Genomic DNA, 72,089 nt, shown 5'->3' on the forward strand with positions numbered 1-72,089 from the left:
TGGGTGTGATGCCTTCAGGGAGGCTATTAGAGCAGTATTGATGCAAAATAGCAAGCCCTTAGCATTCTACAATCAAACCTTGAAAGGAAGGGCTCTGATGTTGTCCACTTACGAAAAAGAACTGCTGGCACTTGTGTCAGTAGCACAAAAGTAGTGGCCTACTTACTAGGCCAGTCTTTTGCAGTCAGAACTAACCATCGAAGTCTTAAGTTTCTACTTGACCAATGAGTGGGCATTATAATTGCAACAGAATTGGATAGCCAAATGGATGGGCTATGACTTCCTAGTGGAGTATAAAAGGGAATGGACAACAGAGTGGCTGATGGCTTGTCAAGGCAAATGGGGGATACTGTAGTGACATTGTCTATGATCTCAATGCCTAACTGAGATTGGATAACAGAGATCAAATCTCTTTATGCATCGGATGATAAGGTGCAAGAATTATGGAGGAAATACCAAGGTGAAGACCTACCCCCTCACTACTCAGTAAAAAATGACTTGTTATTCTACAAGAACCGAGTGTACATTCCTGCTAATTAGGATTTTATACACAAGTTGTTGGATCTGGTGTACATCAATCCAATTTGGGGGGGGACATCTAGGCCTTGATAAGACTAAATACAGGTTGAAGAGAGATCTTTATTGGCGAAGGCAAAAATTAGATGTTAAACACTTTCTGCAGAGGTGTGATACATGTTAGGTGGTCAAAGTGGACAACACACTTCCAAGTGGCCTGCTATAGCCTTTAATCGTTCCCTCTAGACCGTGGGCAAATATTACTATAGATTTTATAGAGGGCTTGCCTCCATTAGGAGGGTTTAACACTCTGTGGGTCATAGTTGATCGGCTTACTAAATATGTCCATTTTGTGCCCATTTCTCATCCCTACACAGCTAAGGTACTGACCCAATTATTCTTGATGCATGTGTTTAAGCTACATGGGATGTTGAGTTTTGTTATTTTATATTGAGATCCCACATTTACCAACAAATTTTGGAAAGAATTATTCACACTCCAAGGGGTCCAGTTATAATTTAGCACTGCCTATCACCCTCAAACAGATGGTCAGATAGAGACAATCAATAAGTGGGTAAAAAATGATCTAAGGAGCTACATGGGGGATAAACCTAAAGACTGGTCACACTGGCTTGTCCTAGCAGAGTGGTGCTACAATTCTAACCAACACAGATCCATTAAAGTCACTCCATTTTAAGCCTTCTATGGCTACAAACCACTAAGATTGTTAAACTATGTAGTTGGATATGCTAAAGTAGAGGCGGTTGAAGTTACCTTGCAGTGCTGTGACTAAATCTAGAACCTATTGAAACAAAACATCTGTAAGGCTCAAGAAAGATTGAAAAAATATGCAGATCAAAAGAGAGAGGAGTAGCAATTTGAGGTGGGCGATTGGGTCTACTTACAGCTCCAACCCTATCGACAGTCCTTTCTTCATTAGCGCGGAAAAGCTTCAAACTTTCAGGTTGCTTCTATGGTCCATACTAGGTGGATCAAAGAGTCGGGGAGCTGGCATACCGTTTGAAGCTGTCAGATGACACCCAGATCCACAATGTCTTCCATGTTTCGCAACTGAAACGAAAACTGGGCCAACATGTCACACCTATTTCCACATTGCTACTAGTGGACCACCATGAAGTCATGAAGCCTGAACCGGAGTTGTTGTTGTTGTCTCGACGGCTAAGGAAGTTCAAGAATCAACCTTTGGTTGAACTGTTGGTGTGCTGGCAAGGGCAACAGGCCGAGGACGCATCATGGGAGTCGTACCATCAGTTGTGCTCACACTTCCCACACCTTGTGGGCAAGGTGTTCGTATGGGGGAGAGATTGTGACATATCGACATAGGAAGGCTGAGAAGTGAAGTGGAGATATGTCGACTGAGTAAAATGAAACTTAGGAGAATAAGATGGGAGATGGGCTAACGGGCCGTGAAACGTTAGGGCTGGATGTAGAAGGCCTGAAGGCAGTGTCACAGGCATGCAACAACAAAGGAGTCGTGCATGGGCCATTGACTTCTTTTGGCTGGAGGCCTTTATCTAGTTGCATTTATCATAATTAGTTTTACTTACTTATTTTCTTATGTGGCCCATGGCCTGTTTGTATGGGGATCTCTTAATCCATAGTAGATGACTATATATGTACCATGGAGGAAAAAAAAGGAAATTATCTAAACTATTCTCGGATCTAATTCTGAATTTTTGTAGAGGAGCTCCCCTCGAAGAGAACAATTATCACTTTCAATTTCAAAACAATATACAATTTCCATCCATTTCTTTACCATTTCGCCTTTTCCATTACTATTCCACTACAAGTATATTACACTATTTCATCCCATTTTATCATTCAGTGATAATAAATGTGACACATCTTATATAATTGAATAAAACTGAAATGAAAGTGTAGTGAATAACATTACTCTTACTTTTAATACAAAAAAAATGATGAATTAAAAAGAAAAAGAGAAACGATTCCAGCTGGTTGGGTATAAAAACCATTTTCACACCAGCCATTCAAATCGCGACATGTAGGCATCTCAAACTTCAGCCTCTTGCACCCGGCAACACCAAACCGTGCTCTCCCTCTCCCCCTCTCAAACACGCTACTCTTCCCTCTATTCTCAAACTCCATCCCTTCTGTTCTCTCCCTCTCTCCCAGATGAAAAATTCTTAAAATGAATACTAATCTTATCTTGAGTCCTATTGGGAATCCATGGTGTTCCTGCTAATTGATAACAAAAATGGTCATTCAAATATTCTTGATAATGATCACTTTCATTTTCTTTGGTCGCTGGTGGTGCTGAGCTTCCAATGCTAAGCATTTTTATTTCTTGGCCGAATTCTTCTTCTTCAGAATCGATACTAAACTCTTCATTTGAAGTTGTCTCACCATCTTCGTCTGTAGTGACATCTTCTATTACAGAGTAAATGTCGTCATCATCTTGAAAGTCTTCATATTCGATCTGATAAACAAGGTCTAGATTGAATGTATTTTCTACATCGATGATTTTTACAATTTTTTTTGTCTTTATTTTTATTTTGCGGGCATTTATTGCCGAAATGGTCTTTCCTGCCACTGGTCCAACATTCTGCTAGTTTTTCTTTCCTTTCTTTAGGAGGGTCTTTCCTATAATTGGGAACTTTCTTCCTAGGATTCTAATTTTTCTTGAAATATTTTCTCTTGACAAAGTTTTTTTGTCTTTTGACTAGGTCTTTCCATGAGGTCCATTTTTTTGTCATTTGTGAAAATTTTTTGTTCTTTCTAGGAATTAAGAATAGAAGGGAATTAAGAATTTTTCATCTGGAAGAGAGGAAGAGAATGGAAGGGATGGAGTTTGAGAATAGAGAGGGAAGAGTAGAGTGTTTGAGAGGAGAGGGAGAGCATGGTCTGGTATTGCCGGGTGCAGGAGGTTGGAGTTTGAGATTCCTACGTGTCGCGATTTGATTGATCGATGTGAAAATGATTTTTATACCCATCCATACTTTTCTCAGAAAAAAAAAAAAAACTAAGAAAAGTAGAAAAGGACACAGAGTTATGAGCTTAAACTTGTACGAGACGGGCTGATACAAAACATTAAACAACCTGTCTCTATGAAAAGTTCCCCCCATGGTTATTTCGTCCTTTTGGTGAGTAAATTCTTTTGGAAATTCACTATTCACATCGTTTCCTCTCCCAAAACCTCCTCAAAACCCCAGTCTCCTTTATAAGCCGCAACGACACGCACTGACCGAAGTTCAGAGCGAGCGAAGATGGTAGTCAAGCCGAATACGACGCCGGATCTGGAGGCTCTGCGCGAGCTCTTCAGGCACCACATAGAGTCGTTCGATTACATGTCTGACAAAGGACTGGAAATACTATTCCAGAGCATCAAAGGCATTCATGTTCACGATTCTTTCACCAACAAGAACCTCAGAAATATCCTTAATGATTCCCCATCTCTCTTTTTCTATAAAGAATATTTCCTCCACTTAGTACTTCGTATGTAGTTAGAGTTATAGTTATAGTTATTGGTTTTAGTTTGTCTTTATGATTTGATTGATTAAGCTTCGTTTTTTTGGTTTATAGTCAATTTAATATACGTTAATTCTTGACTTGGATGTTACTCTGGGTTGAAAACCCTAAGTTGCACCGTCCGGCAAAGGAGCTGTTATCGAAAACGATGCACGGAGACCTGCTTCCTTACAAAGTAAGATTTTTCATTCCATGATTTCCTTCCTTTTTCCTTTTTAATCTCTCTTCTTTGTATAACAGTGTAGGCAGGCTAAGATTTCGTACACGGGGAGTTTGAAGGCGGATGTTTACTTTCAGTGGGACGGTGGAGCTCCTATTGCACAAGAATTCGATTTTGGGCAATTTCCAATAATGTTGAAGGTTTGCAGTGTGCTTGTTTGGTTATGGTCTCTGAAATTTTCTATTTTTTTTTTGTTTAAATTAGTCAATATACATGTGTCTGTTTGCCCTTTTGAATCGGTTTACAGAAACGACAACCATGCTTACTTTTTTGGTTAGATATAACGCACGACTGTACTAAGTGATTAGAGTTAAAAATATTCGAAGATGCCAATGACTACTTACCAAAAATTCGTAGGAAAAATGATTAAGCCTTTTGTGAGCAGACTATGGAGGCTCAAGACTTTCTTTGTTAATACTCTCTTACTTTGGATAGCTTCTCTAGATTTTAACGAGCTTAATCCATGATTTGCTTCTATCATTTTTTGTTTTCAGTTAGATGACTTTCTTGTACAGATCTTTTTGCAATAATATTGTGCCTTTTGCACCTTTTAATGTATTTTTTTAATCACTTATGAAAAACCATAGCGAAGGGTAAATGTTAATGATTTAGCTGAAGTATGTGAAATTATCTAATTTCGTAAAGACGATAACGGATTTAACAATGCTAATAAGCATGCTATTAGTGCAATACTGGAAAGGGAGGATCCTCATATTGGTAGCACTTTTGGTTGAGAGAGGTCAAAGGGAGCTAACTTGGCGGGAATATATATTTAAAATTTTTTTTTAATTCCATCATGGGAAACACATTAGTCAGGAGGTCGTTGCGGTACCTTTTTCTGGTAGGGAAAAGAAGATGACTTTAAGTATCACTTGAAGGGTTACTTATATAAAAAAAAAGGTATCACTTGGAGGATTTGAACTATGTGTATTAATTTGAGAACTTGTGGGGGCCTTGAAACTTGATCTATTAGGTTATTGAATGAAGTCTTACTGGAAATTTGGTCGTAAAGAAAGGATTGGAATGAAGAAGAGAGACGTGGAGGAAAAGTCTATTATGTCAGTGGAGGAGAGGAATGGTTGTTTGGATGGCAAAGGTGGTGGACGGTTGTTTGAGGTTATTGGGTATAAAGGAACCTTATCAGACAAAAAGGGAGGGTAATAGAGTTTTTATGGTTCAAAGGTGTCAAAATGCGCATGGAAGGTTCATGAAGTTGATTGAGTTTGGCACTGGTACGGGGAATGGAATCATTGTGATTCCAGAAGGGAGGAAAAGGGGTGGTTGGGCAGGTTTTGTGAGAATATTGAGAGAGGTAGTTGATTCTAAGATCTATGTTTCAGCTTCTGAAAACAGAGTTGTTCCAAAGAATGGTGGTGGTGAATGGGACTCCAGAGGTAAGAAGGTGACTTCAGATACACCTTTCAAAGGTGTTACTCACCCTTGCGAAGCATCTTACCTGTTGGCTTTGATGAATCCTAGGCATGAGGTTTTTGGTTCTCACTAGAACAATGGTAATGGAAAAATCAGGAAGGATGAATTAGTGTTGGATGGTAGGAAAAGGAAGAATGCTTTGTGGAGGAAGCAACTTGATGGAGGGATGGATGGTTGGCCTTCAGTGGCGCTGCAAAAATTTAGAGAAGTCGAAGGGTCTCTTTGGCATGTAAGGGTAGAGTTGATTGGATGGAAGGAGAGGTTGTGTTCATTGTTGAAGAAGGTAGATGGAGGACTGGGTTTGCTTATGGGCTTGGGCCCAACTTTAGTGGATAATGAAGAGGTGAAAGCGATGATGGAGTCGCGAAGTGGGCTTAAGAGTTTTAATGTTAACAAGGCTAATGGGCTGGCTAAAGGCCTAGTAAATAGGCCTGGTCAATGGAGGGTTAAGCCCTTTCGTGAAAAAAGGTTTCCAAAAGCCCGATTGGAGTGGAGGCTCAGCCAAAGGGCTCGGTGGCTCCGACTGGTACTTTGACGTCATATACAGGGTCGTTGACAGCAAGCGAATCTTTGAGAGGCTTTCCAACGTTGAGTCTCCAACAGTGAATCTCTGTTTACTTGGATCTAAGAATCGGACTAGTGAGGAGGCCCAGATCAGATCTTTGACGACTCAGAAGGATTCGATTCCATCATAAATAGGGATGACGACAGTTGTCAAATCTTCTGGGGGTACTCAGGTGGTGAGTCTCACTCTAGCGAAGGGGAGGTTGTTGTCTTCCTCTGATTGTGAGGTTTTGAAGGGAGATTCACATCTCGAGAAGGGTAGAGAAAGGTTGCAGTTACTGACTCCTACATAGTTATGTTTTGGAGGTACTGAGCAAGTGTCAAAAGGGGGTGGAAGTGGAGGATGCAATGGGAGAAGTGGAGCTGAGAGGTGACGCTTCTTGGTCCATCGAGGAGTATGTTTCTGGGGTGCCTTGTACCTAGATCTATAACTCAGATTTGCAGATGGTTCTTGGTGGGGAGGATGATTCGGAGGCAAGTGAGTCAGGGGAGTTGAGGGAGACTGATGATGAAATGGATCCTGATCTGTTGTGTTCCATCCATCCTGAAAATTGATTGGCCCAACAAATCTTCTGATTGGGTGCTGAGGAAAGTGGATTAAATCAAGGATTGCGTGAAAATCTCCTGTGACAGTTTTGAGGAACAATTTAGAGCACTTCTTATAGCTATAAAGGCTGGCCAACCTTCTTTGGCTAGATACGCTTCAAAGAAGGAGAGGGAATTGAAGAGATTGTTGTGCTTTATTAATTATAATATGAAGGGAGGAAGTGCCTTTAGAGATAAAGGCAAAGAGAGGGTTGCCAATTATCAATGAGACCAACAATCATTTATTGGAATGTGCGGGGGCTGAACGACTAGAGAAAACGTCTCAGGGTGAAGAATTTGATCTGTAAGTGGAGGGCTGATGTTATTTGTTTCCAAGAAACCAAACTGAAATTTGTTAATCAAACATTTGTTAACAGTTTGTGTCAATGTGTGGGATGGGTTGAATTAGTTTCAAAAGGGGCTTCGGGTGGCATTATTGTTACGAGGGATAGGAGGGTAGTGGAGATGTTAGATCATTATGTGGGATAATTTGTGGTGGCTTGTCGATTTAAGAGTGTGGATGATGGATTTGAATGGGCTTTTGCGGGGGTTTATGGCTAAAATGTGGATAATAGTAGGAGAATTTTATGGGATGAAATGACGGGTGTTAGCTATTGTTGGGATGCTCCTTGGTGTTTTGTAGGGGATTTCAACATTACCCGGTTTCCTAGCGAGCGTGTGGGATAATTATTTCTCTCATGCTATGAATGTTTTTTCAGATATGATTTTTGAGCTAGATTTGATTGATTTACCGATGCTGGTGGGGATTTTACGTGGTCCAATGGAAGGGCATGGTCTTGGCTGGACAGATTTCTGGTTTTGGTTTCTTGGGAAGTTTGTTTTCATGATTTGAGCCAGAAAAGGTTACCGAAAATGTGCTCAGACGATTACCCCATTATATTGGAGTGTGGGGGCATTATTAGAGGGCATAGGTATTTTAAATTTGAAAATGTGGTTGGAGGATGAGGGTTTTGTGGATAGGGTGAGGTCATGGTGGTCTTCGTATTCTTTTTCTGGTACTCCGAGCTTTGTTTTGGCTGGTTAACTTAAAGCATTAAAATTAGATTTGAAGAAATGGAATGTGGAGGAGTTTGGGAACATGGAAAATAAAAGGAAACTTTTGCTGCAGCAGTTGCAGAGCTTTGAGGAAAGGGAGCTATTAGGGGACATATCCGGTGAGGAATTGGAGAGAAAAAAAGTGGTGGCGGATGAATTAGAGAAGATCACTTTAATGGAGGAAATTTGTTGGAGGTAGAAATCCTAGGTCCTTTGGCTGAAGGAACGTGACAAGTGTACAAATTTTTTTTACAAAAGGGTGAACTCTCATTGAAGATAATGCTATTGAGGCTCTTCATGATGGTGATAACATCCTTTCAGATCAAGAGGACATTAAGGATCATATTGTCAATTTCTATGGGAAGTTGTTCAGGAGAATATTCGTGGAGACCTAAGCTTGATGGACTGTTTGTTGACTCCATTGACCAGGTAAGTGCAAAATGGTTAGAGAGAGCTTTTGAAGAGGATGCAGTTCTTGATGGGGTTAGAGGAATGGCAAGGGATAAGGCTCCGGGCCCGGATGGTTCTCAATGGCTTTCTTTCAAGTTTGTTGGGACATAGTGCAGGATGATATTATGAAGGTTTTTCTTGAATTTTATTCATTTATGAAATTTGAGAAAAGTTTCAATGCTACATTTATTGTACTTATTCCCAAAAAGGTGTGAACTGTGGAGATGGAGGATTTTCGACCTATTAGTTTGGTGAATGGGGTGTACAAGATCATCTCTAAGGTGTTAGCTAATCGCATGAGTGTGGTGTTGGGAAAAATTATTTCGAAATCTCAAAATGCCTTTGTAAGGGGGAGACAAATTCTTGACTTGGTCTTAATTGCTAATGAATGTTTGGATAGCAGAATTAAATTAGATGAATCTGGAATTTTGATCAAATTGGACATGGAAAAGGCATATGACCATGTTAGTTGGGATTTCCTCTTGCACTTACTTGGGAGATATGGTTTTGGAGAGAAGTAGTGTATGTGGATCAAGCATTACATTTCGACGTCGAGATTCTCCATTTTAGTGAATGGTACCCCGGTTGGGTTTTTTTATAGTTCACGTGGCTTGAGACAAGGAGATCCGTTATATCTTTTTTTTTTTGTTCTAGTAATGGATGCTTCTAGTAGAATGATTGAAGTGGCGGTAGAAGGAAGGTTGTTGTCGGGTTTTGTAGTGGGAAATGAGGATTGGAATAGCATAAAAATATCTCATCTTTTTTTCGATGATACTTTAATTTCAGTGAGTCCAACCAAGAACGTCTTTGATCTTTGAGAGTCTTGTTGTTATGTTTTGAAGTTGTTTCGGGTTTCAGGATTAACCTAAATAAGTCTGAAATTATTCCTGTGGGTGCCGTAGCCAATATTTTAGATTTGGCTAATATTTTGGAGTGTAAGATCTTCATTGCCATTGAAGTATCTTTGTCTTCCCTAGGGTGCTCCTCACAAATCTGTTTTGATATGGGATGGGTGATTGAGAAGATCGAGAGAAGGTTGGCTGGCTAGAAAACGTTATATATGTCTACAGGGGGACGATTACTTTGATAAAGAGTACGTTGTCTAATCTTTCTACGTATTTTCTTTATCTTTTTTCCCTTTGCCGGCAGGGGTAGCTAGACGAATTGAGAGAATTTATTGGAATTTCTTATGGGGAGGTATAGGATAGGATAAAAAGATTCATTTGGTTAGTTGGAACAAGGTTTGTCAACTGATTTCTTGTGGAGGCTTGGAGGTGAGAAATTTGAGGATGTTTAACAAAGCATGTCTTGGAAAATGACTTTGGAGATATCATATAGAGAGCGATGCTTTACGAAAAAATGTTGTTGCTGTTAAATATGGGAGTGGGTTGGGGGATTGGTGCTCTAATGAAGTTAGAGGAGCATATGGGGTGAGTTTATGGAAGTTCATTAGGAAAGGCTGGGGGGAGTTTCTTAAACATATTAAATTTAAGGTGGGGGAAGGGAAGATGGTTCTTTTTTGGCATGACATTTGGTGTGGGATTCAGCTCTCAAATCTGATTTTCCCTCTCTTTATAGGATTGCTAGGGATCAAAATGGTGCAGTGGCAGATTATCTGTGATACCCCATATGATATGGATAAGGGTAGGTGGTGTATGGGATCCCACATTGCTTGGGAAGGAGAAGTTCTTGCTTTTTATAAGGTTCCAATGAGGCTCTAATTGTATCATTGACTAGTCCTTTTGGAGTATAGACCATGTGGTTTGGGCCTTTCATTGGGGCGTTACATTATCTCTATTGTACGGATAATAATATTCTGTGGAATGTTGATTTTACTAGAGATGCAGATGATTGGGAAGTGAATGTTGTTTCTAATTTTTTGGGAAGAATTTATAATTCAAAAGTGGTGCAGGGAAGAGGGGATAGTCTATTGTGGGATCATGCAGGAAATTCCAGGTTTTTAGTTAGTTCTTTTTACAAAGTGTTAACATGTCATTGTGGCTGTGCATTCCCATGGAAAAGCATTTGGAGAGTGAAGGTACCTACTAAGGTGGCGTTTTTCAGTTGGGTGGTAGCTCTTGGTAAAGTCTTGACCGCAGATAATCTTAGAAAATGTGGTTTGTGTATAGCTGATTGGTGTGTCATGTGCAAGAAGGATGGTGAATCTGTAAATCATCTCTTTCTTCATAGTGAAGTGGTAAAGTCTTTGTGGAATGAGGTTTTTGGCCGGACAGGTATACATTGGGTGATGCCTAAGCAAGTGGTGGATCTTTTTGCATGTTGGCGTGGTCATGCCTAAGTCTTTGCGTTCTTTAATATAATTTTCAATTACTTTTTTTTTTTTGATAAGTATAATTTTCAATTACTTGTAAAGAAAGTTTGTAGAAATGATTGGGCTGTTTCCGTTTTGAGTGAATACTTTGGTTTGTCAGTAAAAGAATTGGGGCTAATGTGAGGGAGGGAGCTCCTTTTATGATAGGTATCTCCATGGTGGTAGGAAATTGTTCCTCTTTCATATTTTGGGTTGTTGCTAATATCTGATGGTGTTTTAATTAAGACCTTTTTTAGCTTAGCTTAAATTAAATAAGCACAAGTCAATGATAATCTTTCAGGAGTGAATAGGAGTAATGGTTTTGGGTGTGGGAGCAAATAGGAGTAATTGGATGCCTAAATAACATCTGAAGGAATTGAAGAGGCATATTTAAACAAAATGAGATTAAGAGTACTATGACCTTAGTTATCATAGAATAACAACCAAAAAAAAAAAAAAAAAGAAGAGGAAAAATTTGTGATCTGGTTTAATTTGAAAATGATTTATGGAGCTGACCCAATTTTGTTAAAATTAAGGCTCAGTTGAGTTGAGTTGACTTTGGCCAAGCCCAATCTACTTCCGTTGGGACAAGAAAATGTGATGTAGTGATCATTTTCCATGGGCAGCTCTTAGTTGCTTTTAAATAGTGGATCTTGGACCTTAAAAACAGGCATGACCTGTCATGGTGTTGCCTAGCGGTCAAAGAGCGAGCATGGGCGAGTTGTGGACTCAGACATTCTCAGTTCGATTCTGAAGTAGGAGTTTCTCTTGGATTACCTAATACATGGTTTTGGCAGGTGAGGTCATGCATTTGGGGTTTGCTCCCGGGGTTGGTCCGAAGGGCCCTGCCTTGGTGAGGTTCCATGCCATAAAAAAATTTATGTAAACAAAAAGAAGCATGGATTGTTGCTTTGTCGATTGCCTCCATCAATTACCATGCCAATCTTTTCTTTTCTTACTATGTTATCTTGAGTTTCCAAGAGGTTATACATAATTAAGTTTTAACTTTATTCCTTGGAGCGAGTGCCTGAGCTTTTTTCCATAGTGATGATACTGAACTGGGACTGTTGGATTCAGCATCCTATGAACTGTAAACAAGACATACTGCTATTTATCGACTATATCTGCACGCCATTGATTAAACTTTTGTCAGATTACGTCGGTAATCAAGTCTTCTTTTTTCTATATCTTTCCTTTCCTTCATTTACACAATCACATATAAATTTTCATCAAGTGGTTGTGCTATAGACATAAACAGTTGTGTAGATAATGATGAGATGATATCTTTTTGAATGGGATCCTTAGAGGGTTTTACAATATTTATTTTGAATTGTTGGAATTTTCTTTTGAAGAAATTTTCTCTTTCCTTCATATATTTCCACGATAGCTTGTTTCAATTAGGTACATGTGACTTTGTATGGTGGAAGGTTTGCGTTCAAACTTTCTGTGTTTTATCAATTATTTGTGGTGATTTGATGTGCATCTTATTATCATATTATCATATGTTATATAATGAAATCAGTTATGCTTACATGTTTTATACTTAGATGTTTATGATTTTGGTGGCAAGGCGCAATAAAGATAATAAGACAAAATTGGTTCCTGTTTTTCATGTTGCCCAATTGTGTTCTATGCAGTCAAAGCTTTGTCATTTGAGAGATGCTGATCCACAAAAACTAGTTTCCAAAAAAGAAGAGTCATCGGAAATGGGTGGGTAAGTATTTCACTATATTTTTCGCTCACCATGAATTAGATTCGTAGTTAATGATATTTGCATTTCTTTTTAACGGGGGATGATGAAATTTATGATGATGGAAGTTTAGCAAGTAAATACAGTAAGCAAGCATATTCTACCATTGAGACTATAGTTTGCACTTTATATTTATTTATAATGAAAAATAAATATTGCACCTGGCTTTTTAACGAAACCTAGACTAAAGTTGCACCCTGTTGATGGACTAGTTGTAAATTAATATGGTGAATTCAAAGAAGTTGAGTTCTATGGTTGTGTTTGCAATGCCAATATTGTATCATGAGCAAGCTCTTAAAACCATACATATCATATAACAATTTTTTTTTTTTTTTTATACCTTTGCTTACACACCAGTCTCTCTCTTTTCTCTCCGTACACATGCATCTTGTTGCTTTGTTACGTTGATTGGTTCTGTAGTTTTGTTGATTAAGATGGGTGAGGGTATGAATAGGAAGATGGTAGCTTCGAATGTTGTTTTCAGTGAACTTAAGTTTTTTGTGGTGGTGAGAGATGGTTCTGGGGTGCTTATCACTGAACGTGGTTGGAAGTTCGTAAAAAGACTGCACTTGGGTTCAGCTGCAACAAGCTGGTTTATCAAGGCACTGGACGACTGCTTGAAGTTAAGGAAAAGAGAGTTCTACACAGCTCATCGGGAAGGAGATAGGGGATTCATAGCTCAACGATGTTCCAATCCTCAAGGAGCATTTATGGCATCGGTGGAATATAAACAGGGGGGTCGTCGGAACTGTATTTTCATTCCTGAGGATCGTGAGGGAGCGGGATGGAGGAGGTTGATGGAGGTGTTGAGGGAGGTCCTGCCAGCGTCGACGGCAGTGCTGCCTCATTATTCCAGCGGCAGCATGGTAGCTTTACAGAAACCAAGCTACCTGGACATTGCTCGAGGTACTGTTAGACTGGGTTCTAGTTTTGACATGCGTGGGAGGGATGGTGGTTTGGTTGGGGTGCAGAGGAGTGGGGAGGATGGCAGGGGACGTGATGGCCTTGACAAGGAAAGTATGGTTCGTCTCTTGTCAGAAATGCAGGCTCAAATAAGTACTCTGCAGAGTAATATGGAGATAGTGAAATGCAGCGTTGAGGAGGGGGGTTGGAGGGAGTTGGGCTTGGGGCTAGAAGATGGGCTTTGTTCCAAAGGGAAAGGCCTCTCTACATATGGGCTAGGGTATGCCCAGCAGGCCCCCTGCGCGGCTCAACAGGCCCAGCCTGTCAAGCGGCAGGTCGTGGAGGCTGCTTGGAGACGTCGGCCTCCAAGGGCCGAAACTCCATCATCGTCGGGTGGGCCTCAACACCCACTGCCGACAATGGACCAGGGGCCGCCGTCTGAGGGGGTGGGTCTCCTGTCGACATCTGGGGTGCCGGAAACAGTGGCAGAGCTCCGAGAAACAGGGGAGAAAGGTGCGATGGAGGTTGACGGAGGATGTTGAGGTGCTCACTCATCAGAACTAGCACATAAAGATGTGACGGAGGGCTCTGAGGTCTCTCTGACGTTATTGCAGCAGTTCTGTCCACTGGGGAGTGAAGTTTCAGGGGCGATGGTCGCGGATCTAATATCGGGACTTGTAATGTTGGGTGCGACAGAGGTCGCCGATGCCCCTGCGACGTCGGGGTACGCTCAGATCATGTCGTCGACCACCGTCGAAGGCTCAGGAGTAGCTCAGGTACTGCCCATGATGGCGGAAGTGGTAGAAGCGGCTCTGAAGGCAGTGGAGGACGAAAATGTTGAGCCTGTTGGGAAAATTTTGGAGGACGGGGAGGTGGATGAGGGGTGTAACACTCGGAATTTGTGGGTGATGGATATGGAAGGGGGGATCGATGGGGGTACTGGGTCATCTTCAGTGGTGTTGAAAGAGGCTGATTCTATGGTCCAACCAATGGATCAGCTTATGGGCAGCGGCTTTGAGGGCGATAAGGATGAGTTGGAAAGTCCTATCCCGTTACGTATTATTTCTCCAAAGCCAGTGTACAATATAACAGACGATTGACTGTTAAAAAAAGTAGAGGAAGTTCAAGAGTGTGTGGGAATTTCGTTTGCTGGGTATGAAGAACAGTTTAAGGCCCTGTTGATTGCGATGGAGGCAGGGAGACCTATGGTTCTGAAATCAGCAGTGAAACGGGACCGGGAGTTGAAACGTCTCAAATGCTCTATTAATTATGATAACAAGGAGGGAAGTGTGGGGAGGGCGAGGTTGAAGGGTAAGGGAACTTCGTTATTTAATGAAGCCTAAAATCCTCTCATGGAATGTAAGGGGGATCAATGACGTGAATAAATGTCTCCGTATTAGATCCCTCATTTGGAGTTGGAAGGCTGACATTGTATGCCTTCAAGAGACTAAGTTGTGTGGTGTTGATAGATACATAATTCGAAGCTTGTGGGGCTGTTCCTTTGTGGGGTGGTGTTTTCTAGCCTCATCGGGGGCTTCGGGAGGTGTGTTGGTAATGTGGGATAAGCGAGTGGTGGAGATGGTCGAGGATTGCATGGGGAAATTCACAATGGCTGTATCTTTTAGGAACATTGAGGATGGGTGGTTGTGGGCTTTAGCGGGTGTGTATGGGCCCAATGTAGAAAGAGATAGACGCTTTTTGTGGGAGGAATTGGCAGGTCTTCACTCCTTATGGGATTTACCCTGGGTTTTTTGCGGAGATTTTAATATTGTTCGGTTCCCTAGTGAGAGGGCAGGGGCCTCTACGTCGTCAGGAGCAATGGAAGCCTTTTCAGAGTTGATCTTTGATCTAAATCTTGTGGATCTTCTGCTAGTTGGGGGGGCCTACACTTGGTCCAATAGCCGAGGGGGGTCCCGGCTGGACAGATTTTTAGTCTCCTCTTCTTGGGAGATGCATTTTCCGGACCTATGTCAGAGAAGGCTGCCACGTGTTTTTTCCGATCATTTCCCAATTTTGCTTGATTGTGGTGGTATTCGTGGGGGTAGACGTTCCTTCAAATTTGAGAATATGTGGTTGGAATTTGAAGGATTTGCGGATAAGGTAAGGGTTTGGTGGGACAATTATTCTTTTGAGGGTACCCCTAGTTTCATAGTGGCGGGTAAACTTAAAGCCCTCAAGTATGACTTGATGAAGTGGAATGAAGAAAAATTTAGACATACGGAAGTGTAGAAAAATATCCTTTGGGATGAGTTGCAGGCTTTGGAGGAAGGGGTAGTTAATGTGGACTCTTTATTACGGAAGAAAGTGGTGGTGACAGAAATTGAGAAAGTATTGTTGCTAGAAGAAATATCTTGGAGGCCCACAACATACGGTCTCCCCCATTGGCCCCTAGCTTTGCTGAATACAAGTAACTGTAAAAATCTGCCAGCTCTTCTAATTCCCAGTCCTGAGCATTTCTTGTAAAAGTGACATTCCAATGACCATCCCATTGGCACGACATAGAACTTCTGAAACTGGGGCTTGCTGATTTCCAGCCAAATTAAAAGCAACTGGGAAAGCCAGACAAAGAGGACTCTCCCCACTCCATACATCGAACCAAAAGCGGGTACGTGTTCCATCACCCACCTCAAACTTAAGATGTTTTTCAAAGGTATTCCACCCCTTCCTTATGAATTTCCACAGACTTACTCCGTAAGACCCCCTACCCTCCTTAGAGCACCATCCCCCCCACTCACGACCATACTTATGATCAATAACCTCTCTCCACAGCGAATTCCCTTCCTTATGATACCTCCACAACCACTTCCCTAAGAGTGCCTTGTTGAAAACACACAAGTTTCGTACCCCTAACCCTCCATTCGCCAATGGACAGCTCACCCTTTGCCAACTCACAAGGTGAAATTTGGATTCCTCTCCCATTCCACCCCACAAAAAAGCTCTAAACAACTTTTCTATCCGGTTTGCCACACCCACCGGTAATGGAAATAGAGAAAGATAGTAAGTGAGAAGGTTGGAAAGAGTGCTTTTAATAAGGGTTAGTCTCCCCCCTCTCGATAGATATAGCTGTTTCCATCCTGAAAGTCGTTGCTCAACCTTCTCTACCACCCCATCCCAAATGCTCTTTGCTTTGAAAGACGCCCCTAAGGGGAGTCCAAGATATTTCATAGGGAGAGAGGCAATTTTGCAACCTAGTAATTCCGCTAAAGAGGCTATATTGTTCACCTCCCCCACCGGAACCAGCTCCGACTTCCCCAAGTTCACCTTGAGTTCCGAAACAGCTTCGAAACACAACAAAACTGCCCTTAAAGCTTGAATCTGGCCACTTACAGCATCACAAAAAATGAGCGTATCATCTGCAAAAAGTAAATGCGAAATGGAGCTGGTATTACTATTGCTGCCCACTGAAAAACCAGCAAGAATTCTCCCCCTTACAGCGGCCTCCACCATACGACTCAATGCCTCCATTACAATGACAAAAAGGAAAGGGGATAGTGGATCCCCTTGTCTCAAACCCCTGGAAGATTGAAAAAAACCACAAGGTCTTCCATTGACTAGGACCGAAAATCGAGCGGTTGAGACACAATGTTTAATCCAAGCACACCATTTATCCCCAAAACCACATCTTCTAAGCATATAAAGGAGGAAATCCCAACATACATGGTCATAAGCTTTCTCCATATCGAGCTTGCAAAGAACCCCCGAGGTGCCCTCTCGCAATCGACTATCCAAACACTCATTTGCTATCAACACTGAGTTCAGGATTTGTCGACCCTTTACAAATGCATTTTGAGGTTTGGAAATGAGTTTGTCCATAACCAAACTCATACGATTAGCTAACACCTTTGATATGATTTTATAAATCCCCCCACCAAACTAATAGGCCAGAAGTCTTTCAATTCATAAGCACCGGCTATTTTCGGAATGAGAGCAATGAAAGTGGCGTTTAGTGACTTCTCAAACTTTTGACTAGAATGAAAAGTATGGAAAATCTGCATCACTTCCTCCTTCACAATGTCCCAACTCTCCTGAAAGAAAGCCAAAGAGAAACCATCCGGACCTGGTGCTTTGTCTTTGCACATACTTTTCACCACGAGATGCACCTCCTCTTCATCAAAAGGCCTCTCCAACCATGCAGCTACATCCAAATCCAGTTGAGCAAAGGGTAAACCATCTAGTTTGGGACGCCATACTTCTTTTTCAGCAAGGAGATCCTCATAATACTGCACTATGTGATCTTGGATTTCTTCGGAAGGTTTTGACAGTCCTACAACCCACTTTCTTTCCATGGAAGAGTATATGGAAGGTTTTAGTGCCTTCTAAAGTTGCTTTTTTTACTTGGACAGCTGCTCATGGGAAGATATTGACGGTTGACAATTTAAGAAAACGAGGTATGGTGATCATGGAGTGGTGCTACATGTGTAAAAAGAGTGTAGAATCGGTAGATCACTTGCTCTTACATTGTGAGGTGGCTGGGGAGCTTTGGGCTGGTATTCTTAGTAGAGCTGGGCTAAGTTGGGCTATGCCCAAGAGTGTGGTGGACCTATTAGCATGCTGGAATAGACCTCATAGTAGTGTCCAATTAGCAGCCGTGTGGTGAATGATTCCTTTGTGCTTAATGTGGTGTTTATGGTTGGAAAGGAATGACAAATGTTTTAATAACAAGGAGCGTGCAATGGGGGAAATCTGGAATTTTTTTGTATTCTCTATTTTCCAGTGGTTTTGTACTATTGTATTGAAGGGAGGGAATGTTCATAAGTTTTTATCTTCTTTCTAGTCTACTAGAATGTAATTAGGTGCCTCTCTTAGTATATTTCCTGTGTACTTGGACATCGCCTAATTTCATTCACATCAATAAAGATTATTACTTATCAAAAAAAAAAAAGAGATTTTATTACCAAGACTAGGTACAACCCAAGTATATAGGAAGTATACAAAGGAAAATACCTACTACACTCTAGAAGCAGGAAAAGACTAAACCAGATTCAATACATTATCATCATCCCTTACAAAAATCCTAGCTCACAAACACAAAGTAGAAAGGAAAAAATTCCGAAGTTCTCCAAGAGAACTTGTAACACCCCCTTCCCGTAGGATAGAGATATTTCTAACATTCATACATAATGCCCGATGAAGAGATTCGAATACATGAAAAATACCTCATTTAAAAAAAACGTCAACTAAATTGAACCTAACTGTTATCGAATTATGAAACTGAAAGCATAAGGTAAAAATATAAACTAAATTAATTCTTGTGTAAATAACACTTATTCCTTTCTAAGTCTTTACACTAGATCTATTCCTGGCCATCCAGCTTTGTGTCCTCACACTCATCATCTATGACAGTTAAACATAGAAGAAAACAGAGAAACAAACAAAAATGAGTCGAATACTCAGTAAATGGCACATCATACCATAAAATATAACCTTGCTTAGCATAGACTTAATTTTTGAAGGACTCTCCATGCATACATCATCACAGATTTACAATCATATTGTAACATAACTTAATTTATCATAAACTTAATTTCTGAAAAACTAACTTTACGTACATATATCGTCACAGATTCACATATTATATCTATTCATCATTAATATGAGCAAAATCATACATAATCATGACAAACATGTAACGTGAATGCATAAATGACTGACTTCATGCATTTTCTAACAAACATACATGACTTGTTTATCTTGTCTTTCACTGATCATATGGTGACCCACGCTTGCGTCCATGGCACCACATAACTGGTGGTGAACACGCCTAAGTCCGTGTTTCCCTTAACATATGGTGAACCACGCTTAGGTCCGTGGCACTACTTATCATAACTAGTGGTGAACACGCTTAGATCCGTTCACCCTTAACATAACTTGTGATGAACACGCTTAGGTCCGTGTCATCCTTAAACATAACTTGTGATGAACATGCTTAGGTCCGTGTCATCCTTAACATAACTTGTGATGAACACTTTTAAGTCCGTGTCATCTTTAAACATCTTATCTTTCTTAATGGATGAGAAGTTTGTTAGACTTTATGAACTTTTCTAGCATGACATATACATGTACATAGCATAACATAACATGACATGGCTTAATGTGATCTGAACATAACATTCCATTTCGTATATGATCTGAGAACTACATGAACATTACATGACTTACATGATCTAAATAATTCATGACATTACATTGAATGGCATACATGTGATTTTCAGACATATCACCCATCAAATCGCAATCCATAATAGCATAACATAGATCAGCTCACTCACATGCATATCATTATAATTCATCGAAGATCACGAAAGGGATCTAACCTTGACTTAGCTCGTAGTGTAGCATAGACAAACATCACATTTTCATATACAAATAGAACATTTACAGTACACATGCAATGATCATACTAATTATCTCCTAGAGTTGCTTCTACAACCTCATGTCGTAGCTCGTGACCTATACGAGGCACTAATCGTCACTAACTTCCTAGAAAGACATGTCGTAGCATTCTAAATACTTAAAATCATATATAGAGATAATTTAATTACACTAAGATTAATACATAATAATATTATTCAAAACTCATAACATATTCCTTAGCTTCTATTTAAAAATATAACTTGATAATTTTATAAAAATCTAGTTAAAAGCCAATTAGAATATTAACTAATTAATAGGCTCAAAAATAGTTTAAAAATGATACTTTACAAATATACTTTAAAATCGCTTAAATACTTTCTATAAAAATAAGTCTATGGGATCATATTTATTTAAGTAAAACTTTGGCTTGATTTAAATTCCAGCCTCGCCCTAATTGAGAAAACAGTCCATTTAAAATCATTAGAATAGTTTTTGTAAAAGTGCAACCTGGCCCATCTTAATTTTAAAGCACAAGTGCATTTAAAATAAGCCCAATACTCTTTTATCTTTAGAAGGCACTTGGCTGTATGGGCTGAGGGCCCATTTATGAATTAAAAGAGTGGCTGTAATTCTAGAACACACACAGGACCAAAACAACTGAAGGGGGATGGCTGTGCGATAACAGAGGACTCACCGAGAGGAGAAAGCTGATGCGTGGTGGCTCTAGGTGGCTGGGAAGGACCGGTGTCGCAGCTGGGGGTACCTATGGTGGTGCGACACCGAGAGAGGGAGAGTTTAGAGAGAGGAACTATCAAAATCGATAGAAATAGAGGGAGGGGAGGGTGGCGGATGGCAGTGGCTTATTGGAAAGGAGTGGGCTCGACGGGGTTGGGCTGGTTGGTGATCTCTGTGGCCTCGGAGAGGTAGTCCGACGTCTTCTAAAGTGGTCGATGGTGGCTGGCCACAACACCCAGCGACTTTGGTCACTAACGACAGAAGGAAAAACGACGGGAAAGGCTTAAACGGCAACGACGTACGTCGAGGTGGGAGGAGAGCTTACCGTTGGCGGCGTCTGTGGTGGATTCCAGTGAGGTAAGTGTCTCGGTTGGATGTGAGAGTGATTTTCTTGGTTTGCAAAGGCTGTTGCGTTGGGCTGGAGTGTATGATGTTTCTTGTGTTTATTTCTGAAGGGTCTCGTGGGATTCTTATAGATGATGGGAAGGAATAATGTGAGTCTTCAGGAGATATGCTAGGGTTCGAAGTTGGCTACACTTAGGAAACTATTCCTACGAGGATACAAACACTGAGAGGATTTTTGAATAGTTTGAGTTGGAGTTAGTTTCAAACTAGGAACCTATTCCAATATGGGAACCTAATGGATGACTATACGAAGATTTTGATAGGGAAAGACTCACTGTTTTAATTTATTTGTTAGAATTTCCTAAACTAATGATAAAAAAAATAATACTAATTTTAAGCCCTAAATTTGGACAGGTATGCTACAGAACGCTCTGTCTTCGAAACATCTCCCATTTCTTTCCAGCCAAATACACCACATTAAACATAAAGGAATCTATTCCATTTGGCAGCTACACATTTCCTTCCCTCAAAACCTCTCCAACATGCAAGAAGATCTACAACTTCCTTTGGCATCACCCAATATAAACCTGTCCAACTCAAAACCTCATACCATAAAGACTTTGCCACCTCACAATGAAGAAAGAGATGATTTACAGATTCACCATCCTTCTAGCACATGACACACTAATCAGCAATGCACATACCACATTTTTTAAGGTTACCCGTGGTCAAAACTTTCCCTAGAGCAACCACCTAACTGAAAAACGCCACCTTAGTAGGGACCTTCACTCTCCAAATGCTTTTCTAAGGGAAAGCACAACCAGAATGACAAGTCAGTACCTTGTAAAAAGAACTAACAGAAAACTTAGACTTTCCAGCATGGTCCCACAGTAAGCTGTCCTCTCTTCACTGCATCACTTTTGAATTATAAATTCTTTCCAAAAAATCAGAAACATCATTCACTTCCCAGTCATTTACCTCTCTAATAAAGTCAACATTCCACAGAATATTATTATCCGTATGTTGGAAATAATCTGCTACAACAGCATTTTGATTTCTTGCAATCCTAAAATGAGAGGGAAAATCAGATTTGAGAGTTGATTCCCCACACCAAATATCATGCCAAAAAAAGAATACTCTTCCCTTCCCCCACGTTAAATGTAATATGTTTCGAAAACTCCCCCCAACCTTTCCTAATGAACTTCCATAAACTCACCCCATACGCTCGCTCCTTTAACTTCATTAGAACACCAATCCCCCCACCCACTCCCATATTTTACAGCAACAACGTTCTTTTATAAAGCATATCTCTCTAAATAATATCTCCAAAGCCATTTCCCAAGAAGTGCTTTGTTAAACATCCTCAAATTTCTCACCCCAAGTCCCCCACAAGAAATTGGTTGACAAACCTTGTTTCAACTAACCAAATGAAAAATTTTCTCCTCTCCTATACCTCTCCATAAGAAATTGCGCTAAATTTTCTCAATTCTTTTTGCAACCCCTGCTGGCAATGAGAAAAGCGAAAGAAAATACGTGGGAAGATTAGGCAGCGTACTCTTTATCAAAGTAATTTGTCCCCCTTTAGACAAGTATAGCTTTTTCCATCCAGCCAACCTTCTCTCGATCTTCTCAATCACCCATTCCCATATGGAAACTGTTTTGTGAGAGGTATCCAATGTAGGCCAAGATACTTCAGCGGCAGTGAAGAAATCTTACACTCCAAAATATTAGCCAAATCTGAAATATTGGCTATTGCACCCACTGGAACAATTTCAGACTTGTTAAGATTAATCCTTAGACCCAAGATAGCTTCAAAACATAACAACAATGCTATCAAAGATCGAAGATCTTCTTGATTAGGTTCACAGAAAATTAAAGTATCATTGGCAAAGAGAAGATGAGATAATTTAATGCTATTCTGATCCCCATTTCCCACCTCAAAACCCAACAAGAACCTTCATTCTACCGCCACTTCAATTATTCTACTCAACGCATCCATAACAAGAACAAAAAGAAAGGGAGATAGCGGATCTCCTTGTATCAAACCACGAGAGCTATTAAAAAATCCAACCGGGGAACCATTCACCAAAATAGAAAATTGCGCCATCGAAATGCAATGCTTGATCCACAAACACCATTTCTCTCCAAAACCATACCTCCCGAGTACAAAAGGAAATCCCAACAAACATGGTCATGTGCCTTTTCCAGGTCCAATTTGATCAAAATTCGAGATTCATTTAACGAATTCTTCTATCCACAATTCATTAGCAACTAGGACCGAATCAAGAATTTGTCTTCTCCTTACAAAAACTTTTTGAGATTTCGAAGTAATTTTTTCCAACACCACATTCATACGATTAGCTAACACCTTAGAAATGATCTTATATACCCCATTCACCAAACTATCATATAACATTGACAACTAATGTTTTTGATAAGAAAAATGAAAATTTTATTCTTACGAATGAAGTAGGCGAAGACCATATACACCAAAAGTATACAAAAGAACCCCTAAATACATTCTAGGAGCCAAAAATTAGAGACAAAAAGTCATGAACACTAGTTCCATTAAGCCCAATGGTTGAAAATCAGAGCAATAAGGTGTGCACAAAAAAGTCCTGAAGTTCCACCATTGTGCGCTCCCTATCTTCAAAACACCGATCATTCATTTCTATCCAAATACACTACATAATGCACAAATGAATTATTCTCCAAACGGCAAGCACTTGGGGCAGTCTTGAATATCCTTCTAGCCAACTATTAAATCCACCAACTTCAAAGGCATAAACCAAGCCACACCAATTCTTCTAAAGATCTCTTCTCACAACACTCGTCACCTCACAATGCAGTAATAAACGATCCACTGATTCCCCTTTCTTCTTGCACAGATAACACCAATTCATAAAAATCAGACTCCGCTTCCTCAAATTGTCCATGGTCAAAACATTCCCAAGAGAGGCGGTCCATACAAAGAAAGCTACTTTGGAAGGCACACAAGACCTCCAAATACTCTTCCATGGTAAAGGAACATTACCATGTGATGCCAACAGCTTGTAATAAGATCTCATTGTAAATTGTTTGCTCCCGTTAGGCCTCCACTGCATCCAATCCTCATGTACCGTTAGGCCTCCTGTAGAATATATAAGACTGAAAAATTCAGAAACAGTATACATTTCCCAATCATGAACATCCCTATTAAATTGAACATCCCATTGGTGAGAACCATGGGAAAATGCCAATAGATCTGGCGTAGAAGCATCTTGATTAACAACAATGCAATAGAGAGCAGGGAAAGCCCTATAGTGAGCGCGATCTCCACACCAAACGTCATGCCAAAATCGGATTCTAGAGCCCTCACTAGCTACAAAACAAATATGAGTGGCAAAACTCTGCCAACACCTCCTAATAAATTTCCATAAGCCCACACCATACAATCTCCTCACTTCATTAGAACATTAACCCCCCAAGCACTTCCGTTTCTATGATCAATAACCTCCTTCCAAAGCGGATCCCCTTCCAAGTGGTTCCTCTGGAACCATTTCCCCAATAGGGTTTTATTGAATGTCCTCAAGTTGCGAACCCTCAAGCCTCCATTAGAAATTGGAGAACAAACTTTATTCCAACGAGCTTATAACCCGCGCAATGCACGGACCGTTATTTATGCTGAATTTTATAAATCTAAATAGTTTATTATACGTAATCACTACCATAACTATTAAAAAAATGTATATCAAATATATATAAAATGGAGCATGGATAAAAGAGTTCACTTTACCAATAAATATTTCATAGTCAATTTACAATATTAAAAATGTAATTCATATATATAAATGATTGTTCAATTTCTTATAAAAAAAAAAAAGATTGTTCAATTTAAAAAAAATTTAAAACAAATGTAAAATAGATACAATTAGTAGGAGACCCGATTGTGAACTAAATAGGATATCTTGCATAGAAAATATCAAAATTTGCAAGAAATATGCTGCAATTGAGAAAATAAAGGCAAGTGCAAAGATATCAAGTAAAAGAATCCAGTATACATAGAGAAAAAATTGCAGAAAACCCATATCATAAATTCTAAAACTAACCCATCCAAAAGCTTATGCTTCACTCCGATGCTAAGAAATTGCAGAATTACACATCTACAAACATAGTTTTATTTGCAACCAAATGGGCCCTTTGAAATGAATAAGTAAATAAAATTCTTATAGAAAAAGAAAAACATACAGGATCGAGAGCGTTGGTTCTGAGCCATAGTCAGAGTTCTAGAGTCTCAATTTGAGAAGCTTCAAGAGGGTGTGGACAACCGATTAACTTTAGAGCTTCCTCATTGCGATTTTCAAACTCATTGCACCCTAGAACGCAAAAGGCAACATCAACTATCAAAGAGATATTTTTTAACTTTTTTATTCAATTATGAGAATTATTCACGGTATTGATTGCAATCATATCATGGCCCGAGAGCCTTCGCGCTTCCATGTCTCCCGCATCATCGCTTCCATGTCTCCTGCATCATCGCTTCCTTGTCTCCCGCATCATATCAATATCACCGCAACCAGAGAGCTTTAATGAAATGGGAAAAAATCTTTGAAATGAGGCCCAGACCAGGTCTAACTCAACCGAGGCACTAAGCTATGTTTACTCACCGACGACCCTTCGACTTCATCGACGATCTACAACATGTTGGAAGACCAACCATCTCCTCCACCAACAGTGCGAAGTGGCCGAGAATGAACAAAAATAGCACCCTCAATAGCACGGAAGGCCCATGTTTCTTGCACAAAAAATAGAGCAAGTTATGTGCTCTCAGCACCGACACTTCCCCTCATTTCACAACCCTCATGCACTTCATCGTCAACAGAGGACACCGGAAAGCAAGATTCCATGGTTGGACTGCATCCCCCAGGGCTCGGTTGTCGTTCTCCTCTCTGTAAGGCCACTCCGAACGTTCTCTCACGATTGTCTCTGTTCTCTCTCTCTCATCACTTTCTCTCTCTCTCTCTCAGTGCCTGCTCTGCCGCTGCACTCACCACCATCAACCTCAGCCCATCTCCCTACGCTGTCTCACATTCACTTATCTCTCGGTATGGAGCTCACCTCTCTGTTTGCACGTAAAGTCTAGTATGAACCTGACCTCTCTGCTTCTGTGGGTAAAAAATAGAGCCTTCCACTTGTAGTGATTTTTTGGGTAACTGCCGGTTACAATTGTCATGGGTGATGATTTTCTTATGATATCGTTTGCCGATGAAGAAAAGTGCTTTCAGAAGGTATCAGTAATTCTTTTTTGCTTCTTGCTTATCCGTCCTAATGCTATGGAGAAAGCTACGGTTTCATAGTTGTTCGGATTTATATTATGTTGTTGTGTTGCGTCTTTTGATGGTTCGTTCTAGAATCTTGCAATTTTGAAAGGATGTGATCTTCTTCGTGTTAGTTTTTTTTTGATGCATCGTCCATCATCTTCGTTGCGAAATCTGAATTTGATTGGTATTTGGTTCCAAGAGATCACAATGACCGGTGAAAGGGTTTAATACCGAAAAATTGAAAGTTGGTATTTGGTTCCAGGTATTCATGTCTTGACGTTTGATTCTTTAATTCCTTTTGCACTGCCTGACATTCTTAATTTTTAGCGGTTGCGTGAATTGGCTGTTAAGCTGAATAGTACGGGCTGAATGCCAATTCATCAATTAAAAACTTGGCTTTTATATAATTAATAGATTAACAAGATGGAGCTTAGTTTCCTTCCCCACTCCACCCCACAAGAAAGCCTGGAATAATTTCTCAATCCTATTAGCCACCTTTGTAGGCAAAGGGAATGATGATAAAAAATAAGTGGGGAGGTTGGATAGAGTACTCTTAATTAAAGTGAGTCTACCTTCTTTCGATAAATACATCTGTTTCCACTCAGCCAACCTTTTCTCAACTTTCTCAATAACCCCATCCCAAATGGCTCTAGCCTCAAAAGTCACTCCCAACAGAAGACCTAAATATTTCATAGGCAAGGAAGCCACTTTACAACCCAAAAAACTCGCCAAGTTAGTAATATTACGCACCACATCCACTGGAACCATCTCGGACTTACCAAGTTCACGTTGAGACCCGACACAGCTTCAAAGCATAACAAAAGTGCCCTTAAAGCTTGAATCTGGCTACGATATGCCTCACAAAAAAGAAGAGTATCATCTGTAAAAAGGAGATGGGAAATTATGATAGAACCATTACCACCGAGAATCTGGATAAAAAACCTCCCCCCAACAGCAGCTCCACCATCCGTCCAAGTGCCTCCATAACAATAACAAAGAGAGAAGGAGACAACGGGTCCCCTTGCCTCAGGCCATGTTAAATATTAAAAACTCCAGCAGGGGTGCCATTAACTAGCACTGAAAAACGAGCGGTATTAACATAGTGTCGAATCCACAAAATCCACCTTTCACCAAAGCCACACCTCCTAAGCATATAAAAGAAGAATTCCCAATTCACATGATCATACACCTCTTCCATGTCAAGCTTGCACAAATTGCCTGAGACTCCCTCCCTCAATCTACTATCCAAGGATTCATTGACAATGAGAACCGAATCAAGAATTTGTCTCCCCCGAACAAAGGCGTTTTGAGGCTTAGAAATAATTTGTTCCATAAGTGTGCTCAAACGTTTAGCTAGAACCTTCGAAATAATCTTCTAAACCCCACTCACAAGATTTATAGGACTAAAATCTTTAACTTCCGTAGCCCTATGTTTCTTCGGGATGAGAGCGATTAAAGTCGCATTGAGGCATTTCTCAAACTTCTTAAAAGAATAGACCTTGAGAAAAATATGCATCACATCAACTTTCACAATATCCCATTGGAAAAATCCCATAGAAAAACCATATGGTCCCAGAGACGAGAAACCTATCCAATTGTGACCAACCCCGACTATTGGACCACGTGAACTCACCCCTAACAAGAGGGAGATCCATGAGATTTAAATCAAAGATGAACTCAGAAAACTCCTCCATAGCCAAGGAAGTTCGAGGTTCCCCTGATCGCTCAATAGGAAAGTGAGTAATATTGAAATCCCCACTCATACACCACGACACATCCCATAGATGATATACCAAACCAGCTCCTCCCATAGAAGTCTCTTATCACTATCCAAACATGGCCCATAAGTGCCTATATAAACCCACTTCCATCCATCCTCAACATTTTAAAATAAACTAGCAACTAAGAAATTCCCAATACACTCATTGACAAACTCCACCACTCTTTTATCCCACATCGAAAGAACACCACCTGAAGCTCCCAAAGATGTCAAATAAGACCAACCCACAAAAGAACACTCGCAAAGACTATGAATGATGCTTCTATTGTTAAATCGTAACTTTGTTTCTTGAAAACACAATATCAATCTTCCAAGTCCGCAATAAAGATTTTATGCAAGATGCTTGTTACGATTATTAAGCCTTTGCATATTCCAAAAGAGGAACTTAGGCTTCATGAGCAAAAAGAGGCCCCCTCCCTTTCAATCTGTCCCTTTGGCCACTCCCCTCTTTCGCATCATAATTAATAGAACATTTGAGTCTTCTTAGTTCCCTATCTGTCCTTGAAACTGATTTCAAAACTCGATCAGCTTCAATAGTGATAAGGAGCGCCCTAAATTGTTCTTCAAAGCCTACACAAGAAATCCCAACGTAGGCTTGAATCTCCTCTACCTTCTTAAACACCCACTCCGAAACATAACTGGGTGATTTAGGATTGGGTGGGAGTGCACAAGGGGGTCGGTTCAACATTCCCCAAAAAAAAAAAAAAAAACCGAGGACTAGTTTTAGATTCGAGTCATCTGACACACCCCTTCAAAAACATAAAGCTCCTGCAAAACATCAGCATCTTCCATACTTGGGTGCTTAACAAGTTCAACAGGGATCATAGATGGAAAATCCATCGGCAATGGCACCTTTGTCCTCAGACCCTTAGCAAAAGAAAGATAAGGAACTTGAGTGGAGACAATAGACAATCCAGAGTTAGCGTCCTTCCCAACCACCATATCGACCCTGAGAGCCCACTTCCTCCCTTTCCGACTTGATTATAGGTGCGGGCACACCTTCCATAGGGTCACTGGCCATTGGTGAAGAAGTTTGTGACTGCCCAAACGTCAATCGCGACACATCTACAAAGGATGTCAGTTCTAAAGGAGACAGGAAAATGGAGAGACCTCGTACCTCTATTCTCTGGAATCTCGACCACCGGAAACATAATCAGCAGGATAGCTTTTGAGCTAGTCCAGGCTCAAGTAGGCCACCCACCATCAAGTTGGGCCTTGCTGATGAAGATTCACCTTTGTCGGAGCCCCCCATGTGATTCTTGGCTCGACACACTGGCCTGATATGCTTTTGAGGCCCAGCCCCAACCTTTTCCTTGCCTTTCCCATTACACTTGAGCCCCGTAGCATAAGGCCTAGGAGATAGGTCTGCACAACTCGTCCCAGAAGAACATAATAGACTTGGGTGAGAAAATGATGAGTCCATAGTCAGGCCTAGGCCCGAATCTACTTTTAAAATTAGATGGTTGATCTTCTCCTTCACGCTACCGCCAACAGTATGCCCTCCTTAAAGTACTCTAACACAGCTCCCTTGGGAAGGAGAGTGCCGTCGACCTTTGCGTGTGAACCAGAACCGCCGGTCTGAGGGGCTAGTAACCAAGAACCAGTACTAGAAGGTGGCACACCACCCATGCCAGAACCTCCATTACTACGAGAATTTCCTTGCAAAGCCGATAAAGACATTGGCTTTACCAGCGCTGCCCTATATGACACCACTGGATCATACAAAGGCTTCAAAACCTAGGATTGCTTCCCTCTCCCATCAACAGTCCCACCAATGGGTAGGGCGACTCCTCTGTTACCATTAACCATAACAGGGGAAGGTAAATGACAGAAGTCCCTGAGCGTTTTCGCAAAACAAACCCACCGTTTGCCATGCACTCCTTCGGCTATAACCAAAATGGCACGTCTACCACCACCACCATAAACTTCAAATGACAAGAAGTGGCCGAAAGGATTGGCACGACGCTGAACTAAGAAAATATGATGGCCTTCTCGAGTGGTTTTAAGGAACTCCTTATGGCCTCCCAATAAACACATGCATCCATTGTTTTGGCCAACAAACCAGGCACCCCATTTCTAAAAAGAAATGTGCTTTGTCACTTGTTTACCCTTCTCTGTGATTCTGATATGTCCCTGATCCTCAGTAGAAAAGACAGAGTTTGGAATCCACCCACAAACTCCTCATATGCCCCCACCCACCAAAAAGTAACAAAATGACAAGAGGAGGAGAATCGCGAGGAACGCCGGAATTAGTCATTTCTGAGAGAGGGATAGAGGGGGAAAGAAGTATCCAAAACAATTTTAAAAGATACATAGTACCTAGAATGTAACATTGACAGCTATTTAATTGTTTTTATTTTTGGATTCAACTATAATGTCTGTTCTACTCATTGTGGTCTGTTTTGGAGTCAAGTATTGCTTAATGCCACATATTTGTTCTTTGAGGTGGATGATTTTGTTGTATAGGTTTATTTTTCTAAATTATTTTTGTTTAATCTGCATATAATTCTTACTACTCTAAATCTTTTTTTTTTGGCTGTCTAGTTACTTTATACTGAATGGGCTTGAGCGAGTTGTTCGACTTCTAATATTGCCAAAGCGGAATTATGTAAGAGACTCTGCCTTTTTCATACATTTTGTGATACTCAAGCAGATAAATGTGTTCAACCTTGAAATTGTGGCTTGAGCCAAGATTTTATGTATGTTTCTTGTGAGCCTAAATGACTTAGGTAGTAAGTTGCCTATATTTTATTGATTAATATCCCAATTACTAGCTAAGTCATTTAGCTAGTAATTTCAACAAAATGTGTTCAACCTTGAAATTGTGGCTTGAGCCAAGATTTTATGTATGTTTCCTGTGAGCCTAAATCATTTAGGCTCTTACTAGCTAAGTCAATTATTTATACACCGATGGTTTGAAGCAGATTCAGTACTTTGTTCAGTAAAATCTTTCTTGCTTTTTGTTGCTTATGCATGTCACATAACTGACATGAGTGCTTTTTGGTCCAGCCAATGAGTATGGTGCGGAATTCATTTAGTGATCGGCGAGAAGGATATACTGATAAAGCAGTTGTCATAAGGTTATCTCTTTATCCAATGCACAGGGATTTTCTTTTTCGTAATATCCATCTTCATAACTTAAAATTTCTTATTTGGTATCATGGGCAGATTAGGGACATTTTTGCGTTTAAAGATGAACTGATTAATTTTGAAAGATGGAACTTTGATTTGATAGCATGTTATTTAGTACGTTCCTCCTTATTTAAACAATTGAATTCGAGATTTTTGCTTGAAAACACATTCTTCACCCTTGCAATGGTCACAATAAATCTTAAACGTCTTTTAAAAAGGTTTTATTAATACTAACAGAAAAATAGGAATAGCCCAAGTATATGTGATGTCTACAAGAGGAAACACCTTGTTAGGAAGAAGAAATAGATACAAGGAAATAATGAAGGTGAAGAACATTAAAATCTATAGCTATTGCCCATAGAACTAGCAAATTGAAAAACAGAGTTCTAAGCTCCTCCAGCAAATGTTCCTTATTTTCAAAGTTCCAGTCATTTCCTTTCCTCGAAATGCATCACAAAAGGCATATGGGGACCATCTTCCAAACTGTAACTATTTTTGGAATGCCATAAAGATTTATCCTGTTGGCAATAAAATCAACCATAGAACTTAATTGTCATTATCTATTCTTTGCAAAGACGAGGATCTATTGGGATTTCTTTCTTATCTTTTTAGATTTTTATTTAGTTTTTAGTTTTTCCTGACATGGAACCTTACCAAAGTATGACCCTTCGGACCCACCCTTTGGGAGTAAACCTTGGATACATGACCTCACCTGCGAGAACCCTATATAAGGTAATCTAGGGGAGTTCTTTGTGTGGAATAAAATCCAGGATGTCTGAGTGTACGGTTCAACCCAACTCGCCCTTTAATGACTAAGTTGCACCCTAACAGGTAAGATCTGTTGGGTGATTTACCATAATATTTAAAACTTTCAAAAAATCCTGTCCAGACTGCCAGTCGAATGATTTACCATCACTTGTACACTAAGACCAAGGTTTCAAAGGTTGGACCGAATTGCATGATTGGATTAGTCCAACTGTATACAGGTTCTAGCCCGGTGCTATTACCTCCTAAAACCAGTCTATTGAAAAAAAAAATGTATTCCCCCATAGTATCCGTAGACCTGACAAATTGTTCATGGATCTCACGGGTTTTGGTCATTTTTTCCTAAAGATGCCTATAACTCAGCCCCCTTCCATATCTCTCGATTTCAGCTGCCCCCACTTTACCATCCAAAAAAGATAGTTAAATTGATTTGGGCTGTAGTGGTGGTGTCAACAAATCACAAGTATCAGGTCCATGGATTTGCGCTGATAGATAGCTCTGTGCTATGCACTGGTATGCTCCTTCCGTGCCCATAAAATATTGGGATATTCACCATGGTTGGCTGAGAATTGAGAAGGGGATAAATGAAACTTTGAAATTTGAGTACTAAAAAGGAGTGACTGGGATTCGAAAGATGGAAAACATGGATTTCAAATTTAGTTGGAGTTTTGTTGTGGTGTGCACAAATATCAATTTGCTGCAAATACATTTTAGGACACTTCAATCTTGTTTCTGATATCTGTTAGTGGTAAAAAATCCTTCAAATTATTCAATTATTTTTGGGTAGGTTGTTAAAATTCCTTCTGGTATAAGTTTATTTATTTATTTGTAATTTTAGTTAAGTTATTTAATGATGTCACGGTCTAATTTCAATTTACCCTGCAGTTGGACCTAACTTTGGACATCTCATTTTTTCAGTTCTCTTGTTTTTCTAGTTTCCAAAATCAATATTCCATAATTCTGCCATCCTGACAAAGAATGCTACCCTTGACAGTGCCTTATGTCTCTGAATATTCTTTCAATGGAAAGGAGGGCCATCTTGGGGGATGACTGCATGGTAGAAAGAAGACCTCAAAGGTCTCTTTCTTAGTAAGAATCAACAGATCTTATCACCTCCAACACCTCTTATCCTGAAGGAGTACAAACAATTAAAGAGTGAGGAAATCATCCTCACCTCCCAATGATGTGTCATTTTAATAAAAGCAAACATTCCATTGGGATCTATTCTGTAAGATCTGCAAAAGGTTTGCTATCAACTTCTCCTTAAAATGGGAGATGATAGACAATGCCGAGAAGGCTGTCTTTAAGGGATTCCTCACCACGAGCTTTGTGAAAATATGATCTTAAAACCATCCTCAATGTCAGATTTAACTCAATGAGAGAAATCTCTACATCCTCTCCCAATGTTTTTCCACACCACCACCCTGTGGTATCATATTTAGTGGAGGTTGATTTAAGTTTTTATGACGTGTATGTGTTAGCGACTATATCGCTTATCTAAGTTGTATAGATAATGGTGTCATGTTAGCTGTGGTTCATTCTAAACTAAATATTCAACTTGTTCCATTTATTTCTAGTTGCCATTCAACAGAAAGAGTATATTCTCCCGTTATTGTTTCGGTTTTCACATGTCACTTGTTTAATAGTTTTTACCTTTTGGTTTTGATTGCTCCTTAATTGTTGTTTCAGGTGTGAGAGAAAAAATCAGTCTTCAGTTACAGTCAAAGTATATTACCTTCGTAATGGAAGTGCGAGACTTGGATTTTGGTAAGCTAGGGCTAGGTCTAACAAAGTAATATATGGCTTGTGATGTTTTTTATTAGTAAAAGATATTTTATTAGTACAGAAAAAGGCATAGCCCAAGTACTCATGAAGTATACAAGAGAGTACACCTAGTTAGAAACTAGAAAAAAGATACAAAGAAATCATGAATGCTAAGACCAGTAAGATCTATAGATATGGTCCACATAAATAAAGTCCTCAAGAAAAAATTCTTCAAGCTCTTCTAGGGAGTGCTCTTGATTCTCAAGAATCTCGGTCATTCCTTTCCCTCCAAATACGCCAATAGTAAACAAATGGGAGCCATCTTCCACATAGCTGCAATCAGGGGGACACCCTTAAGCCCTATCCAACTAGCTAGTTGATCAACCTCCCTCCCAGGCGTAACCCATGCTAATCCCACTCTTGAAAAAATCATTCCATAAGGCCTTGGTAAACTCACAATGTAGAAGTAAATTATCCACTGTTTTGCCACTATTTTACATATACAACACCGGTCAATAAGGATAAACCCACATTTCCTTAGGTTATCCATGCTCAGGATCTTCCCCAAGGATGGAGTCCAAACAAAAAGGGCAGTGTTAAGGGGTGCCTTACTCCAAATATTCTTCCGAGGGAAGTCATTACTATCCTGAGTATTAAGGGCCTCATATTTTGGGCGTACGGAGAATTTTCCTTTACTAGAAGGAATTCAAACAATGTTATCCAGCTCTGTGTTACCAGCTCCAAAGGGGTAGATGAATTTAAAAACTCAGTGAAGACACACCAACCTCCCAATCATGTACCTCCCTAATGAAACTGACATTCTACTATTGAGAGCCAGTAGAGATCTCGCATAATTCAGCCACACAGGCCTCCTGTTCCCATGCAATCCTGAAAATAGTAGGATAAACTTCCTTAAGAGTCATATCCCCAACCCATACATCCATGTTACCATCCCCCAACACCAATCTAGTGTTTCTAGAAAAAGATCCCCTACCTTTCCGGATTTCTGGATATTTTTCCTTAAGCCTCTCCATATGCCCCTGATCCTCCCCAAATATGACTTGTGATTTTGAATATAACTAGAATATACTTTCTTGAATTTATTTTACAGGATACAGGGGAGGGAGTACTTGCTTCCTGCAGGCGTCGTGCTAAAGGTAGGTTGTGATGCATAAAATTTCTCTCAGACATTCCTTGGCATTCTACTTGTTTTTTAGACCACTCTTAGGTATGAAGAACGTTTACTGGTTATTAAATAAATTTTTTTTTTTGCTCAAGTAGATATACATTTTTCGTGTTGATATTGATGATTTGGTTACTTATCCCATAGTCCTTTCTTTTTCTCACCCATCTTACGTTTGTGCGCGTTTGGGGTGTGGGAGGGCATAAAGTAGTGTTATCTTTCCATGCTTCTTGCACATGTGCTAGGGAGGTCAAGTAGTTCTCATGGGCTTTTCTAGATCTGGTAAAGATTAATATTTAGCTAGTCTAGGTTTGAATAATCTAGTAGTTTTCTTAAACATTAGGTTGTCATTCTAGTGATTTTTAATGATAAATGCTATTAGTATTGGCACTGATCCAGCAATCAATGAGAATACCAATATAGCTCAAATCCTTTATTTTGTGCAAATCTTGACCATATTTCTATAAAAATCATGTGAAAACACTGAAGCGATGATTTTAATCCATCCTGTTTTACCCGGTCAATGTCTTTTGTTGTGTTTCAATAAAATTTTACGTTTACCTATTAAAGAAACATTGAAGCAATGAGTTGCTTTCAAAATACATGAATTCCTAAACGTCCAAAATTTTGCCTTCTCGTTTCAGATGAGGTATCACCGGTCAGATTAAGAGGGGGTGATCTTTTTCTTTGATTGTGGCATTATAAAATAGGATCTTCAATTGTGGTACAGTTCTTGGGTAAACATGCCTAGATAGGATTATGCAGTTTGTTTACTTGTGTTTTACAGAATTATTAGTTACTTTGTTCAAAACTATACAATGTTTATTAGGTCTTAACATTTTATTATGTCTATAAAATAAATCTTATAAAACGGGAAACAATGTTTATACACTTAGCTTGACATCAATGTTTCCAAGTTTTTTAATGAATGCTTTTTTGAGAACCTCCTTGACAACGTTCAGCGACTTGGTAAGAAGAAGTAAAGAAAGAGAATGGGATGTGCAAAGTTTGTATGCAGCAAAATATTTACAAAAATCATGTTGTATGTCCTTTTTACCACCCTCTTGAAGTTTAATTTCTGGATAGAATATTATTTAATGCACATTTTTGGTTTTATTATGTAATGCTGAATGAATATCATGCTTCTTCATTTTTTGACCTGTTGGATTATGGTGGTATAATAGATTTGTGTTGTGTAATAAACAGGCTCTTGTAGACACAACTGATCATGAAATATATGAGAGTTTGACATGCTGCTGTAGTGAGAAAGATGAGAGAGAGAAGGGTGCTGTTGCCACTCAGCTCGTGGGTGAAAGGGCAAAAATTATTCTTGATGAAGTTCGAAATCTCTCTCTTTTCACTCGGCTTCAATGTCTAGAGCATATTGGTACTGACCATGGGATATTTCATGTTTTCATTGGAATATGACTTGGATTATTAATAACCTATGTTAACTTTGGTCATTATAAATTTAGGGGAGCATTTCCAAGCTGCCATGGATGGGCTGGAAAACGAAAGTTATTCTGGTGTATGTCATGATCTTTACCTGTTACTCTTTTTTAGTAGAAAGAAGCAAAGGATTACTTTGTACATACAACTTGAAGTGTAAATTTTTCTTGTAACTGGTTTCATCTTTCTTTTTTCTGGTAGGTTGCTAATGCTGTTCTTGAGGAGTACATCTTTGTTCACCTCGATAACAATTATGAGAAGTTTAATCTGCTCATGTGCGCCACTCTCTCTCTCTCTCTATCTCTCCTTGACTTATCTTTCCCAACACATAGTTGCCAAATTTCATTGTTGGTCTTACTTTTCTTTTGACAAGTATTGTTTGTCATACGTTACTGTTTGTATGTTTGTTTTTCTACCTCTTCTTGGTTGGGAAGTATTGTTCTCACATACTGACTTGTGTTTGGCTTCTTTTCTTCAGCTTTATGCTGCATAAACTTTTCTCACTTGTGGATCAGACATCTGTGCCAGACAACCCAGATTCCTTGCAAAATCAGGAAGTCTTACTCCCTGGTCACTTGATTACCATTTATCTCAAGGTAGAAAACTTGAAAATCTATCTTCAAAAGAAACATTGTGTTAGAGGAAAAAATAGATTAACACGGTAACACTTTCCCCATCCATGATCATTTTTAGAGTTTAAAGTCATGTGTCATAGAATATCCCTAATCAATCAGAAGATTTTATGTCCCTTAACATTTTAAAATGTTCTCTCATTCTATCACTTTTACTATACAACTAATAATTTTGTGTTTTTTTTCTCTTAAAAGAAAAAGGAATTATGTGACAATATAGGATGATAGTGTGAATGATGGTCTACAATTAAGTGATGATGTGGCGTAAGATGATTGCTATAGACTAAACATGTGACTTTACACTTCCTATTTTGTTTCGTAGCAAGTTTTCTTATAGGATGCATGATCACAAACATTCTTCTTTTTTTAGTTCCTTGTTTGAAATAACTTCTATACAACATTTTGACATGTTCCATGTATGGGAATGAAGACTCAAACGTTTGACCACTGTAAATCCATCTCAATTCAAATAGATTGTTTAACTTGCTTGGGCTGTAATATTTGCTGGTATCAATTGTCCTTTTTTTTTCCAGGGTTTGGTTGTAATTTTAAATTCAAATGTTTCATCATTTACCTTTGTAACACCCTGCTCTCCATGGTTACGAATAAAGTCATTTTTAGGAATTTTTGGGGAATCGGTGTGCTACTACTGAACTTTACTTAAAAAAGATTTTCTTCAATTCTAAGGAAGTGCTAGGTACAAAGATTCCTTATAATAAATACAGTGTTTTGTATTAAAATACTGAAATCATAAAAGAGAGTGTGCGGAAGCATTTATTAAAGACTTCTCGAACTTTGTAAAATAAAAATCATAACTTAAAATTTGTGTACATGATCTAGGCCTCTGTCATGCCTCCCTAGACCAAGTCTGTCTTGCATCTCTACCTTCATAAATATTCTGACATGGGGTGGTTTAAAAACATAAAAAAACCAACTAAAATGAGTCAACGACTCAGTAAGAAATCCATCATAATGTGTTCATACTTAACATAAGATTTTTCATAAAATATTTCATGCTGAGAATTTAAAATCATGACTATTCATATATATGCTGATGACATGCATGACTTGAAAATATAATTGGTATATTGACTGATCTGAATTATCTGACTTGTCTGACTGACCAACATACTTAACCCTATGTGCAAGATTATGCATTGGTCCCACATCTTGTGGCCACAAGGGGAATCGCTGATTTGATTTGATAATAATACTATGGTGGACCACCCTTGAGTCTGTGACTTGCACATTCATCATGTCTGCATTGGTATCATGTATCTGAATGGTCATCTAATTAATCTGATCTTTATCTTTCACTTGATTTTGTGAAACTATGTGTCTTATGCAACATGAGATGGCATGAGATGCATAATACATACATAACTATAATATGTGAAAAAACATGGTCATGAATTATGATGAATGATGTGCTTGCAGATATCATAGCATGTGTGGTACATAAACATTGGCTTCCAAGGAAATGGCTTTAATAATAATGATAATAATATAACTAGCTAACGTATGCTAATCCTAATTTATGATCAAACTACTTACCTCATAGTGCTAATCCAATATTTCTGGAGCGAAGTTGATTTCCTATAGAATAGACACGTAATTTCCGTAAAGAATTTAAACGTAGTCTCCTTTGAAATTCGGTTCTGTACAAAGTAAAGGGTATTATAAGTCTTTATGGTATAATGGCAATTTTATGGAAAGTCTGAACATGTTTATGATTTACAGGGCTAAGGTAATTTCTTTCCCACCAAACAAGCATGGTCTGACTTATTACTTGAAAGGTTGCTTTCTTGTTAGAAAAGCAATTACAGGTTGAGAGGACAAGAATTTAAATAACTGGGGTTGGTGCCGAGAGAACAAATATGCACTTGAGGAAATAAAAAGGGCCGTAATGTACTTGCACGAAAACTCTTCCGGTGGAAAAGGTAAAGTAAAACAATTGGAAGCTGGAAAAGGAAAAAAGTAGCAATTGAAAGCTAGAGGAGTTGAAAGCCGCATGTCCAAGCTTAGAAATAAAACATTTAAAACCAGTGCTATTCGGTGAGAGAAAGAGAGCAACTAAGAATAGAGAGCTCGCTGAGAGGGTGAAACCGTGCGACAGATTGGACTTGAATCGAAGGCTGCAGTGGGGCAGCGGCTCACTAGTCGGGATAGAAGGCGACGGATATGAGTGGTGAGTGGCCGGCTTTCTGGGTGTCTTCCAGTGATTTCCAGTGAGCTGGATTTAGATGAGGATTTAATGGTTTTATCGAAGTAACACACGGAAGGGAAGATATTTATAGAGAAATTTGGGAGAGGGTGCTGATAAGTTCGAGTTGTACTCTGTTAATACATGTAGTGATACTAATTTGCTGAAAACTTGGTCATGATCATCCAAGAAGAGAATAAGAAATTTAAAAACATGATCTAGGAATTCATTCAACGTGGGATTGACAGTGACTGAGACTACGTAGGGGACTTCATTAAGTGATGATTTTAAGTTGAAATAAATTTTTAATAGCCAATCTTTAAATTCTAAAATGAGTCCAACTCGTTCAATAAATAATAAAGAGATTTAGCCTAGTTATTGAGTCTAATTAAAACTCATAATCAACCTCAGTAATCTATAGTTCGTGGGCTTATGCAATATGACCCATTAAATATAATTTTAGGCCCAATAAAAGTTATCAATATTCTGACCTTATAATTATTGGGCCGGGTCAATACAACCTCTTATTTGGTTTGATGTCAGGTTGTCAATTATGTGCTCGTGTTTGCAGCACTAAATGCGAGTATAAGTTTGTAACTGTTTGTTGCATATCAAGTGATATAAAATGCAGCGAACCTGAATATTACTGTTATATGAACTAGTACTGCCATAGCAGCCCAATTCTTATAAATTGGCTGTCACCATCTCTCTCTCTCTCTCACTGCCTAAAGCCATTATCCAAATATACAGCGATCTCAAAAGTAACAGTCAATTATATGCTCTGACTAAGTGGTCATGTTTTACAAAAATCTTCATTTATTGAGAAAGAAACATAATATTGTTTTACTTATATAAAAAAAGAGAATCATAGCATCATTTTGCTGTCCGATCATATAGGCCTAGAATTTGTGCCATGCTATCTGTTAATACAAACTTGATTATTCTACTTGCTGATGCATGTTACACAGGTTGGCATTTTCACCATATAATTTGTATGCACCATGTAATGATGATCATGTTGATTAACTCTGTTATGTGTTATATAAGTTATAAATTGTATTTTTTTTCCTCATCAATTCTTAATCATATTCACCTCGTGTTTATCATGGTATGTAGGAAAAACTAGAAGATTGGCTGCGCAGGGCAAAAAAGCTTCTTCAAGACGAGATCAATAATAAGAGCAAAAATTTTGATTTCTGCAACTGTAAGTTATATTTCTGTGTCCTTAAAGAATCATGAACTCTCTCTTCCGACTTTTGGAGTTTGTTTTATGCTCTCTTGATTGTATTTTCGTTTAAAATGTGTTGTGCGATCTTTTTTTTTTTTAACTAATTTACGATTTGCTATTCTGCACTGTTCATAATGTAGACAACAAACTTCCATATTCTAATGCTCTAAGTCATATTCTATCATTGAACTATTTAATGTTATGTCCACAGTTGTCATTTTTTAGTTTGGTGCTTGCTCTGTTTTTTGGTCCATTAATGCTGGCAGGCTGTAAAATTAAGAATGTAGTTAGAAGACCTGTAGACAATCAGATCACCTGAATTGAATTTTAATTTTTTTCTCGAAATGTAACAATCTGCCAATATATAAATAAATAAATAAAGGATTTATGGATGTATATGGTCACTAATGGTGTATCATGTTTGCATATATCTGTTGTTACTGTTGGTAAAATGCAACATAGAGTTTTCTTTGTACTCTGCCAAGGACAGTGGTGGAACCAGGCATTTTTACTTGGGGGGCCAATTTTATGTTTAGGTAATATAAAAAGAAATAAATCTTATGTTTAGTTCCATGGTAAATCGTAAGATAATAACTATATATACATGTTACACATCGATAAATTTATCTAATTCAAGAGATCTTTCATTTCAAAGAAAAAATATATAATTTTCCATATGCATGTAAAAATAAACTTTTAAAAAGCACAACTTATCATCCCCTTTAAATTTCTTATGATAGTCTTTTATGGAATAATATTCATCCATTATCAATTTATCTAATGATCATATTTTTAGAATTTTTGTTCTCAATGAAAACTAACAGGTGAATTTTTATACACTCATCTTTCATTCTAGTACTTAAGCTAGTTTATACAAGTTTCATATCAAATCTGAATATTTTGGTGCCGCAAAGTATATAATGCTACAATTGAGATCTCAAATAAAGTTTTTCTTGCTTAATGAATTTTGAAGGATAAAAGTTCTCAACTATATTTTCATATAAGATATCAACCCTAAATGATTATTCTAATGTTTATTTCAGTTTGGGTTCCATATTAAGAAAGCTTAATACTGTATAATCAAGAAGTTTGCGGTCTATATTAATAAGTTTATTATTCTCATAAATTTAATTTTAGTTTTAAGCATTTTTAGAAATTATCAATCAAATTGAAAGAATTTTTAGGGGCAAAGAAATTAATTTTGAAGGGACCACATCGTTATTAATTTTTTTTTTATAAGTAATAAACTTTTATTGATCGAATGCAACTAGGCAAAGCCCGTGTACACAGGTAGCATACAAAAGAGACCCCTAATTACACTCTAGCAAACTGAAAAGAATGTAAAAACTCATGAACATTCACTCCCTTTAATACAATAGCAGAAAACCATTGAACCAAAGAAAATACAAAAAAGTTCCAGATTTCCCCCGTTGTTCTCTCCTTGTTGTTGAAGCATCTCTCGTTTCTTTCCAACCATATACACCACAATAAACACAAAGGGACCATCCTCCATGTCGCAGCCATCTGTGAACTATGATGTTGCCTATTCCAGCAAGCTAGAAGTTCCACCACACTCTTAGGCATAACCCATGACAACCCAGCCCTACTGATAATGCCATCCCATAACTCCCTCGCCACCTCACAATGCAGAAAAATATTATCAATCGATTCACCAGCTTTTTTACACAAGTAACACCACTCCAAAATAATCAACCCTCGTTTTCTTAAGTTGTCCGCCGTCAGAATTTTACCTAAAGCCGCAGTCCAAACGAAAAATGCAACTCTAGGTGGTTCCGGGACTCTCCATATACCCTCCATGGGAACACTAAGGGCTGGTGTTTTTGCAGCGCCTTGTAGAAGGATTTGACAGAAAATTTCTTGTTCTTTGAGTGTTTCCACAGCATTCTATCTCCCACAATACCACCACATCATAATTAATACATGATATATAGAAATTTAATAAAATTTTGGGCCATATAAGAAAAAATTGGAAAGAAATTTCTATGTATATACAGATTTTAGAAAATTTTGGAGAGTACATAAGGTTTATAATTTTTTTGGGGCGCCAATTTCTATATACATAAAATTTTGATGAAAAAAATAGGGGAAAATTGTGAGTTATAAAATTTTTTGGGGGAGGCCATGAGGTATATGTGGTTCCATCACTGGCCAAGGATTTATACCTGCTAATTACTTAGCTTTTCTGAGTTGTTTATCTTTTAACTAGTCCGCATAAGATCAACCCCAATTAATAAACTCCATTAGGCAGGAGGTGGGCCCTCACTATCATCTCTTCCCTGTTTTGCTTGTGTACTTTGTTTTACGTTTTTTTAATTGTTCTTTGTGTGGAAAATACTTTTTTCCTTGTTCATTTATGGTGGTTATATTTTTAAGGCTAGTATATAGTGATAAGTTTGTCTTGCAACTTGATTGAGTTTTTACTTATTCCTTAATTTGGTGGTGGAAATGCTAGCCACTGATTTGGTTGTGGGAAGTATACTATGGGGAGAATCTACTGGGATCCTTATTCATATGGTGCTGGAGAACAATGCTGCAATGGTCTATTTGCGATTGATTGTTACTGAGTTCATGATACTATCTTCTCAAGCTTAGTCAACAAGTGTGCATTTTGTTGTCAAAATATTAGGATTTTTATTTTTAAATCTAGAATATTATTGATGATTGGTACATTTCTTCCAAGATTGACATTCCATCTCGTTTCCTGGAATAATACAGTAGCTCATGTCAAGAAGGTTTTGGATAAAAATCCTGTCAAGCAAGTTAGTTCTGCTGTTGAAAACATGTTAAAAACCGGAAGACTGGTTACTAAATCAGGTCTAGATTTGCAGCAGGTATTTACTTACTGGTGATCACCTTAAGTTATGTAATTCAAAATTTTAATCCGTTCTTCCTCATAATCTGTTTGCAATACATCATCAACAGATGAAAATCTGATTTCGTAGATTTTTTGAATTCTTGTTCTCTTCATTTCCTTAATCTTGTGCTTTCCTTTATATACTCCTTTTGTGCTTGGGTTGTGCCCCTAGATCTCTTTAATGAAATTTGGTATCTTTGATTATTAAAGAAAAACAGATGAAAACCTGTGATTAAACTTGTATTTCATTCTACTCTCTATTTATGGCATTCAAATGGATGCCGATGCAATGATCCTTTTTGGCTTTCTTTTGCCTCATTAGTGGAGTGATATGCCTGTTTCTCCTTGTTGTCTATCTTTTCCCTGGATATACCTCATTTCCCCTACCCTTCAGTGGGTTAAGTTGGGTTAAGTTGTGAACTTGTGTGTAAATTAATTCAATGTTGACACTAGGTAACTTGAAGAAAAAGGCATGAAAACTCTGACTTCCAGTGCGTTTTTCTTTTTTATCGGTGAGAAAAATCTAGTATGAATGAAAACCAACAAAATTTAGTCCTGTGATCTCAGGAACGTGCTATATGCTACCTCCTTTTAGATCCTTGTTCAGTTCTTTCCTTGAGAATCTGCTTTCTTTAAAATCAGAAATGAAATTCTGATTTTAAGCACTTAATATTGATAGATGCAGTGCTTTGTGATTTTATTGCATAAGACCTTCTGTTTGGTCTGAAAAGATCTTCTTTAACATGTAATATCTCAAAATGCTGGAAATAACTAAAAATATGCTGTTCATACCTTTTTTCTTTTTGGAAAAAAGTCTGCAAGCTTAAATTTTAAAGTAGGATTGGCCTTTATGGATTATGTTTTGCTTCACTAGCGGGCAGGCTTTACGGTTCAGGCAGAGAGGCTTAATTTCTTACGTTTTCTCTCACATTTTCGTGCTGTCCATCGAGGGGCTTCATTTGCTGGACTTCGGACCACAACTGTGCGGAAATTGTTACCTGAGTATGCATCTGCTTGCTAAATCAAAAAAAAAAAAAAAAAAAGAAAAGAAAAGAAAAAAGAAATAAGAGTTTCGTGCATCTCATCATGAATTATATTTATATATGTTTTTTGATTTGTAGATCTTGGGGTTTTCTTTGCCCTGTGCATACACCTGATGGGGAACCATGTGGCTTGTTGAATCATATGACCAGCAATTGTCGTAAGTTCATTTATCATCCTTTATGCTACTGAAAGTGGTATGCTTTTTTAATGCATATATTGGTTGGTTCAACTGACCAGTTAAAGTTTGATCACTGTGCTCTTTCATGCAGGAGTTTGTTTCTTGTAAGAGATGCTTTTTTGTTAGAAAAAAAATTTGTTGGAAGAGATATCTCCTAAAGCTGATGAAATTCAGGAGAAGTAAACACACTAAAAAAGAACATAAATGGATGGTTTCCCATAGTTTGGAGATAAATACTTAATTGAATTGAATTTTGTAGGTGGGAAGAGAATGGTATCATTTGTGGAGAAAATAAACTTTATTATGTCAATTACAAACTGAAAGAGGAAATAAAAAGCACAATCTTTTCAGCTAGTAAAAGTCCCCTAGGGGTTGGCTCAAGTGTTACAGGCCTTGGTCTTGGGAGTATGCTCTCTCCAAGTCTAAGGTTTAAATCCTCTTGGGTGCAAACAATTCCTAGGGGCCATCGGACTGGGAGATTTTTCCCTTGAATTACCTGAGGTGCACTTGCTGGAAACTTGATGAGGACATCTCCTATTAATGTTTTGTCTATTTTATTTAGGGTTTGTATTATCCTACTATTTAAGGACATCTTCTATTATTGTTATTTTGTTATTTTGTTGATGTGTTATTTGTTTTATTTAGGGTTTGTATTGCCCTACTATTTAAGGACTTTTAAGGAACATTGGAACAGTAGGTTTTGAATTAAGAGTTGAGCGCCACAGCTGCCTCCTTCCAACCCCTCTCCTTGCTTTCTTCTTCTTCCGGTTTCCTTTTCTTCTCTATTTCCAATTACTCTGCTTCTATTTCTTGTCTCACTTCTATCCTACATCAAAACTCCTTGCTGATGGCCTGTGCACCCCTGGGATTACTTGGGACACTGTTCTCAGACACCCAGTGCCAATAAAAAAAAAAATTCAATTGATAGCACATCATGCTTAAATATGGGTTGTGTTTTCCAATATGTATATGAAAATAAAATTTATACACGACGCTTTTTGTTATATAAGTCTATAGCAAGCAGTACGGGGAATGAAATGTATCTCTTACATGGCATGGGGTATGAAACAGTGGAACTAACTATTTATTTACTTTTCTTGCCTGGAATCTTTCTTCTAGTAGATAAATTAAGAAATTTAGGTTGCTTTTGGTTTTCAACGTTTCCTTCACATGACATCTAGCAGTCTTATTCTGCCTTATATTTTTCAGGAGTTACGTCATACTTTGGTTCTGAAGGAGATGTAAGAGATTTTAAGAAAATAAGAAGGGATATTCGCAGCTTTTTGATTGGTGCTGGAATGATGTCGCTACAGCCAATGCTAGTTAAAGTTGGTCCTCCCAAGTTTCTTTCGGTCCTTATAGATGGTCATGTTGTTGGTTCTATAGCTTCCAGTTTAGTTGAAAATGTTGTGGCCAACTTACGGAAATTAAAAGTGTCAGCCGATACAATGGTTTGTTGTTCTTAAATTCTCTTTACCTTTCCTCCCTATGGTTTCTTTCATTGGATGTACTGCTGATGCATATTTGTGCCAGATTCCGGATGATCTGGAAGTGGGATATGTTCCTTTGAGTCTGGGAGGAGCATATCCTGGTTTGTACCTCTTCACATCTCCTGCTAGATTTGTTCGGCCAGTTAGAAATATTTTGAGTCCTGAGAAAAGTCAGAACATCGAACTCGTTGGTCCTTTTGAACAGGTCAATATCTACCTTGTTAAAGTTTTTTAGATAAATTTGGGCTTTGGTCAGCAGGTAAACCTCTTTTGTCATGGAAGTATAGTAAGAGCTTACTAATTTTTATTCTCCATTTCAGGTATTTATGGAAATAAGATGTCCCGATGGAAAAGATGGTGGGAGACAAAATGCTTTTCCTGCAACTCATGAAGAAATCCATCCAACTGGAATGCTCAGTGTGGTTGCTAATCTTACACCTTGGTCAGATCATAATCAGAGCCCGCGGAATATGTACCAGTGTCAAGTGTTTTTCTTTTCCTTTACTCTTTCTTCTTTGCTCTTTTCCATCCCGTATGAAGTTGTCTAATGCTCCTGTTGGTTGTTAAAGTCTTTTTTACAGGTTTTTACATCCTTTTCTATTCATAAATTGTAGATGGCAAAACAAACAATGGCTTTCTCTTCACAAGCAATTCACTTTCGTGCGGACCAAAAGCTATACCATCTTCAGGTAACTTCATAGCACTCTTTTTTTTCTCTCTAATCTCTTTATTTTACTTTAATTAGAACAGAATTGCTGCATCCTATAAATGGTTCTGCAAACTTAAGGGTCATCAAGGTCATACTATCTTTATTTTTTCTCTCTTAGTTGAGTACTTCTCTGGAAAGAGTTTTTCTCAATGTGAATCTGCAAACTTAAGGGTCATAAAGGTCATTATCTTGTGCTGGTCTGGACTGCTTGAATATAGTTCTTCAAATAAACATTATATTTTTGCATGAAGCAACTGCTCTCTAGATTTGAATCAGTAACCTGGGTTTTTAGTCCAAAACTTTATGATTACCCTGTACAATAACCTCTAAATTAGGGCTGAGCGAAAATCCGAAAATCCGACTCTGAATCTGGTTCTGCTCCAACTCTGCTCCCTGAGTCGGAGTTGGATTTTTTTTTTTTAATTTTTCAGTCAGAGGCGGAGTCAGAGGTGTTTTTGGACCGACTCCGACTCCGATATGATTCGACTTCGACTTCGACTCCGACTCCGATCTGATCCGACTCCGACTCCGATCCGACTCCGACTCCTACTTTATGCTCCGACTCCGACTCCGACTCCGACTTTGAATCCGATATTGTACATATGTTATAAAAATATGTATTTATCTATATATTTTTCATATATACTAGTATAGTTATATAGTTATATAACTAGAACTTATATGGTTAAAACTTAAATTCAATGATATATTAGTATAAGCTAATTATTATAAAATAATATGTTTATACTATAATATAAATAGACTAATGATAGTTTAGTATATGTAAACATCATAGTATTACTATTACTACCAAGCACAATCAAGTATAGAAATAAATTAGACACTAGTATTTTAAATAAGTCTAGTATATTAATAACATATACTAATTGACTAAAGTATAGTAACATGTAATTGTACACTAGAAAAGTCTAGTATATAATTAAGCTAGAAATAAGTTAGACATTAGTATAATAACATGCGATACTAATGTATAATAACATGTAATTAGACACTAAAAATAATATGTAATACTTTAGTATGATCAAATGTAATTAGAAACTATAGTATAAGTCTAGTATAAAAATAAGTTAGATATTAGTATAAAAGTAAATTAGCAGTGAATGATTTAGTTTTAGTTTTAAATTTTTGGGAAAATTGAAATTTGAAAGGCTACAAAAAATTATTTTTTAAAATGGGCTAAATATGAAGCTGAAAAAGGCCAAAACTGAAAGCCCAAATCCGACTTTGGAGTCGGAGTCGGATTGGAGCCTACACAAGTCGGAGTCAGAGTAGGAGTTCGGATTTGATCGCCGACTAAGTCGGTGCTCACCCCTACTCTAAATTTTCTAAAACACCTACAATATACACGCCACATTGAGTAGGTGATAAATATACTATATTTCATGTATGTACTTTGGCATTCTTTACTTGGGTTTATGTGTTGACTGGTCTACGAGGCATTTACAGACTCCTCAAACTCCTATTGTGCGAACAAGTACATATACGAGGTACGGCATTGATGAATATCCAACAGGAACAAATGCAATAGTTGCAGTGCTAGCATATACAGGGTAATTACTTTAGACAATCTCTCTGTCTCTCGTCTTCTTTTGTAGCATCTTACAGTTGTCCCTTTCTGACATCCAGATATGACATGGAGGATGCCATGATCCTTAATAAATCATCTGTGGAGCGTGGATTGTGCCATGGACAGATATACCAGGTTGCTTCTTCTTTCTTCTTTGTGCTAATTTTAGTATGCACAGTTGAGAATAATAGCTCGACTTATGATCGTTGTCAAAATTGTTAATGTTTCTGGAACCTGCATTGCAATTACCTTCATAAATTCCTCTAATATGGTCCTTTTTTAGTGTTTTATATTTACCTATTTTTCTATTATGAAATCTTGTTGCTTCAATATTTGTTTTCCAGATATGTAGATTTCCATACTGATGTATGAAAACATGGATTATATGGAAGCAAATCTCTAAGTAGGGCTCAATTGAAATGATTGACAAGGCTCATGGGAAGTTTTTCAAATAATGACGATGTCTATTACATAGTGCATAAGGCTTAAAACTGTGTTTTTATGTGGTCTGCACAACCACTCATGTATTGTGTGACCATATTGCATCAATGAGTTTAGAGGCATGGGTTTCAACTCCCTGCACCTCCATCGTTTTTTTTATAGCCTCGGTAATCAAGAAGTATACATGACCCTGCACCTCCATCTTACGAACACTTAGCTATCAAGAAAACAGATTATGTTGATTGGTTGGTCTAATTTCATATAGTGCTTGAATGTATGGTTTATCTGTACCCTGTTTTTGTGCAGACGGAAACTCTTGACTTGTCTGATCAGAGCAGCCGGTCAGAACGTTCCCAGAGAATGTTTAGAAGAAGCAATGTGGACAAATCAATGCATTCTTTGATTGATTCTGATGGGCTTCCATATGTTGGTCAGGTTGGTCTTGTTTTCTTGTACTCTTCTTATATCAGTATTATCGCTTTTGGTGTTAAGGTTGACCAACTATATATGTCAACTACTTTCAGATGATACGACCGAATGAACCCTATTGTTGCATTTATGATGAGGTAACAAGTTCCACAAAAACCAACAAACGGAAGGGTTCAGAACCTGTTATAGTTGACTATGTTGCTGTTGATGTGAAAAACAAGAAGCCGCTTCAGAAGGTAACTGAAATATGTCATCTTGATTATACGTCGTTTTAGACAATGTGTCTTAAAATTGAATATTTTGATCATTGGATTTAAACAGTATTTTGCGGTTGTGGCTTATGCCCTTCCTCATCCCCTTTTCTCCCTCATTTCAATGCTTTGTATACCATGTTTAGATTAAGACTTTTTTTTTTATAAGTAAAAATATTATATATATATATATATATATATCAAAAGGAGTAACCAAGTACACTGATGTATACAAGAGAACATCTTGCCCATATAGAAAACCCCTAATAACCCAAAAAGCCCGTGAAAAATAACCAAAAATACACCAAGCCCGACCCCAACCCCTTGTTTCCCGTAGAATTAAAACTTTGCCCAAAAAACCCCACCCCAACCCCTTGTTTCCCGTCTTCACAATGCCCTCCTTTTAGACTTCCCTCTAGTTGAGCTACCACCCTTAGCGTCGTAGTTGATTGTCGAAAAGAGACGCTGTAACTCCCTGGTTTTCTTGAAACTTGATTTGGTTTCAAGCGAGTGGCTTGACTCGATCACAGTAATTAATTCTTTAAATTGGTTTTCACATCCTCCATGTGAAATTCCCACGAACTGCTGAATCTTGTTAACTTTAGGCAGAATCCAATCTGCTATTGAAGGAAGAGAGACCAAGGGAGCCACAATATCCCCAGACACAGTATCCAGCTGCACTCCTGACTCTAGGCAAGGCACCAATGCCAAATCCATATTCAAATCCCGTACCACCTCGGAAACTCCATTGGTTATCTCCAATGGTATGACATCAAGTCCCCTCACCTCTGGTGACCCTTTATGTGCAACTTCAACGAGTCCCTTCACCAATGGTATGACATCATTTTCCTTCAACTCCAACGAGGGAGCCATAGTTTCTTCGGGTATTCTATTACAGATGTCTCTATGTTGATACCCCACATAGAACCCACTTCAAATAACCCAGACTTCCTTTTGACCTGCCATACTCTTCTAGATCTGGTTATAGGAACAGGGCCGAATCCAATTTTCCGTTTTCCTTTATCTGAGTTTAAAGGATTCGTGCCTATCTTAGTCTTGTTCTTTACAACCATGTTGCCTCCAGTTGAAAGCAGGTCTATTTTAGTAGACAAAAAAGCTATCCCTGCCTTCAATTCGACAAGTTGGGTTTCCATCTTCTTTAAAAAATTATGCATCGCAACAAGCTGGTTCTAAGGCGTGATCTGCAAACCACTTACATCATTCCCCTCACCATGAACCCCAGAATCATGACCGGTCTTCAGAGCTGCCACATATGATCGTCTCGCCACCGTGGATGTACTATGGTCTTTATGATTCACCTCCAAGTTGATATTCTCATTCTTCTTTTGGTTTTCCTTTGACCCATCAGTGAAAAGCATATCCGCAGCTCTGTGTAATTCCGCAACAAATTTCTCCCAACTTAGACCTTCATACCCTTCAGGAATGGCTACAACACTCCGCCGGCCTCCTCCACCATATTCAGTGACAGTTAAAAACCTACCATGCTTATTGGAGCATCTTTGAGCCATGAATGTTCTTGCCTTCGCACAAGTGTTTTGTGAAGTCCAAATTTTTTCCCGCCTGTAGTATTGCTTCCATCGTAGCCGTCAACCATTCTAGACCATTGCAACCCATCACTATAGATCTCCACACCCTTCTACTTCTATCCACAATTTTTATTGATGATCTCCATGATTCTGGCAAAAGCTCAAAAGCCTTCGATTCCACCCAAAAGTGCACCAGCTTACCCATACTGATCAACCCTTCGACTTTAGATGTAGGCGCATCCCACGCAGAAATGCATCATTCTGTCGAGTAAAAGCAGTGCGCGAAGGTGGCTGGAGTTATCAGGTTGGGAAAACCAGAGCCCAAAGACGCACCAGGTTGGTAAAAACAGAACCCCTTAACTGAGATAACGGAAACTTTCAGTCGTCGGAGAATGACCTGTGTCGGAGACCCCACAATGGGGTCGCCAGAGTCTGTCGAACACATCTATAACGATGGCTAATGCAAAGGCTTGGGTCGCGTGAAGTAACTTAGGAAGTAGAGAAAAAATAGCAGAATACTCCCAGTCGCCGGCAAAGGACCGACATCGGATGCCTCACAACGAACTCACCGGAGTCTGTCGTCCAAGTCTGTGGCAGAGTTGAAAGTGCACGGCGACAGTACAACACCTTCGATAGAGATGAAGTGAAAAAACCAAGTTCGCCAGCAAGGACCGATGCCAGACGGCCCCAAGCGAGGACGCCGGCGTCCGCCGGCCTCGTCTGTGACGGAGGTGAGATATCACACTCCAATTGATGATGGGTGAGGGGTGGGGTGGGTTGGTTGAGTGAGGGTTTCTCGCTTCACTATTCACCCACGGGAATCGCAAGTTGTACGGATTGAATCGCACTAGTTCCCACTGAATATTAGAATAGAATTGTAAAACTGCTAGAGACAAACAGTTTCTCCATAAAACCTATGGGTCATGGTTTTCTCCATACAATTCATCCAAGCCTATATTTTTAGGCTCATGGTTTTCTCCATAAAACTAGTTTGCACCAAACTCGTTTCTCGTATCGTTTTCTCAGTGCCATTCTCAGAGAGCTAGTACTGTATTTCACTGTTGGCTATATGACCTGATTTAAATTAGCAGTCTCCATGAGATTGATTATACTGGTGTACTTTTTCTACCTTTGAACTAAGCCTGTGGGGAAATTATATGAACTTAAATGTGTTTTGCGCCATAAACTACAGCTCCTATCTCATGGTTAGAGTAGCCACATTGTAGGGTACATGTACATTTCTTTAGATCATTGTGATCCTGTGTGGAAATGACCGGCGTTGTTTGGGAACACAAGTATTCTTGGGTGAAAACTGCTAGAGACACAAATGGATCCTACAGACTGACGTGGCACAGTGCCACATCATCTAATTTATTTTTTATTTTTTATTTTATCAATTTCTCTCTCGCGGCATCTCTCTGCATTCCCAAACCCCCAACCCCCATCAGCACTGTACCATCTCGCCGCTGCCAGTTGCCATATTATTTTGTATTTCTCAGTAGTTTAGAAAGGTCTAATGATTGATGCTTTCTGGATTCTTTGATCCGCTGTTGGCTATCCAGAAAGTTGTGGGTAAGTAAGATGAATATGCTAAAAGAGAAGGTCTTTTTTAGCTTTCTTGGGTCCCCAATCAATAAAATATAGAAGGTTTGGAAAAGTCGACAATTTTCCTAATCTGTCTATGCAACCATATGTTTCTGATTCAATATTACTAATTGTGGAGCTCTCGAAGCCAGTTTTTCGACAACGAAGCTAGGAATTTCATGCAATCCACGAATCTCTGGATCTGAAGCAAATTCACCCACCCTCCAAAAATCACTTTCTTTTACATAAAAAAAACAACAAAAAACAAATCTGGAAAAGAAAAAGACTGTCCTTTTAGGAACTGGTGATTGCGTTGGAAGAAAAATTGAAAAAGAGAGATGTTGTCCATAAACTCTCAATTAGTCTTTTAAAGATAGGATATCCACCTTATTGGGAGCACAAGATGGGCCATTAGTTTTGGCTTGCTGGGAGGGAAACTTTTTTTTTACCATTTTTCTAATATTTTCATAAATCCATGTTGTCAACTTTCTTTGCAAGATCGGAACAAATGTCTGGAAAGTGATGATTATTTAACGATTTTCCTTTCCCTTCAGTAAAACTATGCGAGGATAACCATACCAGCATCAATCTTTAATCAAATGTTGAGCTGGCTGGAACTTGCCCATTTTACACTCAGATTCTATCTCAAATTTGGCCCTCCCTGGATATTCAAACCCCATAAAGTACTGTTGGCAATGCATATGATCATAGATTGTACAATTTCTCTAAAATGTTTCTCATCCTAAATTCTGGAATGACGTTTTCTGTTAACATTTTTGGGTAGGTGAATATACGTTTTCGACATCCTAGAAACCCTGTCATTGGGGACAAATTTAGCAGTAGACATGGTCAGAAAGGTGTTTGCTCGCAATTGTGGCCAGACATCGATATGCCATTTTCTGGAGTTACTGGGATGCGTCCAGATCTGATTATTAACCCGCATGCATTTCCATCAAGGATGACAATTGCAATGCTTTTGGAGTCTGTTGCTGCTAAGGTACTACAATCTAAAAGAAATATTGTTGGTATTTATTTTCATATGATTGATACCTTTTTGGCTCAGATATCAATTGCTGAGCATATAAATTGTGTGGATTATTTGTAACAGGGCCTGGATAATTTTTTTTAATAAGCACTAGTCTGATCTTTCAGTAGTTGCATCAATAATCTTCATCATCATTTTGATTTTCCTTAGCAGATTCAGATCTCATTCAATACATGTCTTTGTCTTTGTACAATTACCCATAATAATCTTGCTAATGCATGCGGTTTATTTTCAAGTCTGGGAGTCTAGTGTAATTGGAGGTGGACGAGTAGTCTTTTTTAGAAGATTTTAGTTCAATTTTTGTAGTAAGCTTGCAATGTCAGTAAAAGGTCACATGCTGTGCAAGGAGATTTAAATGCATAAGTTGAAAATTGAAGTAGGCCTCATGTAGGTTTTCAGAAGTCAAATCAGAGGGTCAAACATATCAGTTGGTGCATATTGAGAATTATTATGCCCGATTTTGTTACAACTTCATTTTATGTAATTCTCCAACCTCTTAAATTTGCTGACCTCTTTATGTTATTGGTTTGTAAATCCAAATGTTATTAATGATTCACTCGAACCTTGTTCTGTTCTGTCCATGTTTGAACTTTGATGGCTACTGCTCATGATGAGGTCTCATTGCATTACTGGTTTTTTTTTTTTTTTAAATAAAAATTCAAATGTATGCTTGATTTGACAATCAAAGATTTGACCAAAGATAAAGATAGAGGAGGCAGAGCCAGATACACCTTTTTCTGAAGATTGGTAGCATAAGTGCACTCTTACACATTGAGCAGGCGATCCTTCTATTTGATTTCTACTTTAAAAGGTCTCCATTATTCCAATCTCTCTTTCCAGGTTTGGCGAATCTGCTTACCATTAACGAACCAAAGTCTCATGTTCTTTCACAGATATGATAGAAGAAAGAAAAACATGATGAACTTGCATTTGGGTTTCGTTGGCCCAGAAGTTGCTATGTCTTGTATACTTTGTTTTCTTATTGTTTCTTTTGGGTGGTAGTAGAAACAAAGAAGTTAAAATCTTGCAGACGCAATTCAAAAGAAGGGTGCTCATTTCTCGAACTGTTTTTTGAATAAAATTAAATGCTTTCTTTTTTCCTAAATGGATATCAGTTGGCAACCCATAAAAAAGTAGATATCAATTGCATAAAAATGCGTATCTATTAGCATTTAAAAACTGAAAAGATGCATGTAAACTTTTCATCGCAGGGAGGTAGCTTGAAAGGAAAATTTTTAGATGCCACACCATTTTCTAGTTCAGTCAAGAAAGAAGATGGGGAGACTGGACCAAAGCCTGGTTCCCTTGTTGATGAGCTTGGTGAAATGTTAAAAGAAAAAGGGTTCAATTACCATGGATTGGAGGTATTGTACAGTGGGGTTTATGGAACAGAACTTACGTGTGAGATATTTATTGGGCCTGTTTATTATCAGAGACTCCGACACATGGTTTCAGACAAATTTCAGGTAATCATTCAATTTTCTTTTATTTTTTCATCCCCAAATTAGTCTCCCTTGATTTTCTCATTCTTTTGCTACTCATTTATCTACCTAATGAATCTATCATTATCTTCATTTTTTTCACAATATTTAGTGCACAATCCCCTCGGTTGTTCATTTTGTTTTTTTATTTTGGCTAAATCAAGAGGATGGTAATGTTAGTTAGAAATTGAGCATGAAAAAAAAAGGTTGGTTGGATAGGTAAAGAAAAAGAGAAATTCTAAACATAAGTCCCACACTCCTACACACCACTTAAAAACATGTGATTTACCTCTTTACCCTCATCTTTCATGAAATATGAAATATGAGAATAAAAAAGTAAAATCACATATTTTTAAGTGGTGTGCAGAGTGTGAGGTTTCTGTGTAGCACGACTCAGAGAAAAGAGAGTAGAAATCTCATAGAATTGAAATATATTTTGTATTTTGTCCCTTGTGGTGGATTTTAATGAGAGAATTTTTGTATCTGCCCATCCAATTATGCCCTTACTAGAAAAGGCTAAAAAAATGGATGGCAATGCCGAAATGCAAAAAAGGTTGTCATAAGATTTGATGGTGTGAAAATTTCTCATTCCTCCATTAAGGGAAATTACTGAGTGTGAGTTCAGATGATACTATTAGTACCTTACTAGAAAAGGCTTAAAAGAAGGATGGCAATGCAGAAATGCAAAAAATGTTGTCATGAGATTCCCGTTACCAGTCAGAAGTTTTAACTCATGTTGGTTCCTAATGGGATATATCGGATTTTTTTGTATATTAGAATTATTTCGCGGTTCCTGTAATCAGCTTATATCTATGTTTCTTGTCTTATTTGTTCATTGTTACTTTTCTCTTTTCCTAGGGTACAGTTCTCAAACATTGACCGACTGTGCACGATCGTACGAGTTTTGCTTTGTTCATTATCATAGTTTAAGTATAATTATTAATAATATTTTTTATCCGAATAAAAAAGTTTATCATACTATTAAGTAAAATTATTACTATTTTTTTTTATTCTTTGATGCAGTCATTATTATCTCATATCGGGAAAGGGTTGCTTGATGTCCTCTTTACATTCTACAATTTTAAGAGACCCTTGTTTTTCCTCTTATTTCAGCGGCCCAAGGACTCAAATTGTGACTGTTAGATCAATCATTAACTCGGGGAACTTGTGTTCATGTGCAGGTCCGTTCTACTGGAACTGTAGACCAGGTCACCCGGCAGCCTATTAAAGGACGAAAGTTTGGTGGGGGTATTCGTTTTGGAGAAATGGAACGAGACTCTTTGCTTGCACACGGGGCAGCATATTTGTTGCATGATAGGCTCCATACCTGTTCTGATTATCACATTGCTGACGTATGTTCTCTATGTGGAAGCATCCTCACAACTTCATTCCTCCAGCAACAAAAGAGAGCAGTGCGGGAGATTGGTGGGCTACCCCCTGCTAGGGCACCCAAGAAGGTCACTTGTCATGCTTGTCAGACGAGTAAAGGAATGGAGACGGTTGCAATGCCCTATGTCTTCCGATATTTGGCTGCAGAGTTGGCAGCTATGAACATAAAAATGACCCTCCAGATAAGCAATAGTGCCGAACTGTCAAATTAAATTTCCTTATCTAATGTCTCTAAGCTATTATATATTTGAAATTGTTTCCATTTACAAGACTTACTATTCTTTCTAGTGACTCAGAAGTTTTGTTTTGTTTTTCTCGCATAGTGACTATAAAAGTCCAATTGTGGTGTGTGGTGCAATGTTCATGATTTTTGCCGAGTACATATGCTCATGGATTTCCGTTACCATGCTCAAAGATTGATAGCTCTTTAGGTGAGAACTTTCTAGGTGAGTTCAAGTACCTAGTCAAATCTCGACATGTGCCTCCTATAGGTGTCTATTGAGAGTCAAAACTCTACTTGCACATTAATCTGTTGAGATCACCTAGCATTTCGATTGCAGAAGCTGAGGAATTGTTGGGACAGGCTGTGGAAAATGTTCTATTTGATGAGAAACTTCAAAGCAAGAGTAGGAGGGCAATAGAGTGTTCAAAATCAGGAGTGAATCATTCAAAGAGGTTAAGGTTAAGGTTTGAGTAAATGGAGAGGAGCGTGGTGGACAAGAGTGGAATAGGTTTTTGGTTCTGAGTTGGGCATTGCAGTATCCAATTAAAATGGTTTTTAGAGGGTCTTGCACATGGTTTTGTGTCAATGGACATTGAGGTTGTGGTGGACGTTAGGGCTGTAAATAAACATGGCTATGCGATGAGCCGCTCAAGATCGACTCGGTCAAACTCTAGTTCAGCTCGATTTGTTTATTGAGTTATTTGTGAATACAAAATCATGGTTAATTATTAAATGATGTACTATTTGTACAAAGTTCAGCTCCACTCGTATAAGAATGTAGAAACTCGAATAATTTTATATTTTATATATTTGATTATTTTTTAATATTTAAAGAGAGGAAATCATATTCCTAGTACTAGTAGACATGTTACTTGAATCCTTATAAATATATTCATTAATATTTTTAAAAATAAACTTTATAGAGATAAATATAAAATCAAAATTTTATAAAAAGTTGTTTTGTAAACAATTGTAGATAAAGTTATAACATTCAATATAAATAATTTATTTTATAAAAAAGTAGCAGCTGGTAAATAAGTTTGAATTCGCTTGAATATTAAATGAGTTTCTAAAAATAAAATCTAGCTCGATAAAAAATTCGAGCTCGACTTGTGTTAAAAGTAAAAGTTAAACAAATAAACCTTAACCACCCATTACCAGCTTGAACTTGACTTGTTTGCTTAGCCCCTTTAGGGGTTAGTACGTTCTTGGTAGCTTAACATATATATTCTTTACTTATGCGTTCATAGTCCAAGACTTTATCATTCAAATTGCATTATATATGCATCACCAATACATTATAGGATTCATTATGATAGGAACTTTTGCTCATGGAGCTATACTTTTTATTAGAGATCATAATCCATAACAAAATGATGTATTGGCATATTGGCATGTTAGATCACAAGGAAGCTATCATTTTTGTTTTGTAAGTAATAAGGGAGCTATCATATCCCATTTAAGTTTGGCCGGTCTGTTTTTGGGATTCCATACTTTGGGACTTTATGTTCATCATGTCATGCTTGTTTTTGGTACTTTAGATAAACAAATCTTGATCGGACTTCTATATTTGCCTAAATACAATTGAAAATAATGTATGAGGCCTACGACAGAGCTAGGCCTCCATCTTCAGGGTTCGGGCGGGTTTGGCACTTTCTCCTCAGGCATCACTCATGGTTCTAACTCTTCATCAAAATTTATGGTTTCGAGAGTGAAACTATAGATAGGTTAGGCTATGACAAAAATTACTAATGAGAGATGATGCTCATGAAGATGCAATAAACAGTTCATGTAAATAGCGAAGGACACATATGTATGCTTTGGCTAGGAATCACCCTCAAGGGCATAGGCAAATGAGTCCGTAAAACATGATGAGAAATCACCCTCTTAGTTTAACACACATAAATATAAGCATGGCGAGGAATCGCCCAACGAGGAGTTATCCTCTAATGCAATATACTTGAAAGCATGAATATTATTTAGGTGAGGAATCACCCATCGCTCTAGTAGGTCAAATCCATAAAGTCATATTGGTTTCTCTTGGTACAATGACAACACATAGATTTGTCACGTAGACATTCGTTACATAGACATTATTTTTTCACACAAACATTTTCGTTGCCTGATTGGCAAACAGGGGGTGAGTTGCTCTACAACCTTGAGGAAATCCCTTCTACTCGCCTATACCCCAATGAATCTCGACTCTAACATAGAGAACATGTTGCACCAAAGAACGTCTGTAACGCCCCCTCCCCCACTTGGGATTTGACGAAGACTGAATGCGACACCCTCGAAACTCCGCTTGGGATTTGAGGGAGTTTGAAGCGTTGAGACGTGCAATACAAGGTCACATACCCTTTTTCATGACAGTTAAAACTGCAGTGTGCCTAGCATGTATCTAACATTATGTAGTATTCACAACAGATTTTTGTTTGAGCAATAAACAATGCACCAGAATAACTATATCCCAAAACATAAATATACTTCATAAATTAACATATCCAAAAGTTATAATATCAGTTTGAATCGAAAAAGGTACTGGAGACAGCGCTCCATAATACAAATATGAAATATAAACTACTGAACTAAATCACTGAGCTGCTCATGCAGTTTGGCTACAATTGAAAATAAAAAATGGTAAACCAGCCCAGACTGGACCGGACCGGTGCAAAACAGATTCAGTCCGGTACCAGTTTCATTGTTTAAAAATTGGTTCCAAACCGGTCTGAATACACGTGTACACGTTCGTGCACTTAGGGTCAACCATGATACCCTTCAGGGTTTAAAATATAAACCTTAACATAATAAATGAAACTCTCCACATAAATCATAATTAAAACTACCGCATAAAATGATAAATTGAATATCAACTTAACATGAGTTGAAACATGAAATGAACGTGAACTTGAAGCATGAACTGAACGTGTACTTGAGCTTGAACAACATGAACTTGAACTCAACGTAAAATGAACTTGAACTTGAGCATGAACTTAAACATAAATGTGAACATAGATTCTGACAATCAAAATGATTTCGCCAATTGTTTCCTCTGGAATAGTGAAAAATCAAAATGATTCCACCCAACATATTTCGTCAGAGATATTCAAACAATCAGAATGATTATACCATGAGCATTTTAAATGAGATACCCTAACAATCAGAATGATTACGTCAGGAATACCTAGTAATACTCTGACAATCAAAATGATTATGTTAGGAGCATTTGAGAGAGGTATTCTAACAATCAAAATGATTACGTCAGAAGTACCTGATGTGAATTATAAACGCAGATGTTCGGACAATCATAGTGGTTACATCACGAATATCCCATGTATGATTGATTGAGAAAATATTGTTTTAGAGATACACTTTGTACTCGAGACATTACGGCATGGGAAGTGAAATGACAGATGTCATGACATACATAACGTGACATATACATGAGATGCATGACTTGACGTAACATGATACAGATAAACAATATGTAACATGACATAACATGTAACATATAACATTACGTGATATGACATAACATGTAACAGATAATATTACGTGACATGGAATAACATATAATAGATAGCATTATGTGACATGACATAATGTGTACCAGATAACTATTTCGTGATAGAATATAATGTGTAAAAAGTGAATATTTCGTGACATAATATAATATCTGTAACAAATAAACGTGTAGTGACATGGCATCGCATGACATGACATATATGAAAACATAAGTACATAACCAATAATTTCCTTACCAACACAAACATAGTAACCTAACATTACGTTAGAAGCTAACTTACAGTGATCGTTGTGTTACGGAGATTACGCATGAAAGACAAGAAACTGTGAAAGTAAGGATTCTAAAAGTTAGAAAATTTATCACTAACAATTAGAAATATGAAAAAAATGCTAACATAGAGTAAAATTAACATTTTACCTTTTACATGTGGGAAAATGATCAATTTACCCATAATTTAAGGATTTCACATCCTAACTCCAAAAATACCAAAATTTACATTCCTCATGTAAATTTTGTCCTAAACTCAAATATCAACTTAGAAAAAATTAAAACCAAACACAACTATGAGAAACACCATAGGGCGAAACTATCAAAGGCCATTTCTCTTGGATTTTTGTAGCAATTTTATCCAACTTCAAAACTCATGATCAAACCAAAATATTGCAACAAAGAAGCAAGTTTAAAAACATGCTTAAAATATCCAACAGATTATGCTTCACATAATTACAAAACTCTTTAGTAAAAAAATCCAAACTTTTTAACTAAAATACAACTCTTGAATCTCAAGGTTTGACCTATTTCAAAACATTGTCAAGGACCCCAAAAATCCAAACTTTCTTCTAACATGTTCATATCACATTCATAAGAACTAAAATGTTTTGAATCAACACATAAAAGTCACCAAAAACTCACAAAATAGCACATGAAGCACTCGACTCCTACCCTTAGCCGTAAACAGAATTTCTTTCCCAACTAGCTTTAATCAAACACTTGATCCAAGAAATTCTATGATGTGATTTTCAAACCAAAACATCACATGGTTTAAAAATGTGTCCTAAAGTAGATCCAATCATTAAACTTAAAATCACATGACTAAAAATCAACCAAAACATGGATCTAGCCAAAACCATCAAGCTTTTGACCCAACCGAGCATTCTCTCGCATAAAAATCATATCTTCACAAATAACACCTAAAATCTTCAAACCAACATAGTAACATGTAGATAAAAGGCTTATGATCATCAAATAAAAATATCAAAGATATTGGAGTAAGATTAAACCACAAAAGACTCAAACTTTCATAAAACAAAAACTGTTTTTCCTCTTCCAATTTCTAAGTTTCTAAGTCTAAGAAAATCGTTCATCAAAAGCTTTTATCATGCAACTAATATCCAAAAAACATTCATATAAACATGTTTACAATACTCCATAAAAATGTCGGACGGAGATTTACCCATTAGCTTGGTCAAAAACTCCAAAATACAATACACTATCCAAATTATCTCCCAGAATGATCTTTACAAGGTTAAAACAACTTTTGACCAATCAAACGACCATGAAATCAAACAAACAAGATACCCATGGAAACTAGACTCAAATACGAACAACTTCTATGATAATGGTGAGAATATACTTACAAAAATTCCAAAAATGAGACACAAAAAACCTGTGGAAGTTGCCTTAGAGAGCTTCTAAGGGTTTCTTTCCAAGAATGGGGTGAAAAGTGGTGAAGTGGGGGAAGTGGTGACCTGCACGCCTCAAGTACTAATGAAAATGGAGGTATGGACTTGTATGGCTTCTTGAGGTATGGTGATTAGGTCACAAAAAGGTGCAAATAGTGAGTGGTTTTCAGCCAAGGAAACATATAAGAGAAGGGTGGTGATGAGGTGGCCTTTGGCCTTCACATCATGCATGACTTTGGTGCTGTTAGGAGTAGTGGATGGCCTGCCATGGGTGGGTGAAACCTTCCTCAAGAAGCTTTACCAAGGTGGCCAAAATTCGTGGGCCTTAAACAAGTGGACTTCATTTGGGGTTTAAGGAGGGTTTGGTTAGGGTTTGAGATGTTATTAAGCCCAAATGCAATTTTTCTTGACCCAATCAAATTTTTGTGGTTTAAAGGGTTGGATAATGATGTCATGACATGAATTTGAGGCATTAATAGTATGTAGAAGTGATTTAATCAAGTGATTAAACACAATGCTAGAAATCGGATAAAATAGGGTTTGGAGGCCAACTTTAGGGTTTGGGGAAGCCGTTTAGGGTTTCAGTTTCAACTAAATTTTTGGGGTTTCAATTGGATTCTAAATATTTATGGTTTCACTAGGGTTGGACCTTCTTGGTTTTGCACAATTTGGATGGTTGGATGGAATAAAGTTTTGCTTAGGTGCCATGATCTCATACCTTGATTTCCTTCACAATCCATCTTTGGTTCCTCTTGGTGCCAAGTGTCCAAATAAAACTTATCTAACCTAATTTGAACATTTCATACTTTGATTTTGAAAACACTACATTTGGTACTACTGTAAAATAAACTTTGCACTATAAAATTTTAAATATACACACTAACCTAATTGTGCAATTCGTTTATCAAGATTCGACCCTAAAGTGCCTCGAAATAAACAAAACATGTTTTCGACCAAGCATTTCGTTCGAAACCTGAAAATGAGATTATTGTGCCATAAAATCTTAAATATTCCTCTAAATCTAATGAAGCATACCATATCGCATTCTGACACTTCTAACTATCTCAAATAAATAAAATCGCGCTTTTAGAACCATAGTGAGTGGTAACACTAACATACTAAAATCTACATAATTGGTCTATTCGAGAAAACTTACAGAGTTTCCATGAGGTTTCTAAAGCCTATAGAAATTCCACTATTGAATTTCTAACGGGCTATTACAATGTTAGTGTTGGCTAAGTTGAGATGTTGCCTTGGTTTTTCACTAGGTTATTGTCGTAGGGGCTCACGCTTGGAGGAATTGCAAGGAGAGGCTAGAGGATGATGATTTGTGTGAGAAGGTAGTGCGGCAACCCTATATTATGGGGAAGGTGATGGCATGTGCTTGGCTACGTGGGCATAGAAGTCGTGTAGGGTTTTCATTTGTGTGTCCATCGGTTACCAAAAAGAAATGTTTCTACTTGATCAAAATCTAGAGATACGACGTAAGTCAGTTATAATATACGAAATCTTCCAGGCTAAGAAATTACCCCAGTATCTCAAGCAACCTACATACTTATCTATCACATCCTTTCCATGTTTCTATTTTTTAAATCCTCGATCATTTAGTCAAACCTAATATTCCAAGAGTTTAGTCTACCGATATTTGTTTCTAAACTTCATATATTCTCCTAATCCTTCACGTGTACACATTCGCGCACTTAGGGTCAACCATGATACCCTTAAGGGTTTAAAATATAAACCTTAACCATGGCTCAAATTGAAAACCTAATAATAATTTCTCCCAAATTTTTCATCTTTAACTCCATGTAAATAGTAAGAATCTCCATATAACATAGTAAATGAAACTCTCCATATAAATCATAATTAAAACTCCCTCATAAAACGTTAAATAATTCTCCTCATAAATTGATAACCTCAAATAAATAGCATTATAAAATTCTCCAAAGTTTGAGGTCTCAAAATATCTCCATCCTAAACTTTTTAAGAATGAAATACCACAATGATCCTAGGCCTATGGGCCCACATCTCTAATGTGTTACTCTAGTTATGCTTGTCTAGCATCCCTGTCTAGTCCATTAACAAGTTCCTCAATTACAAACATAGAAACATCAATTAAACTTCTAGATCAAGCCTCGAAATCTCATGACATTCTCTAATTATGCTGGCCTAATCATTCATCCTATAATGTGTATGCCTAAGGCATACACATACTTGAATAAATCATCTTCTGCTCATAAGCCTTAAATTCTTGCACCCCAAAATATATTGATTCCACAATTTCTTTCCTTAACTCTATTGCTAAATAACTCCACGATACATGGCATTTTCCAATTTGTTTTGTTCGCCATTTCTACTAGGCAAGAGAATCCCATTACCTAAAGATCATAATATACTTTCCATAAGTCATCGTGAAATACCAAACAACATATGTAAATCTATGTCATAACTCCAAAATCTACCAACTACATTCCACAATTTCCTTAAATAAGACTCCATCAAATAAAAGTCACATCCATTCTCATGAACCAGATACACTATCAATCTTAAATGTAAAAGTCTCCTAACTTCACGTTCCTTCGATCAATTACACTGTCATAACCAAATTGACACTGTAACTCTAGTATATATAATTCTCATAACATTCTAGATATCCATGCTACATGAAATTCCTAGAGTTGGGTGCCATAATTTAAAGTAACCATTAACTAAAAGTTCAATACAGACATAAATAATAATAATACCCACCATAACTACAATAGTGCTAACTTGTAAGAGCTATAAAACATCCTACCATGGTAAAAAACAAATATCTCAATAACTCTTGAGCAGGGCAAGAGCATCCTAGGTGACCTTATCGAATTAATAAAATTATGTTTCTCTTCAAAAGTCTACAGAATCTCTACCTAGGCTCTGATACCAAATTGTAACACCCCATTCCCTAAGGTTAGGCATGTCACATGTTTTTCTTAAAATATAACTCAACAAGAGATTCCTAACTTAATAAATGAACTAAATAAATAATCAAAGCATCGAACAAAATCCAACCGCTCCATCTAAGCTTGACCCACCTGCTCGTACTGATCATCCTCACTTGGGTGTTTAAAAAATGAAATTAAACTAAAATGAGTCGAAGAGATTTCATAATAAACCTATGTAAACATAATAAACGTAGGTTTTTTCATAAAACATTTCATGCTGAGAATTTAAATTCATCGTCATTCATACATATGCTAATGTCATGCATGAATTATCTTTAAATTATCTGACTTGTTGAACCCAAGGTTTCAAGCTTCATATAATTATCTACATGTAGATTTTGATAATAACAAATGAATTCAAGCATAAATGAGTCTCAAGCTCAAGTTGTCTACATGATACATTTGAATTATTAAAAGTTTGAAATTTGAATTTTTGAAAGATGATTGATTGTCAGATTTCATATATGCATGACATGATTAAAAGTTTGAATTTTTTAAATTTGAAAGATGATTGATTGTCATCTTCCGCATGTACGTATTTTGTTTGACGATTTTGAAAAGTGATTGATACTATTTTTGACATATGCAAAAGATAAATGATTTTGTTTGAAAATTTTGAAAAGTAAATAATGCTCTTCGTATGCAAAAAGAAGAATATTTAATTTGAAAAATTTTGAAAAGTTAATGATGTTGCTTTTGAAAATTTCAAAAATGAGAAAATTTTATTTGAAAATTTTGAAAAGCGAGTGGTGCTCCTTTTTGATATGTGAATCTTTTTAAATTTGAAAAATGAAGTCTTATATGCCTATAAATAGTTCAATTGAGATCTTCAAATTCACAACAAGAGCATACACACATCAATTGCAAGTTTTACAATATTCATTCAAAACTTTCAATCTCTTTTCTCTGAGCATTGAGCCTTAACCTTTGTTCATTTTGAGAGATATATAGTTTGTGCTGTATTATTCTTATTTCACTCTTTGAGGAGTGTTTTTCTGATAACTACCAATTATCAGCTCTTGTAAAAGGGTGTGTTTAACCCTTGTGCGTGTAGAATGTGTTCTACATAGGGAATAGTTGAATCACCACATATAAGGTGATCACAAGTGTAGAGGGTATTCTACACGGACTCTTTGTAGCAGTATTGCTCAAAGGTGTAATAGGTTTCTATCTCCACCTGAAGGAGGTTAATAGTGAATTTGGGAATCCTCAAGGGGTAGCTTGAGGTGAGGACGTAAGTAGTGAAGCTGAACCTCATTAAAATACTTAGTTTGCTTCTCTCTTACTCTTACTCTTTATATTTACTATTGTTTCGTATTTTGTTCATATTTTATATTGTGTATTTGGTTTATAATTGTCAATTCTTAAATATAACCCATTCACCCCTCTCTTGTGTTAGTCATCTAGACAATAATTGGTATCAGAGAAATGGCTCTTTTATAAGATTAACTATCTTTTGAGTTAGGATCTTATGGCTAACATTGCAGCTACCTTTAGTAAAGGTCAATCCAAGGCCTCCACTATTTTGTGGAGACAATTACACATTCTAGAAAGTTAGAATGAAAATATTTCTTCAAACTCAAGGTCGAGAAATTTGGAAATGCGTTGTAAATGAACTTATATCCCAACAAAAGTTGTTGATGGAGTAAATGTCAAAAAGGAAGAAGAAGAGTTCAATTGTAAAGACGAGAGAATTCTAACATTGAATTCAACGACTATAAATTTCTTATATAATGCTCTCAATGGGAATGAGTTTAATAGAATAATGACTTGTAAGATGACAAAGAAAATTTGGGATAACTTGGAAGTAACTTATGAAGGATCTTCGCAAGTCAAGGAATCAAAAATTTATATTTTTACTCCTGAATATGAAATGTTTAAAATGAATGATGATGAATCTATTTCTACTATGTACACTTATTTTACTAATATTATAAACAGATTGATAGCTCACGACAAAGTTTATTCAGCTTGGAGACTGTAAGAAAAATTCTCAACTCTTTGCCAAAACATTGGGAATCAAAAGTGACGACGATTCTTAAAGCTAGAGATCTTAAGAAACTCGAAGTAAATGAACTCTTCGAGTCACTTACCACCATGAGTACACATTGAAAAGTGGAGAAGAAGAGAAGGAAAGCTAAAGAAGAGTTTGGCACTTAAAGTTGTTCGTCATGAAAGCGAAAATGATGAAGATGAGGAAACTATCGACAAAGATGAAAAAGTTGCGATGATAACAAAGAGAATGAAAAGATTATTAAAGAGAAATAAAGCTCATTCGAGGAAATCCTTCAAAATGTTTTCCAAGAAAGATATAGCTAAAAATGACTCTTTAACTTGTTACAAATGCAATAAGCCTGGACATATCAAGGCGGATTATCCTCTGCTAAAGAAAGATCAAAACAGGGGAGAGATATCAATGAAAACTTCATGGGATGATGATTCAGTAGCTCAGATAGCAAAAAAAGCAATGGAGAATCTACAAATCTTTGTCTTATGCCTAAAGACGACTTTGAGGTAACAAATCTTGACAACATTGAAAAGGATTTTGCTATACATCAGCCACTATTCACCTTTACATCCCACACCTAACAACTTTTTTTTTTTTTAAAGATTTCGGATTGAAGTCGAGTTGTTTTGGATCACCATATCAGTCTTTTACATGAACTGCATGATCATATCTTCAAGTGTCAGCTTCTTCTCTTGCTATGAAACTGTTGAGGTGGTCCAGTCAGCACTTGGTTATTGTTCTCATGAAAAATTAGGGTGATTTCTCTATCCGGGATTGAACGTGTTTGAAGAAGGATTATTTTGACATTGGAAATTGGACACGTAATGGGCTTGTTCATAACTCGGTTGGGCAAAAGGATTCCTTACTTGGCAATCTACACTTGAATGATTTCCTGCGCAATGATCACAAACAACATTAGTTTGAATAACATTAACATTCATTTTACCTATTTGTTTGGATAGATTTGCCAACTAAGACACAATTGTGGTAATAGAATAATCTCTTAACGTCTTGTACTCCTGGTTGGCCATATTAAATTTGGAGGCGGCGACCTCTTTCTTCTTCTCTTTATTGTACGCCTTGTTCTCTCTTGTTTTTTAAATAAAATAAAACCCAAAGTAGTAAAAATCTAGCTGGTATCAATATCAATAACAAATAACCATTCCCCAGCAACGATGCCAAAAATTTGTTTGCATAAAAATATCTAAAGAAAATGGATGCCAAATAACCATTCTGCAAGTGCACAGAATTGTAACAAGTAATAAAGTGTTTTAAAGAAAATGGATATCGAACCCACATGCGATAATTATGCTATTGAGTATTGAAATTGACTAAATTAATTAATATTTGGAAACCAAATTTTGAAGAGTGGATTATCTAAATTAAACTGAAGAAAAGAATATTAAAATTAAGATTAAAAAATTAATAAAAATAGATCTAGAGCATTTGACTTCACCTACCTAATCCCACGTAGTTTATTCTTATTATAGAATCCCAATTATCCAAACTTGATGATAAAAATCCCTTAACTATTCAATATTTTCTCTCGAACAATACCAAAAATATCTCTAACTAATAACTCCATATCTCTATGTGAATTTAACTAATTGGAGACGCATTTAGTTCTTTGGATTTTTCTTGAAAATCACACTAGTCGCTGTAAAGTATCTTTGCTTTCGCTCAACGAATGGTGTTTAATCCTAGAGCTTTAATAACAAATCACATCTCGGTCTCATTGCAATCCAAAAGATCGAACAATAGTTAGCTACAAAATTGTAAGCATTAAGAACAAAAAATAAACACTCAATTATGAAAATATTGAAAATAAAATAACTTGGAATATCAACTGTGTGTTCAATGCTAGGCTACATCAAAACTCTAGAAAATAGAATTAGTTCATAATGAAATTAAAAAGAACAAATAAAACTGGTGTCTTTTGTTGGAGTAAACTCAAATAATAAACTCTGAACTATCGAAATGTAAACTCAGACTCTCTAAAACTCAAAACTAAAAATCAAATTAAGAACCAAGATTCCCTATTCATCCCACAAGATGAGATTAAATAGATTTCAAAACTTAAATCCAGAAAGAAAATAAATGCGGCTACAATCTAGCCTAAAAGTCTGGAAAATAGTTTTTAAAAATAGATGTTAACATAAAAGGAAATTATTCCAAAAATATCAGAATTATCTAAAATGGAAGATTCAGTGATATGCGGCTTGATTTGCAAAGTTTGGGAGGATTTGGTGGTCAACAGCAAATTAATCTTGGTTGGGAGGAATTATCCCATCGAGAAGATGCCGTGTGCACTGAATATAACTAGCATGGAGGTCACAAATGAACGGGCGTGGAGGTCACAAAGACCACAAGGCTCTCTCCTCACCTATCGAGTGGAAAGAGTCTTGACCGGGATGAAAGACTCATCTCACTTTTTCTAGTTGTTGTCCACGATGTTGTTTAGGTTGGTCTCTTAAGTTGGTCGTTTAGACTAGTCACCCAATCTAACCACCTAGCGCCTTTTCGCCAAATCTTCGCTCCTTTTGGTCGCAAGTTTTCTCGCCTATCGAGAAGTAAGTGTTCTTGCCTTTGGGTGAGAATAATCTCTTTGTTGCCCAAGGGACAAGGCTTCTCGCCCAAATCTCATCGGTTCTTTGTAGATCTCATTGCCTCTCATCGGTCTGGATCCATAATATCTTCTTTTGTACCAAAATGCTCTCATTTTGCACTAAATCTTCTCATTCCCTCAAATCCAAGAAATTAAATAAAAATATGTAGAAATAAAATAAAATCAATAGTATTGAAGGGAAAATGATATTTTTCATAAATAAAAAAAGTGATAAAAATCACATAAAAATATGACTTATCAAATAGCCCCAAACTTAAGCTTTGCTCGCCGTCGAGCAAAGAAGAAAAGAAAAAACAATAAAAACAAGCATTGGTTTGATTCATAAAATTGATTGGCTCAAAGATTGTCTAAAGTCTATAATTCAAAGGAGTCATTCAAAATCAATTAAGTCCAAAAGTTAATTCAAAACTCAATTCCACTGTATTATCGATCCCCACATTCATGCATACCCATCATTCTCACTTCATCATTAGGTCCCCGGATAGTTTTCAAATTACTCTCCACTAATGTAGAACATAAACTATCACCATGGATCAATAGGTCTTTATTAAGCTTGTAATGTAAGGCTAGGGTGAGGGTTACAAAGAAAAGGTAGGATTCAAACAAAGCAAGAGAACTTAAGTTCGAACACTAACAGAATAAATAGAGCATTCTCACTTCTAACACAAACATCTCTTCTCAATCTTTGTAAATCTCTCAACATACCTCTCTTTATTGCACTTTCAAGTATCTCTCTTTACCCCTCTATTCGGTAGGTCAGACAATTTTTTTTTTGTAGACATATTCCATACTTTTTTTTACTGCCTTTGTGGATGACTCTCATCGGCCATTTCTTGTTGGCCACACATTAGACGAGTTGACTTTTCACACCCCCAAACTTATGATTTTGATAATATTGCTATAATTACTTTACTTGTAGACCTTCTCTCTCTTACCTTTCATGCTCTTGTGAGTCTGTGACTTTGTGTAAACTTAGTTCTCTTGAAAGGTAAGGATATATGTGTTTAGCCTTAAATAGGGTAGGGAATATGAGGTTTACACAAAAGAAAAATATAAGGCCAAAAAATATTTCAATAAAACTCAAAGGGGCGATTAGAGATAAAGATAATAAACAGGTAAGTTTGAAAGGCTCAATCGGTCCAAAGAATGCCTTAATCATTTCCCTAGTAATATTTTGTCTCGGATTTCATCTCGAGTGTAATAAAACAAATTCTAGAGTAAGTTGAGACCATACAAATTCATATAAAATTTCTCTAGGTACTCAAAACAATTAATGATCTGAAGAGGCATTTATTGAACGTAGAAAATATCAAATTAAGTAAGATCAAGCGAAGAATTAACAACTAGATTAAGCAATATCAAATCAAGTAAAGATCAAGTAAAATTTCTCTAGTCGCGCCTTCTGGTCGTGAGTTTCCTCACCTACCGAGAGGTAAGTCTTCTCGCCTTTGGGCGAGAAAAATATCTTTGCTGCCCATGGGACAAGGCTCATCGTCCAAATCTCATCAGCTCTCTTCAGATCTCGCTGCCTCTCATCGGTTTGGATCTGTAGTCTCTTCTTTTGTACCAAAATGCTCTCATTTTGCACTAAATCTTCACATTCCTTCAAATCCAAGAAAATAAATAAAAATATGTAGAAATAAAATAAAATCAATAGTATTGAAGGGAAAATAATATTTTTCATAAATAAAAGAGTGATAAAAATCATATAAAAATAACATTTATCAAAAGTCTAGCATAGGAAATCCACTTACCTGGATTTTTTAACTTTTCTAAACTTCCTACAACAGTACCGAACGAAAATCAATTGTCACCTATAAAATAGACACGTAACTTACTTAAATTCCTAACTAGACACATATTTTGATATTAAAGCCTACAATACTAGAGTAACCTATTTATCTTTAAAATGTAAGGTTCTCGTATCGTTAAATATCATCACTTTCCAAATTAATCGATATTAACTTAATATAATATTATAACAAAATCTATTAAAGTAACTAGCAAAATTTCGTTTAATAAAATTAAAATTAAGGTTATTTACACTTTGCCCCCTCCAACTAGCAAAATTCTTGAACTTTAGTATACCAGTCTTCTTTGCATAATCACGTCAAGGAGGATGTGAGTGAGGATGAGGAGGAAGCAGAACCACGTCACCTTGGACTTAATGATCCATTTTGGAAAGAAGTGTTGAGTAGTGAGGATGAGTTGTATGACATTGATGTTAACATAGTGAAAACATCGAGGTCAAAGCCTGCACAACCAAGAAGCAAAGGTGTTGAGTCTCAAGTGACAGTTGATGATAAAGAGCCACAATCTTCCTCAGATGCTGAGGATGAGGAGGATGAAGGGAGGAGTCAGGATAGAAGTGGTCCAAGGTTGCCAAAGGAGGATGGCATAGGTATAAAATCCTCTTCTATTTTCTTGTTTATTATTTTAGTGTTCATTTTTCAGAACCTGCTAACAGTGCTTACTTTCACAATTAGCAAATAACTTATTTGATATGACACCAAGTGACGTCCTTCAATCTCCTGTCTATAGTGGCAATGAAGGACATCATGATTTTAAGTTCCTTGAGTTTCAAGCAGTTGACTTGGAGAAGTCAAAAATATATGTTGGAATGAAGTTTGGATCTACAGCACAGTTTAGAGAGACAATAAGGAGGTTGAACCTAAATATAAGTAAGTCTATAAAGTTTGCAAAGAATGATGGGGGAAAGGGTTACTGTTGTCTGCAATACCCCTAAATGTCCTAATCGAATTTATGGGTCTTGGATTAAAGGGCAACAAAATTTTCAGATAAAGTCTATGAATCCAAGACATGATTGTTGCA

The 72,089-nt window shown here is 37.4% G+C and overlaps 1 protein-coding gene across 1 annotated transcript; it reads left to right on the top strand.

Moving 5' to 3' along the window:
• Positions 1–3,610: 3,610 nt before the first annotated feature.
• On the top strand, positions 3,611–56,582 carry LOC108993466 (DNA-directed RNA polymerase I subunit 2). Its single transcript, XM_018968397.2, has 27 exons — positions 3,611–3,927; positions 4,116–4,198; positions 4,264–4,383; positions 12,278–12,354; positions 30,352–30,415; positions 30,817–30,887; positions 33,394–33,471; positions 34,580–34,625; positions 35,858–36,038; positions 36,127–36,179; positions 36,302–36,375; positions 36,579–36,696; positions 40,052–40,139; positions 42,900–43,015; positions 43,913–44,040; positions 44,160–44,239; positions 45,470–45,711; positions 45,794–45,955; positions 46,071–46,235; positions 46,365–46,439; positions 47,927–48,030; positions 48,107–48,182; positions 48,795–48,923; positions 49,013–49,153; positions 53,084–53,296; positions 54,556–54,810; positions 56,007–56,582. Exons 1-27 carry the CDS (start codon positions 3,762–3,764, stop codon positions 56,424–56,426), a joined length of 3,525 nt encoding a protein of 1,174 aa, XP_018823942.1. The 5' UTR covers positions 3,611–3,761; the 3' UTR covers positions 56,427–56,582.
• The last annotated feature ends 15,507 nt before the right edge of the window (positions 56,583–72,089 follow it).

Source organism: Juglans regia, chromosome 16 (genome assembly GCF_001411555.2).
Source record: "Juglans regia cultivar Chandler chromosome 16, Walnut 2.0, whole genome shotgun sequence".
NCBI classification, from domain to species: Eukaryota; Viridiplantae; Streptophyta; class Magnoliopsida; order Fagales; family Juglandaceae; genus Juglans; species Juglans regia.

Bases quoted from the DNA above. Each gene is read 5' to 3' on its own strand.
- LOC108993466 (XM_018968397.2), top strand. From the start codon at position 3,762: ATGGTAGTCAAGCCGAATACGACGCCGGATCTGGAGGCTCTGCGCGAG. The intron at 3,928-4,115 runs ATATCCTTAATG...CTTGGATGTTAC, and splicing joins CACCAACAAGAACCTCAGAA to TCTGGGTTGAAAACCCTAAG. The intron at 43,016-43,912 runs GTATTTACTTAC...TTGCTTCACTAG, and splicing joins CAGGTCTAGATTTGCAGCAG to CGGGCAGGCTTTACGGTTCA.